This window comes from Nerophis ophidion, linkage group LG16, assembly GCF_033978795.1.
Source record: "Nerophis ophidion isolate RoL-2023_Sa linkage group LG16, RoL_Noph_v1.0, whole genome shotgun sequence".
NCBI classification, from domain to species: Eukaryota; Metazoa; Chordata; class Actinopteri; order Syngnathiformes; family Syngnathidae; genus Nerophis; species Nerophis ophidion.
Genome location: NC_084626.1, coordinates 28,203,848 through 28,273,847, shown reverse-complemented (window position 1 = coordinate 28,273,847; position 70,000 = coordinate 28,203,848). Strand labels below are relative to the sequence as shown.

General features: G+C 40.2%; 3 protein-coding genes across 3 annotated transcripts in view; all 3 read right to left on the bottom strand.

The window, feature by feature from the left end:
- sema3fb (sema domain, immunoglobulin domain (Ig), short basic domain, secreted, (semaphorin) 3Fb) overlaps positions 1 to 15,372 on the bottom strand; it is a 432,026-nt gene extending 416,654 nt beyond the window's left edge. Inside the window, exon 1 of the mRNA XM_061874803.1 lies at positions 14,762 to 15,372. The gene's annotated coding sequence lies outside the window, so the exon portion shown is untranslated. The remainder of the gene's footprint in view (positions 1 to 14,761) is intronic.
- Positions 15,373 to 23,283: 7,911 nt separating this feature from the next.
- On the bottom strand, positions 23,284 to 40,383 carry arl8bb (ADP-ribosylation factor-like 8Bb). Its single transcript, XM_061874801.1, has 7 exons — positions 40,175 to 40,383; positions 36,867 to 36,947; positions 36,629 to 36,702; positions 31,818 to 31,911; positions 31,540 to 31,607; positions 24,606 to 24,676; positions 23,284 to 24,536 (listed from the first exon to the last, which is right to left on the bottom strand). Exons 1-7 carry the CDS (start codon positions 40,295 to 40,297, stop codon positions 24,487 to 24,489), a joined length of 561 nt encoding a protein of 186 aa, XP_061730785.1. The 5' UTR covers positions 40,298 to 40,383; the 3' UTR covers positions 23,284 to 24,486.
- Positions 40,384 to 47,560: 7,177 nt separating this feature from the next.
- On the bottom strand, positions 47,561 to 67,799 carry LOC133535201 (N-acylethanolamine-hydrolyzing acid amidase-like). Its single transcript, XM_061874799.1, has 11 exons — positions 67,568 to 67,799; positions 65,162 to 65,329; positions 64,959 to 65,085; positions 59,390 to 59,480; positions 59,238 to 59,323; positions 56,254 to 56,426; positions 56,121 to 56,183; positions 55,965 to 56,031; positions 55,829 to 55,857; positions 50,397 to 50,466; positions 47,561 to 48,202 (listed from the first exon to the last, which is right to left on the bottom strand). The coding sequence occupies exons 1-11, from the start codon at positions 67,741 to 67,743 to the stop codon at positions 48,182 to 48,184; spliced, it is 1,071 nt and encodes a 356-aa protein (XP_061730783.1). The 5' UTR covers positions 67,744 to 67,799; the 3' UTR covers positions 47,561 to 48,181.
- Positions 67,800 to 70,000: the final 2,201 nt, after the last annotated feature.

Sequence of the window (70,000 nt, the reverse complement as noted above, 5' to 3'; positions counted from 1 at the left end):
CGGTACAGGCAAGGCTTTTTTATTAGCGACCAAAAGTTGCAAACTTTCTCGTCGATGTTCTCTACTAAATCCTTTCAGCAAAAATATGGCAATATCGCAAAATGATCAAGTATGACCGTACCGTAACACAACAAACACAACAGAACAAATATCCAGAACCCCTTGCAGCACTAACTCTTCCGGGACACGACAATATACACCCCCGCTACCCCTTAGCCAACCCCGCCCACCTCAACCTCCTCATGCTCTCTCAGGGAGAGCATGTCCCAAATTCCAAGCTGCCGTTTTGAGGCATGTTAAAAAAAATAATGTGCTTTGTGACGTCAATAATAAATATGGCAGTGCCATGTTGGCATTTTTTTCCCATAACTTGAGTTGATTTATTTTGGAAAACCTTCTTACACTGTTTAATGCATCCAGCAGGGCATCACAACAAAATTAGGCATAATAATGTGTTAATTCCACGACTGTATATATCCGTATCGGTTGATATTGGAATCGGTAATTAAGAGTTGGACAATATCGGATATCGGCAAAAAAAAAAAAAAATTATCGGACATCTAGTTAAACATTTCGGGAGAACATCCGCACCGTAACACAACATAACAAATACCCAGAACCCCTTGCAGCAATAACTCTTCCGGGACGCGACAATATACACCCCCGCTACCCTCTAGCCAAATTATGTTAATTTCATTAATTAACCCATATCAATCCTTTACATATGTTAGTTAGTTTTTTTGTATTAGATATTAATTTTACTCATAATTTGGTAAGAAATTAATTCAAGTAACAACAAATTTCTCCTCAAAGAGCCTTCCTTCCCATCACTACAGATCACTATATGATTTTCCCCCCTCATCCTTAAAGGGGAACAATATCACCAGACCTATGTAAGAGTCAATATATGACTTGATGGTGCAGAAAAAAGACCATATATATTTTTAACCGATTTCCGAACTCTAAATGGGTGAATTTTGGCGAATTAAATGCCTTCCTATTCATCGCTCTCAGGTGACGTCACCGAGGTAATAAAGCCGCCATTTTCTCGAACACATTGCAAACACCGCGTCTAAGCTCTGTTATTTTCCGTTTTTTTCGACAATTTTCTGTAACCTTGGAGACATCATGCCTCATCGGTGTGTTGTCGGAGGGTGTAACAACACTAACAGGGAGGTATTCAAGTTGCACCACTGGCCCAAAGATGCGAAAGTGGCATGAAATTGGACGAAATTTGTTCAAAATACGAGGGTGTGGGAAAAGCCGACGAAATGGTCAGTCGTTTATTCCGCACACTTTACCGACGAAACCTATGCTACTAAAGAGATGGCAAGATTGTGTGGATATCCTGCGACACTCAAAGCAGATGCATTTCCAACCATAAAGTCAACTAAATCACAAAGGTGAGTTTTGTTGATGTCATTGACTTATGTGCTAATCAGACATATTTGGTCGCAGCATGACTGCCAGCTAATCAAACATGCTATTTAGGCTAGCTGTAAGTACATTTGAAACTCTATTTACATCCAGCGTTTCCCTCTACCCACATTTAATGTCAAACAAACACTTACCAATCGATGGATTTAAGTTGATCCAGTGTCACAAGATGCGAAACTTCCGATCGTTGGTCTGAACATTTTACCGGCGATGCTAAGGCAGACATGGCCGAATAGTAGAGATGCGCGGTTTGCGGTCTCATCCGCGGAGTCGGGCGGGTGACAGGACGAAAAAATAGATTTTAATTAGATTCGGGCGGGTGGTGGTTGAACCAGTCGGAAATATTTGTTATACGTGGTTCAGGGGCCGGTATCCTTTACCATTCAAAGAGCCATTAAGCACCCGTATCACAAAGCGAAGAAGACAATAGGAGACGTAAATATTCTCTAGAATGACTGCCGGAAGTCACCCAGTTAATAAGAATTAGGGCGTGCTATGAAACCATTGGCATTGTCACCCTTCTACAGCATGTACGATCTGTTTGTCAGTCCGGCAAAATGTCTGTCAGACACATGCACACGACTGCAAGGCATACTGGGTGATACAGAGTTCACTAATGGTTGTGATATAAACAATTTTAACACTTTTACTAATATGCGCCACGCTGTGAAGCCACACCAAACAAGAATAACAAACACATTTCGGGAGAAAATCCTCACAGTAACACAACATAAACGCAACACAACAAATACCCAGAATCCTTTGTATCCATGACAGCCCTGACTATTTTATACACCTCGCTAGCAGCAAACCCCCCACCCCCCCCATGCGTCGGTAAGGTGGGCGGGGTTTGGGGCGCGGGGGTGTAAAATATATTCAGGAAGTGTCACGGATGCAAATGATTCTGGGTATTTGTTGTGTTGCGTTTATGTTGTGTTACTGTGAGGATGTTCTCCCGAAATGTGTTTGTCATTCTTGTTTGGTGTGTCTTCACAGCATGGCGCATATTAGTAATAGTGTTAAAATTGTTTATATCACAACCATTAGTGTACTCTGTGTCACCCCAGTATGCCTTTCAATCTTGTACGTGTGAATGCGGAAGCCGCTTACAACATGATGTCGGACTAACAGTCGGTTTGTACATGTTGTTGAAGGTGTCAAAGGCAATGGCTTCACAGCACGCCCATATTTTTGTCACCAGGATGAACACCATTGGATATCCGTGAGAACGTTAGCGGCTCCCATTGTTTTCTTTACTCTGTATAACGGGTTCATAGCTCTGAGTGTTAGAGGTGGCAGACCTCTGATGTATTTCAACGGGCGGGTGGCGGGCGTTTGCATTTCTGATAAAATATTGGTTCGGGTGGATAACGACTTTGATGATGCGGTTGCGGATGATATAATTGCCTATCCGCACATCTCTACCGAATAGCGTCAATAGCTTCAGTTTCTTCTTCAATTTCGTTTACGCTATCAACCATCCCTTTCAATACATGCGTAATCTGTTGAATCGCTTAAGCCGTTGAAATCCGTGTCTGAATCCGAGCTAATGTCGCTATATCTTGCTGTGTTATCCGTATTGGCATCACTGGATGACGTCACAGGAAAATGGACGATGGCTTCACAGATAGCGAAAATCAGGCACTTTAAAGCTTTTTTTTTAGGGATTTTCCAGGCTGGGTAAAATTTGGAAAAAATCTTCAAAAAATAAAATAAGCCACTGGGAACTGATTTTTATTGGTTTTAACCCTTCTGAAATTGTGATAATGTTCCCCTTTAGGCCGCACCCTAGATATTGTCGTCCTGTACGATTGCTTTACGCTCTTTACTTACCAAAGACAAAAAAGTAGCACACACAAGCAGAAAGTGAAAGTGTTTTTTGCAAGAAGACGCTTTCAGCCGATTGCGTCATTTTGCACAAACGTGAAATTATATCGAACTTGTTGAATCTTGCAGAGGTGTGGTTGACGGCCGCCCGTGTCGGGTTCACGTCTATCATCCCACTGTGATGTTCACCATCTTCAAGAAGACTAGAAACTGACTCCCGTCATTACAATTCACCTTGCATACCTATGTTCAAAGAATTACATCTGTCTTTTTTTTTTTTTTTAATGTACAAAAACCCAACATGGATTAATAAAAAAAACGGACCACCGGGAGTCCGTGTTGAAAATGGAAACTGATAAATAGTCAATCTATATGTAAATATGAGGCACGTTGGGGAAAGTGCATTAAGCGGGGTTGTTTGATCAGAGCCTGAGGAAGGTGAAGTTATGCTTTTTAATGGAATCCGAGGGGAGGAGGGTGCATGTTGAGGCCGAGACTGGGAGGTGAGAGTATGAAAGCTTTACTGGATAACAGAAAGTACATGAAAGATTACTCTCACTGAGTGCAAATGGAGTTATTGCATTTTGGAGGTCTCAGCAGCTTTTCTGCATGACCAAAGAAAACAAAAAATAACGCTGGCCCACAAAAAAAAAAAAATGCTTCCCCTTAAAAGCTCAGAAAGACAGATTGATTTTTTTAAAAAGTTGTAAACTCTAAATAGATGGGGGGTTTTTTAAACAGTGGCGGTTCGAAGGTACTCTCTTCCAATCATCTATTCCAATGGTTCTGAAACTTTGTTCACTACCACCATAAAAACCAACATTAAAGGCCTACTGATATGAGATTTTCTTATTTAAACAGGGATAGCAGGTCCATTCTATTCGTCATACTTGATCATTTCGCAATATTGCCATATTTTTGCTGAAAGGATTTAGTAGAGAACAGTTCGCAACTTTTGGTCGCTAATAAAAAAAGCCTTGCCTGTACCGGAAGTAGCAGACGATGTGCGCGTGACGTCACGGGTTGTGGAGCTCCTCACATCCTTACATTGTTTATAGCCACCAGCAGCTAGAGCTATTCGGACCGAGAAAGCGATGATTTCCCCGTTAATTTGAGCGAGGATGAAATATTCGTGGACGAGGAAAGTTAGAGTGAAGCACTAGAAAAGAAAACAAAAAAGGCGACGGCAGTGAGCGATTCAGATGTTATTAGACATATTTACTCAGATAATTCTGTAAAATCCTTTATCTTCTTATTGTGTTAGTGAGATTATAAAGTCATACCTGAAAGTCAGAGGGGTGTGGTGACCGCCAGTGTCTCTGAGAAAAGCCATATGGAGGAGCCAAGAAAGTCACAGCTGCCTTTTTGACAGCTACTGCGGGAGGACGCAAACTCCGCTCAAGTCTCCGGGAAGAGATATTTTGTCACAATTTTGTCATCCAAAAACTTGTTGGTTGGCATCTGGTAGAGAAACATGCTCGCTTTGACCGCTTCGTTTCATATTAAAGCTTCACAACAAACAAAGAAACACCGGCTGTGTTTTGGTTGCTAAAGGCAGCTGCAATACACCGCTTTCCACCAACAGCATTCTTCTTTATAGTCTCCATTATTAATTGAACAAATTGCAAAAGATTCAGCAACACAGATGTCCAAAATACTGTGTAATTATGTGATTAAAGCAGACGAATTTTAGCCGTGAGTGGTGCTGGGATAAAATGTCCGCTCCAACCAATAACGTCACAAGCACGCGTCAACATAAGCGTCATCATTCCGTGACGTTTTCAACAGGACACCTCGCAGGAAATTTAAAATTGCAATTTAGTAAACTAAACCGGCCGTATTGGCATGTGTTGCAATGTTAATATTTCATCATTGATATATAAACTATCAGACTGCGTAGTCGGTAGTAGTGGGTTTCAGTAGGCCGTTAAAATACAGTAGCGCAGTAGGTCTAAATGTTCATTTAAAAAAAAAAAAGGCCTAGGTTTTATTTAAAAAGTATATTTCATATTTTTGGCAGAGGGTTGTACGGCATACTTGCCAACCCTCCCGATTTTCCCAGGAGACTTCCGAATTTCTGTGCCCCTCCCGAAAATCTCCCGAGGCAACCATTCTCCCGATTTCCACCCGGACAATAAAATTGGGGGCGTGCCTTGAAGGCATTGCCTTTAGCGTCTTGATAACCTGTCGTCACGTCCGTTTATCCTCTATGCAAACAGTGTGCCGGCTCAGTCTCATAATATATGCAGCATTTTCACACACAAAAGTGAATTCAAGCCATACTTGGTCAACAGGTCACACTGAGGGTGGCCGTATAAACAACTTAACACTGTTACAAATATGCGCCACACTGTGGACCAACACCAAACAAAAATCACAAACACATTTCAGGAGAACATCCGCACCGTAACAACATAAACACAACAGAACAAATACCCAGAACCACTTGATGCGCTAACTCTTCCGGGACGCTACCACCAAACCCCCACCATGTCCCGAATTTTGAGGTCTCAAGGTTGGCAAGTATGTTGTACGGCAAACCCGTACTAATAAAGTCTAGCCATACTAATGACTTCAAAAAGTAAAAAAAAACAATAAAGAGGTGTAAGAGGTGCTTTAAAACAGTGGTCCCCAACCACCGGGCCGCGCATCGATTGGTACCGGGCCGCAGAATAATTTTTTTTAAATTTTTATTATTTTTTAATCTAAAAAAAATATGTAATAATTTTTTTTTATTTTTATTAGAACAACATAAAAAACACAAAGGACACTTACAATTAGTGCACCAACCCCAAAAAAACCTCCCTTTTTCATGACAAAGGAAAAAAAAATAAAAAAATAAAAAATCCCCCCCCGCCCCCCCCCCCCCCCCCAGAGCCGCGGGACAAATTATCAAGCGTTGACCGGTCCGCAGCTACAAAAAGGTTGGGGACCACTGCTTTAAAACATACCTGCTCATTAGCTAGCTAGCGGCTAATGTCTCTCCGTAGTGTTTCGGCAACTTCTAAATCACTAATTCGGACCGGAACTCTCTAATAATAAAGTTCCTTGGGTGAATAATGTAAACTCACTACGCCAGTATGTTTCAGCGCTTTCATGGCGAGTTTACTGACAGATATAAGTAAGAACTTTACACTACTTTATATTCGAAATGGCAACAGCAGAGAACAAATGTCCCATAACAAGAACAGAGGAAAAAGAAGAAGCTTATCGACTACGGCGTCACCAAGGACTACAAAGGCGGACGGACGCAATTTTTCAGGACTTATGCAAATCCCAAATTCAGATCAGCATGTACCAGAAGGTAAAAATTACTTTAGCATAATATTGCAAAACAAAACGCCAGATAATATGTCTTACCTTATACACACACCATAATAACACTCCTATGTTTAATGCGCCGACAATCCATCAAGCGGTGTGGCTTCATAGCTTACCAAAGTCGTACTAAAACATGATGGATTTTTGAGCGCCGTGTGTAATTTTCTATATTTTCAATGGAACATATAAAATGTTGGTGTTGTTTACTTGAGTCATATTGCCATCATAGTGCAGTCTACATGTATTTCATGTGTGACTGCCATCTACTGGTCACACTTATTACACCATGTACCGAATAAAATTGCTTCGAGGTCGGTAAGCACAAAACAGAATTATTCCGTACATTAGGCGCACTGTCGAGTTTTGAGGGGGAAAGAAAGGATTTTAGTGCGCTTTATAATCGGGAAAATATGGTAGTTTATTTAAATCGTTCAATTTCGTTGCACATGTAAAATTACAAATATTATTCATTCATTCATTCAGAGATGACATCACAGGCAACAAAGTTATCGATGGTCGGTTTGAATTTACCTAAATTGCGATCATTATTTCCAGCTCCCTCCAGAGAACAATGCCCTGGGTAATCTAAAAACTATGAAAAATAGCAACATTATGATTATTTCTTCAATCAGTTACATTAAGAAGCGTTGCACATTTATAGATCCAATCGACAATTTATTTTTTTATCATAACAATGTTCTGTTTTGATTCAAACCGTGAGAGAGTTGTTAACTTTTGACGTTTTCATTACTGTAGTGGTGTAGCCCTGCACTGATTAATGTTTTGTGTACTCGTTATCTACATACTGAATTTTGATGGTGTTTATTTACAATACATTGTATGGATTTGCATTGGTGTAGAGCACAGGTGTCAAAACTCATCATTTTATCTGGCCTGCAGAAACTTGGGAACGATGTGTCAAAAAAAGTACTTCATATTTTCTCACTAAATGTAATTGATTTTTTTCTTTTGGACAGAAAAAATATATGTACTGCTTGGGATTGTATACCTTTTCAACTTTAATAGTTCCCAATATTGCAACAAAATACAGAATATTATCATACTTTCCAAACATTCTTTGTCTAAATAAAAACACTTCACAGCAAACTACCCATCAAATTAATAAAAATTACAATAAATGTTACGTTCTTTACAGTATGAATGAATGGTTTATTTTGAGCCATGCAAACAAAACAAGAGAATGACATAAAATACAAAAGAAATATATATATACATTATTTTTACAGCTACATTGAAAACATTACATGTGACTAATCTTTTGTAGATGTCAAGAATGGCTCAAAAGGGAGTGGGAAGAAGTAAACTTATTAGGTCCCACCCCTATACATATACAATATATATACACACAATATATAATACATTTATATAATATAATTCAATTCAGTGGTTGCTGCGTAGATGCTATATATTATCTATATATAATACATTTAAATTCATACACACATATATACATATGTACACACACATATATATACACAACACACACATAAAAACACATGTATACAATTTATATATATATATATATATATATATATATACACATATATATACATACATACACACATACATACATAACATACATATACACACCTAATCACATACATACACATATGCATATACCCAAAATACACACACACACCTATATAAATACTAATATATATACATATATATATATATATATATATATATATATATAATATACACTTTTGTGTAAACATTAACAGCTTTTGATGCCGTATATTACCGTGGAATGAAAAAACGGACTGTTTTTTGCGTTAAAATTCTGTTGACTGAGCTGCCAGTGTTTGACGGTTGTTTTTAATGGTGTACTACTGTAAGTGGAAAGACAGTACTTTTTTTTTTTACGGTAGAAAAACTGGTAGCTAAGTTGCCAGAATAAAAAAAAAAGTACTTATACTGTGTGGACAGAGGCGGTGACCTTTACTCCTGCAGGCCACCTCCTCCCACAAACTGTTTGTTTTTCCATTAACTATATTTTGTTGTTAAAAAAAATATATAGTACAATTCTGGCAACCAAGCTGCCAGCTTTTTTTGTAAAAAAAAACAAAAAACATAACAGTGGTACTGTTTTTATATATACCATAAAATGTAAGAAATAAAAAAACACTTTTACAGTAAAATTTTTTTACATGTAAAGTATTACTGTAAAATCTACAGTTTACTTAAAACAATTTATATGACTAATAATGAAATCCAGAGGCAAATTCATACATTAATCGCTCTTACAAGTGGCCCTCTGACGGCAGCCAGAACTGCCATGTGGCCCTCAATAAAAAACAGTTTACATTCCTGCTGTAGAAAGTTGTCTACATGTGTCTAAAACAGTGATTCTCAAACTGTGGTATTTTTCCATATTCAAACAGTGTTACTGTTCAAATTGTGTGCAATGTTACAATGTTACATAAAACCTCTCCCTTGTTTTTTAATGAATACTTAGGCCTAATACTCTACTGTATTTAAATGTCGCTCATTATGGCGAGTGTTTTTCAAAATAATTTATTCAAGATTCAAGATTATCTATAGCCAATTCTTAACATGCACAAGACACATAAGAACTGAAAAGTACATGTTCGGCACAGTCCCACTAAGAGCAGACATACGTTACAGGGAGACAAGACGGAATCGCCAACGGATCAGCCAGTTTTACTGCACTCCTTAAAAAAGGTGGGGGAAAGGTGATATTGGGAAAGGGGGGAAGAGTAAAACAAAAATCAGTCAAAGGCTGAGTCCAAGGGAAAAAAACCTCATTTGCAATGCACACATAAACACGTTACATTTAATCACGACAACTCCCACAGAGGGGCGGGGGGGGGGGGGGGGGGTGCCCAATTGTCTTGGGTGTGATGGTGTAATGTTTTTGTAGACTGAGGCCAAACTGAAAAAGTAAGACTCTGGGTATCGTTGAGGAGGGAGGTCAAAAGCGTCCAGCATTGAGATGTCCTCTGGGTTTTTTTTCAGAACAGCCTGGTCCTAGCGTCAAGGCCATTCGAGGGAGTCAAATCGTAGATTAGGTTGTTTGTTTGTCACGAACAGACAAAACAATGACTTGTCTGTTCTTAGTCCATTCTATTTTGAGGCGGTACTTAGTGAAAAAAGCTTGAGAACCACCGGTCTAAAACCTGAGCGCTAAATGGGAAATATCAGGGACGTCTGAGCAGGATGCAACGCAGTTGTACGATTACTAACTGTGCGTCAAATCGGTAATGACTGGTGATGATTTTAGAGCAAAAGCATTTGACCCTGCAAAGTTATTGCTGATAAAAGTTACGTGCACCTTTTCAAATATATTTGTCCAGGGAGTCCTATTAAGCTGTTACAAGGTGCATGCATGCGGCCATATGTGTTTTACAAGGTACGATGATGGGCAAGGCAGCTCTGTATTCATAATCCTGCAACATTCCACACGGCGTGATTAATGCCACGACCCGGTCCTAACAACAAGCCAAATGAGGTGTTTGTTGAGGCTTCTCAGTGGTGGAGCGAAAAGTCTCTTATCCCCTACTTGCTAATTATGCATTCTACAACTCTGGGGAAACACATTTGTTACCGAAAGAGTTCATGTCAGTTGTGTTAAATGGATAAGAAACCTGTTGCATTGTGGGTAAAAATCAGGAGCGTGGCCCCTAATTCTGGGCCCCCATCCCACCTGAAAGCCAATGTCGACACCCCATACACACACACTTGGTATGTTTACTTACATGCACTAAAAACTAAATTATTGCCCTGATTTGGTTTAACCGGCTTTTAAAAACACATGTAAACACCTTAATTAGGTTTTCGACCTTTTAAAAAAGATGGGATTGACATATCTAAAACATATCTATCATATCGGGGACGGCGTGGCGGGGTTGGGAGAGTGGCCGTGCCAGCAACCTGAGAGTTCCTGGTTCAATCCCCACCTTCTTCCAACCTCGTCACGTCCGTCGTGTCCTTGAGCAAGACACTTCACCCTTGCTCCTGATGGATCATGGCTAGCGCCTTGCATGGCAGCTCCCGCCATCAGTGTGTGAATGTGCGTGTGAATGGGTGAATGTGGAAATAGTGTCAAAGCGATTTGAGTACCTTGAAGGAAGAAAAGCGCCATACAAGTATAACCCATCTAGGTAACAGTGATGGCCAGTAACAAGCTACATGTAGCTATGTAGCTTAGCAACAAAGAAAAAAAATGCACAGTGAATCCAGGCCCCCCCCAAAAAATATGGAGAAAACACAACGACCTGGATAAATGAGAACATGATGATTGGTTGGTTTTCGTGTGATGAGTCACAATTGGCTAAGATTACGGAGAAACATTACGGACTGGCCAATGGGAGGCAAGATAAGGTGGGTCATTGAAACTAGTAAGCAAATCAAAACAGACAAACACTTATGTCACATGATGACAAGGGACTCGGAGACAGAGGGACGCTTCAAGCTGACCACTCGGGAAAAAAAAGAAACATATTTGAAAATGGCAGAGGAATTCTCTACCACAGATCAGATTTTTACTTTAGTGATGAAGATGACGTGCAGGAAACCCACAATCATGTGTGTCCTTGGCCAAATTTAGACAAATGTATACGTTTAGAGCAGGGGTCACCAACCTTTTTGAAACTAAGAGCTACTTCTTGGGTACTGATTAATGCAAAGGGCTACCAGTTTGATACACATTTGAAAAAACTGCCAGAAATAGCCAATTTGCTCAATTTACCTTTAATAAATAAATCTATATATATATATATATAAAAATGGGTATTTCTGTCTGTCATTCCATCGTACATTTTTTTTCCTTTTATGGTAGGTTTTTTGTAGGGAATAAATGATGAAAAAAACACTTAATTGAACGGTTTAAAAGAGGAAAAAACACGAAAAAATGGAAAATTTAAAATTTTGAAACATAGTTTATCTCCAATTTTGACTCTAAAATTCAAAATTCAACCGAAAAAAATGGAGAAAAACTAGCTAATTTGAATCTTTTTGAAAAAAATTTAAAAAATCATTTATGGAACATCATTAGTAATATTTCTTGATTAAGATTCATTTTAGAATTTTGATGACATGTTTCAAATAGGTTAAAATCCACTTTGAAATAAGATTTACATTTGATTCTACAGATTTTCTAGATTTGCCACAGGATAAATTTTGGGAAATTTAAATCATAATAAGTTTGAAGAAGTATTTCACAAATATTCTTCGTCGAAAAAAACAGAAGCTAAAATGAAGAATTGAATCAAAATGTATTTATTATTTTTTACAATAAAAAAAATACTTGAACATTGATTTAAATTATCAGGAAAGAAGAGAAAGGAATTTAAAAAGGTATGTGTGTTTAAAAATCCTAAAACCATTTTTAAGGTTGTAATTTTTCTCAAAAATTGTCTTTCTGAAAGTTATAAGAAGCAAAGTAAAAAAATTAATGAATTTATTCAAACAAGTGAAGACCAAGTCTTTAAAATATTTTCTTGGATTTTCAAATTCTATTTGAGTTTTATCTCTCTTAGAATTAGAAATATCGAGCAAAGCGAGACCAGCTTGCTAGTAAATAAATAAAATTTAAAAAATAGAGGCAGCTCACTGGTAAGTGCTGCTATTTGAGCTATTTTTAGAACAGGCCAGCGGGCGACTCATCTGGTCTTTACGGGCACCGCGTTGGTGACCCCTGGTTTAGAGAATACAATAGTTTTTAGTTGTTTACTCTGTAAACCAAAATCATAACTGCTCTCTTCATCTTCACATCCAACACAAATTTAGGAACACACATCAAGGTGAGTTGAGTTCAAGAAAAGTTTTACTGCACATAACTAACTGTTTTTTTTGTTCATTTTGGGGGGGGGGGGGTCAACATATAGATAGATGCTGTTTTTTATAGCTAGAGAAAACGAATAACCTTTTAGGGTGGGCCAACGAAAAGGCAAACTAAATAAATCTATAGAGTGAGGTGCAGGGGACCCCTAGAGGTAGTTGTGGGGTGTCCCCAGTTATATGACAGATAGTTAATAGTAATTGACACTTATTGGGTCCAGATGAGGAAAAAGAGAGGACCTAAAATAGAACCTTGAGGAACACCACTAGTATAAACTAAATCAGTTTAACAAATGCCTACTGAATGCATCTAAAGTACACAAACTGCTGGGATTTTTTTTTGGTTTTTTTTACTGAACTCGCAGGCGACCAGTTGAATAGCCTAAATGAGGGAAAAGGGAGGACCTAACATAGAACCTTGAGGAACACTAGTATAAACTAAATAACTTGAACAAATAACTACTGAATGCATCTGGAGTAAACAAACAACAGCAACACCTTAGTTACATAAACCACAGTATGAAAAAAAATGTGTGCCAAAAAAGAGAGGACTTAAAGGGGTGCCTTGAGGAATGCTCTGGTTAAGTCAATCACAAATTTGGACCTCCATGGTCGATGTTTGCTGGTGAAGTGAATTGTGATTTATATAGCGCTTTTCTCTAGTGACTCAAAGTGCTTTACATAGTGAAACCCAATATCTAAGTTACATTTAAACCAGTGTGGGTGGCACTGGGAGCAGGTGGGTAAAGTGTCTTGCCCAAGGACACAACGGCAGTGACTAGGATAGCGGAAGCGGGAATCGAACCTTCAACCCTCAAGGTGCTGGCACGGCCACTCTACCAACCGAGCTATACCGCCCCATAATCAATTAACTCATTATGTTCTCCATATGGCGAATGTTTATATTCAACTTGGAGAATGCGAACCACCAGGTTTAAGTAAATAATGATTAAGTTAAAGTTTGAGTACCAATGATTGTCTCACACACACACACACACACTTTGTGTGGCAAAATTATTCTCTGCTTTCGACCCATTACCCTTGATCACCCCCCTGGGAGGTGAGGGGAGCAGTGGGCAGCAGCGGTGGCCACGCCCGGGAATCAGTTTTGGTGATTCAACCCCCAAGTTCCACCTTTGATGCTAAGTGCCAAGCAGGGAGTTAATGGGTCCCATTTTTATAGTCTTTGGTATGACTCGACCGGGGTTTGAACTCACAACCTAGCGATCTAAGGGCGGACACTCTAACCACAATGAGTAGGTTGAGCACATTATGAGATAAGGCCCCTAGTTTGACATTTCCTTGTGGATTAGATCACTTCTCGTAGGAAGGAGGCCCTACGGACTTCGGAATGCAAAAGTGATAGCCCTATCCTTGAGAAGAGACTATCTGGGGACGGCGTGGCGAAGTTGGGAGAGTGGCCATGCCAGTAATCTGAGAGTTACTGGTTCAATCCCCACCTTCTAGCATCCTAGTCACGTATGTTGTATCCTTGAGCAAGACACTTAGACCTGATGGGTCCTGGTTAGCGCCTTGCATGGCAGCTCCCGCCATCAGTGTGTGAATGTGTGTGTGAATGGGTGAATGTGGAAACAGTGTTAAAGCGCTTTGAGTTCCTTAAAAAAGGGTAGAAAAGCGCTATACAAGTATAACCCATTTACCTGTCTAGCTGCCTTAAAGCAGTTGTTTTTCAGACTCTTACACACGAACATCTCCTTTCATGGTCAGGATGTGCTCTCCTGACTCAGCACACACACCCAGAGACAGGAAGGAGGAATACAAAACTGATGGTTTGGCTTCTCCAAGTTAGGAGCGCCTCACTTTTTTTGACTTGACCTCCTCCAGGTACTACAGTCCTGTATAATGACGTTCGCTTGGAATAAAACAACTTTTGGTTCAGTAAAGCGTCTCCGACGTCTTTTTGGAAATACACATCACTAGCAAGGGTCAAACATCGATGCAAGGATCCGCCAATGTGTTCACAGTAGTTCTAGGTCCAAGTTTTGAACTGAACTGGTATGGGGCCATTCCTGGGCCGGATTTGGCCTACATCCTACCAGTTGAACACACATTCACACGAACAAATTTATACTCATACACTGTCACAAACAGCCCCTCAATGGAAACCAGTTTGAAACCCCCGATCCATCGCACAGATTCAACAGACACTCGGCGACACAAGACTGTTAAAAATGTGCTTAGTAAGCGCACCAAAAACACCACAAACACGCAACGGTTCCAGAACACTTTGCAAAAGACGACAGCCACCAGGACTCAATAGCCACATGTAGCTAGCGTTAGCGACAAGCCCCAATAGCATTAATAAATAAAAAATGTGGATGTTTCCACTCACCGCAGACGTCTTGTACGATGCCAGTTGTGTCTCATAAAGGCGCCTCGGTCTTACTTGAGCATGTGGCTGATTAGCAACAGGTGTGGCAAACATTCCAGGTGAGTTGTCCTCTTTCCAAAAGGTAATGTTCTTCTCCTCAACATGTGGCGACTATCTTGTCTGACCTTTAGTCGCCTCTGGGTGCTGGGATCCAGCCATGATGTGTTTGAATAAAAACAGTGTCCAGCCAATATAATTTGTTTGGGGCGTGGTCATTGATGAATGGATGAAATGATGTCCAGACAAACACCTGACTTCTTCTTCTTCTTCTGTTTTTATGGCAGGCCACTCAACAAATAAGGTGCATTACCGCCACCTACAGTATTGGAGTGTGAGCCAGAGTTCACCCTCCCTCACGATCATACAGTATTTACCTTGCCATACTAAACCTGTCCCGTCTACAAACGACACAAAACTCTTCCGGTTGCTGCTTCGTAACCCTTTGAGAGGAACCTCCTTCTGCCCTTAGTTTTCTCCTGTCTGTACTGCATTTCCCACAATAAATATCGCTAAAATTCGCTCCATTCTGTCCACTAAAGACGCTGAGATCATTATCCATGCGTTTGTTACGTCTCGCCTCGACTACTGTAACGTATTATTTTCGGGTCTCCCCATGTCTAGCATTAAAAGATTACAGTTGGTACAAAATGCGGCTGCTAGACTTTTGACAAGAACAAGAAAGTTTGATCACATTACGCCTGTACTGGCTCACCTGCACTGGCTTCCTGTGCACTTAAGATGTGACTTTAAGGTTTTACTACTTACGTATAAAATACTACACGGTCTAGCTCCATCCTATCTTGCCGATTATGTCCCGGCAAGAAATCTGCGTTCAAAGGACTCCGGCTTGTTAGTGATTCCCAAAGCCCAAAAAAAGTCTGCGGGCTATAGAGCGTTTTCCGTTCGGGCTCCAGTACTCTGGAATGCCCTCCCGGTAACAGTTCGAGATGCCACCTCAGTAGAAGCATTTAAGTCTCACCTTAAAACTCATTTGTATACTGTAGCCTTTAAATAGACTCCCTTTTTAGACCAGTTGATCTGCTGTTTCTTTTCTTTTTCTTCTATGTCCCACTCTCCCCTGTGGAGGGGGTCCAGTCCGATCCGGTGGCCATGTACTGCTTGCCTGTGTATCGGCTGGGGACATCTCTGCGCTGCTGATCCGCCTCCGCTTGGGATGGTTTCCTGCTGGCTCCGCTGTGAACGGGACTCTCGCTGCTGTCTTGGATCCGCTTTGGACTGGACTCTCGCGACTGTGTTGGATCCATTGTGGATTGAACTTTCACAGTATTATGTTAGACCCGCTCGACATCCATTGCTTTCCTCCTCTCTAAGGTTCTCATAGTCATTATTGTCACAGACGTCCCACTGGATCATTATTGTCACCGATGTCCCACTGGGTGTGAGTTTTCCTTGCCCTTATGTGGGCCTACCGAGGATGTCGTGGTGGTTTGTGCAGCCCTTTGAGACACTAGTGATTTAGGGCTATATAAGTAAACATTGATTGATTGATTGATGTTCCACAGACTGTACCTCAGTCCAGCTGTCACATAATGCTGTGGGGCGTTTACTTATTAGGTTGTTTTTTTGTGTGCTCCCCCTTACAGTTCTTCCCGCTCCTACTTCATTCTGTATTGCATGTCCTAATGTGATTGACACTCTTCCAAAAGATGTCCTATGAATTAATTAGTGTCTTCTTTGCCAGCTGATCTGCTGTGCCATGCTCTGTGACTTCTGCTCTCATATAATACTGCCACAAGTGGTCATCTGAAGCATTGCACACCAAGCCAAAGCAAAATGAACCAAACGCAAACCATGAATGGCTCCTACACTTACTTTACGTTGGAGATTTGGGGGTTAGCTTCTTGTGTCGTCCTGCTCGGTGTGTGTATTTGTGTGTGTGTATGTTACAAATAGGTTGAGAAATGAGCAAGATATGATTTATTTTCAATTTAGATGTGTTACATTGATTGAGTACTTTGCTGTCCTTAAAAATGACCAACTCACAGAACGTATTACTGTGTGTGTACGGTCAAATCTACCTAGCAACAGCGGTCGGTCCTCACAATCAATTACAGAAGTAAAATATTTTTTTTACTTTGAGTGTTTTGCATTCTGAAGTGAAGTTGCAACTCTCTACTCCCATCTAGTGATAGATATATTTTATTCATCATTCTATCTATAGTGGAAAGGGGGGTCCTCACAACCTACTAGAGATGCGCGGATAGGCAATTATATCATCCGCAACCGCATCACCAAAGTCGTCGTCCACCCGAACCAACATTTTATCAGAACCGCCGGCCACCCACCCGTTGAAATACATCAGAGGTCGGCCAACTTTACCACTCACAGAGCTATTTAAATCCGTTTCACAGAGTAAAGAAGACAATGGGAGCCGCTAACGTTCTCGCGAATATCCAATGGCGTTCATCCTGATGACAAGAATAAGGGCGTGCTGTGAAGCCACTGCCTATGACACCTTCAAAGAACAAGTACAGACCGAATGTTGGTTCGGCAACATGTCGCATGAAACTTCCGCAATCAAACGTACAAGATGGAAAGGCATACTGGGTGATACAGTACACTGATGGTTGTGATATAAACAATTTTAACACTGTTAGTAATATGCGCCATGCTGTGAAGCCACACCAAACAAGAATGACAAAAACATTTCGGGAGAACATCCTCACAGTAACACAACATAAACGCAACACAACAAATACCCAGAATCCTTTGCATCCCTGACACAGCCTGTATATATTTTACACCCCCGCGCCCCCCAACCCCGCCCACCTTACCGACTTCAGGATGTGTCATGGGTGCAAAGGCTTCTGGGTATTTGTTGTGTTGCGTTTATGTTGTGTTACTGTGAGGATGTTCTCCCGAAATGTGTCTGTCATTCTTGTTTGGTGTGGCTTCACAGCGTGGCGCATATCACTAAGAGTGTTAAAATTGTTTATATCACGACCATTAGTGTACTCTGTGTCACCCAGTATGCCTTGCAGTCGTGTGCGTGTATTCGACAGACATGTTGCTGGACTGACAAGCAGATTGTACCCGCTGTAGAAGGCAACAAAGCAAATGACTTCATAGCACGCCCTATTATTTATCAACTGGGTGACTGCCGGCAGTCATTGAAGAGAATGTTATCGTCTCCTATTGTCTTCTTTGCTTTGTGACACGGATCTTATATGGCTCTTTGAATGGTAAAGGATACCGATCCCTGAACCATGTATAACAAATATTTCCGATTGGTTCAACCGCCACCCGCCCGAATTTAATTAAAATCAATTTTTTCGTCATGTCACCCGCCCGACCCGCGGTTTATCCGCGGACGAGACCGCAAACCGCGCATCTCTACAACCTACTAACCAAACGTGGGTCCAGACAAAGTAGGCAAGACGTGTGTGTGTGTGTGTGTGTGTGTGGCATGCATAGCCATTCCTTTGTCCCCGAGTTCAGTGTTTTTCAACCTTATTTTAGCCAAGGCACATTTTTTTCCATTTAAAAAAAAACCTGAGGCATACCCCAAGCAGAAATCGTTAAAAAAAACTAAACTCAGTAGGCGATATTGACGATAAAAAGTCGTTCTCGCAGTTGTTGGATATGAATCTAAACCATAACCAAGCATGCATCAGTATAGCGCTTGTCTCAAAGTAGATGTACTGTCACCACCTGTCACATCACGCTGTGACTTATTTTGAGGGTTTTTTTGGGGTTTTTCTGTGGGTAGTGTTTAAGTTCTTGTGCATTTGTGTTTTGTTTACTTTGCAGTCAGTTCACTTTTGTTTTGCATAGCCATTCCTAAGCTTCGATGCCTTTTCTTTTTGCCTACTGAAACCCAATACTACCCACCTAGCAGTTTATATATGGAGGGGGTCCGGTCCGATCCGGTGGCCATGTACTGCTCGCCTGTGTATCGGCTGGGGACATCTCTGCGCTGCTGATCCGCCTCCGCTTGGGATGGTTTCCTGCTGGCTCCGCTGTGAACGGGACTCTCGCTGCTGTGTTGGATCCGCTTTTGAACTGGACTCTCGCGACTGTGTTGGATCCATTATGGATTGAACTTTCACAATATCATGTTAGACCCGCTCGACATCCATTGCTTTCCTCCTCTCCAAGGTTCTCACAGTCATCATTGTCACCGACGTCCCACTGGGTGTGTTTTCCTTGCCCTTATGTGGGCCTACCGAGGATGTCGTAATGGTTTGTGCAGCCCTTTGAGACACTAGTGATTTAGGGCTATAGAAGTAAACATTGATTGATTGATTGATATCATTGATGAAATATAAACATTGCAACACATGCCACTAAATTGCAATTTTAAATTTTGCGTGTATCATACTAAAACGCGTTATTATGATGCGTGCGCGTGACGTCACACATTGTAGAGGACATTTTGGTCCAGCACCGTTCACAGCTATAAGTCGTCTCTTTTCATCGCATAATTCCACAGTATTATGGACATCTGTGTTGCTGAATCTTTTGCAATTTGTTCAATTAATAATGGAGACATCAAAGAAGAAAGCTGTAGGTGGGGAGCGGTGTATTGCGGTTGCCTTTAGCAATACAAACAAAGCCGGCGTTTCCTTGTTTACATTCCTGAAAGATGACGGTAAAGCTTGACTATGGAACAGAGCGGTCAAGCGAACATGGTTCCCTACCACGTGTCAACCGGCAGGTTTCAGTGAGAAAATGGTGGTATTAAGTCGGCTCTTACCGTAGACATGAGCGGAGAGCTTGCGTCGTTCCTCCTGCACCTTTCAAAGAGGCAGCTGCGGACTCTCTTACCTCCTCCCACCGGCTGCCGGATGCTTCCACCGTGGAGGAGGGAAAAGAAAAATAAATCTCAGCCCGGCCACACTGCTGCCTTCGCCTCGTCGAGAAACATGGCTTTCCTCGGAGACACAGGCGGTCACCACACCAGTGGCCACACACCTCCAACTTTCAGGTTGTACAGGTACGACCATATAATCTCACTAAAACACTAGTAACACAATTAGCAGATAAGGGATTTTCCAGAATTATCCTGGTAAGTTTTTCTAATATCTGAATCGCTCTGCCGTCTATTTTTTTTTTCCTACTCCTTCACTCTCACTTTCCTCATCCACAAATATTTCATCCTCGCTCAAATTAATGGGGAAATCGTTGCTGGTGGCCATGATTGTAAACAATGTGTGGATGTGAGGAGCTCCTGAACAGGCTAAATATTTTAAAGTTGGAACAGCTTGAATCAGATGAAAAATGTGGGAATTGTGGAATTTCGAAAAATGCCATTTTAAATTGGAAAAATGTCCTGCAAAACAGGGAATTCTGGGAAATCCGGGAATTTTTAGAATTCATCAAGGGAAAACACGCGATTCCCGAATAGGCTGAACAGTTTGAAGTGGAAATGTGGATGGTCGAACGCGCCAAAATCTGAAGAAGAGGAAGAAGATATTTGGTGTAGAAAAGCATGTGTGAATGCTTTGGAGCAGTGGTCCCCAACCACAGGGTTGCATAAATTGTTATTTTTGAATTGTTTTTATTTTTTTTAATTAAATCAACATAAAAACACAAAATACACTTACAATTAGTGCAACAGCCCATAAAACCTCCCTTTTTCATGACAAAGAACCCCCCCCGCACGCCGGTCCGCGGGACAAATTATCAAGCATTGACCAAAAAGCAGCTCCAAAAAGGTTGGGGACAACTGCTTTGGAGCATTCACACATTTATTATAGAGTTCAGCTCCATTAATGGCATGTCACACTTTGAGGTCACGCCATGACCTGTTCTGCACATAAATCCTTGCGAGCAGCTCTCTAACCACTTCTGAAAGCCTTGTGGTCACTGAGACAGCAAACCACACACACACACACACACGCACACACACACGCCCGCTCGCTCGCTCCCCACAGGCCTCCAGCCCGTGGAAGTCATCGGGAAACACCTCCATCTGTCCACAACTACAACGCTGGTTTACGGCAAATGCCCGCAGCTGTTGCTTAAATGCCGTGTTTAAGAAATGGGATTAATTAAGGTGGTGTTGCTGAAAACAGCTGCACCATTTCTCCGCTACCCATAAGCCTTTGTGGTTGCAGTAAGGAGGACAAGGGTGGTTTTATTGCCCCCACATAATCATGACAGCACATCTCTACTCTCTGGGAGTGTGTTCTGTACGCCGCATGCCACTAAACACTCATAGGTTATCGCAAGTTATCAGCTTATTTCTAAATGATTGCTAAAATGACAGTAACAGCTCTACGATGATTATGCCAAATCTAACAAATTATCTATTGAACATTTCCAATAACTTATGACGTAAACTATACCCAAATATTTTTTCATGGATTGTGCAATCAAACTTGTTTTTTTTAATGATTGATATATTAATCCTCAAAGTATTTTTTCCATCTATCCTTTTACATTCTCCTCACCTAATTTATTTCTTTATTAAAATATTTAAATTTTTGGGGACATTTTATTAAACTGTATTATTGGAATACTTATCCTTATTTAATGTTGTCACTCATTTAAACTTCTTTCATTTATTATTTTGTATACTTTTATTTGAACATTAAAAAATGCATTCCCATTTTATTAAAATCTACCAATGTATGTTTTATATTACTGATCTTTATTTAATGACCTACCTTATTCCAGCTTCTTATTTTTTTTTAATACTAATTTATTAGACGGGATCTTATTTTTTTTTTCCTCCTTTTCATTTTCAGGAATCATGTGCGTCATCTTTTTCCAGCACCTTCCTTCTTTTCACAAGGAAACTGAACAAAATCTTAATAAGCAAACAAATAATTGTCAACATGTGAAACCTATGTTGTCCCTGCGATGAAGTGGCGACTTGTCCAGGGTGTACTCCGCCTTCTGCCCGATTTTAGCTGAGATAGGCACCAGTGCCCCCCGCGACCCCAAAGGGAATAAACGGTAGAAAATGGATGGATGTGAAAACTATGTTGTGAATGAATTGTATTTATTTTTTTACGTATCCTTATTCAGTGTCCTCTCTTATTCTAACCTAATATATATATATATATATATATATATATATATATATATATATATATACATACACACACACACTTTTTTTTATAATTATTTGAACATTAAAATGTATGAAGATTTTATTAGATTGTATCTTATTTTTAATAATTTTTCTTTCCTCCTATCCTTTTAATCAACAAATAATTGTCAACATTTGAAAAATATACTGTGAATAATTTGTTACTTAGCTTTATTTAATGTCCTCACTTATTTCGGCCTATTTTTTTTAAATATATTTTTATACTGAACATTAAAGCATATTCCTATTTTCATCCATTTTCTACCGTTTATTCCCTTTGGGTTCGCTGGTGCCTATCTCTGCTACAATCGGGCGGAAGACGCTGTACACCCTGGACAAGTCGCCCTCTCATCGAATGTCCTCACTTATTCAAGTTTATTTCTTTTTTTAAATTTTATTTTGAAAATTAAAGCATTTCTATTTTAATTTGTATTACTTATCCTTAATTAATGTCCTCACTTATTCTAGCCTATTTATTTTGTAATATTTATATTTTGAACATTAAAGCATATTCCTATTTTAATTTGTATTACTTATCCTAAATGTCCTCACTTATGTGCGCCTTTTTTGATATTTGTATTTTGAACATTAAAGCATATTCCTATTTTAATTTGTATTGCTTATCCTTAATATCCTCAATTATTCGAGTCTATTTCTTTCTTAATATTATGATTTAGAAAATTAAAGCATATTCCTATTTTAATTTGTATTAATTATCCTTATTTAATGTCCTCACTAATGTGAGCCTTTTTTTTTATATTTGTATTTTGAACATTAAATCATATTCTAATTTTAATTTGTATTACTTATCCTTAGCCCTGCGATGAGGTGGTGACTTGTCCAGGGTGTACCCCGCCTTCTGCCCGATTGTAGCTGAGATAGCCACCCGCGACCCCGCGACCACAAAGGGAATAAGCGGTAGAAAATGGATGGATGAATACTTATCCTTATTTAATGCAGTCACTTATTCGAGCCTTTATTTTTATTTGTATTTTTTATATGTTGAACATTAAAACACATTCCTATTTTAATTTGCATTACTTATCCTTATTTAATGTCCTCACTTATTCGAGCCTATTTTTTATATATATTTTTATTATGAACATTAATCCATATTCCTATTTTTAAGAATTCCATATACAATAGACATGTTAAGTTATGCAGTAACCACGTGATAGAACTTGTTGAGCATGTCTGAAACCAACCACTTCACATTTTAGTTTCCCAACTCCATCATACAGAAGTTATGTCTAATATTTTTGCACTTAAAGGGCTCTACAGTAAAATAAAACACCTTATTTTGATGATGTGCAGACCTCCATCATAAAACCGAACAAGTTAAATAGTCCCTAAGCATGCAAAGCCCTCTGCTTCCACCTGGTGGCCAAACACTTACCATGCAGCGGGACAACGCCAACCAGCGTTTTAAAAATAAAACCAAATTTATTAGCACTCACATGGAAATAATGCATGACATCTACAAGAGCATTTGTTGGAATAAAAATGCAAATTTCTTATTTACAAAGTCTACAATTGAATCTGAATCATTTAGCACATGCGCATACAAACTGCAAGTATAGGTTATAATATGAGATACCAAAGCTTGTTTTTTACCCTCCACTTTGCCCGCAGTCATCCGCTTTCACTGTGGTCCCGACACTTGCTAATTAGTATTGCGCTCATCCCCGATGGGCAACAAGTGAGGTCACATTGCTGCCTGCAGACAAGAAAAATGGACCGTGAGAACAAACAAACTGGAAGTGGAGTTCTAGAAAGCCAACATGGAACATATTCTCATGCATGATTAAAAGAAGAAACTGATGAAAAGCACGGCCATCAATCAGTCTTTAGTGGCATTTCTAAGGACAGGTGGCTTGTTTTTTTTTGCAATCCTAACCATCGCTGGCTTTTGCTTGTTGAAACCCCAACACATACATGATTAGCAAACAGAAACTTGGCCGCAGGGGGGCTGTTTAAATCTCCCTTCAACCAAACAAAATGTAACATTTTCCCAAATTCACCGGCGTCGTGCCGCGTTAGTGCTGTAACGTCCTCCCGCTGAGGTCATAAAATGATTACAAAACAGCACGAGGCGGTGATTGTGTAACCGAGGGTGGTTTTATATCGGTGTGTTACTCGTCTGATTGGAGCTCTTCCTCAGCCAAAAGGCACTTAAACATTTTTGTTTGCCTCAGACGTAGCAACAATCGCCCTCCTCATCGGGGTATAAGATGTCATTCAAGCCACGGAATAAATTCCCCATGCAAATGAAATGCAGGTTCTAGTGCTCAAGGGTGTGTGATTGAAGGCATTTAGCGCGGGCAAACTATATTAAAAACCACAATTGCACTTTGTCGTTTTAACGCCTAACAATGCATGTTGGTGATCGCCGGGATGGAAAGAACGGTTCGCGGGCGTGTCGTTCAAGGCGCTAAGGCATGAAGGCCCTGAACAATCCACCGGGGTTGGACGAGTAGTGCTGTACAGAGGCTACACACGGGTGTGGTACCGGAGTTAATAGAGACCGGTGGTGCACGTTTGCCACAGGAGAGAGCTGAAGAACTTCACGGAGGCGGTGGAAGGAATGACTGTGGAGGACCCGTGAGCCCGCGGCTGCCTTTCGCTTTCAGCTCCTCCTCGACTTTGAGTGCTGGATGAGCCACTGCAGCGTGATATCTGCCGGGAGGACATTTGTTACCACCCGCTGCCGACACACCACACATGCAGTACCGTTTGATCGGTCACCTATGTTGTCTTTCTCTTTGCAGGACACCGAATAGCAGCAGATCTCTCGGTCCTGGATGGCAGACAGGTTCCTGTCAAAGGGAAGTAGGCGACTTGTGAAAATACTGCAAACACTAAATACAATACAGTGTTTTAATGCATATTTCTATCCATCCATTTTTTAACCCTAGTCCCTTTTGGAGTGGCGGGGGCTGCTGGAGCCTATCTCAGCTGTATTCGGGCGGAAGGCGGGTTACTCCCCAGACAGGTCGCAAATTTTTTTGATTGATTGATTGATTGATACTTTTATTAGTAGATTGCACAGTTCAGTACATATTCCGTACAATTGACCACTAAATGGTAACACCCGAATAAGTTTTTCAACTTGTTTAAGTCGGGGTCCACGTTAATCAATTCATGGTACAAATATATACTATCAACATAATACAGTCATTACACAAGTTAATCATCACAGTATATACATTGAATTATTTACATCATTTACAATCCGGGGGTTGGGATGAGGAGCTTTGGTTGATATCAGTATTTCAGTCATCAACAGAGAAATGTGGACATTGAAACAGTGTAGGTCTTATTTAGTAGGATATGTACAGCAAGTATATACATTAGAAGTACATTTGAGTTGTTTATAATCCGGGTAGATGGGATGTGAATGGAGGAGGGTATTAGTAAAGTGTTGAAGTTGCCTGGAGGTGTTGTTTTAGAGCGGTTTTGAAGGAATATAGAGATGCACTTACTTTTATACCTGTTGGGAGTGCATTCCACATTGATGTGGCATAGAAAGAGAATGAGTTAAGACCTTTGTTAGATCGGAATCTGGGTTTAACGTGGTTTGTGGAGCTCCCCCTGGTGTTGTGGTTATGGCGGTCATTTACGTTAAGGAAGTAGTTTGACATGTACTTCGGTATCAGGGAGGTGTAGCGGATTTTATAGACTAGGCTCAGTGCAAGTTGTTTTACTCTGTCCTCCACCCTGAGCCAGCCCACTTTGGAGAAGTGGGTTGGATTGAGGTGTGATCTGGGGTGGAGGTCTAAAAGTAACCAGACTAGCTTATTCTGGGATGTTTGGAGTCTAGATTTGAGGGTTTTGGAGGTGCTGGGGTACCAGGAGGTGCAAGCGTAATCGAAGAAGAGTTGAATGAGAGTTCCCGCTAGAATCCTCAAGGTGCTTTTGTTGACCAGAGAGGAGATTCTGTAGAAGAATCTCGTTCTTTGGTTGACCTTTTTGATCACCTTGGTTGCCATTTTATCACAGGAAAGATTAGCCTCTAGAATGGAACCTAGGTAGGTGATCTCATCTTTCCTGGTGATAACAATGTCACCCACTTTTATAGTGAAGTCACTGACTTTCGATATGGGACCCAAATAGGATGGATTCCATTTTACCTAAGTGTATGGATAGCTTGTTGTCAGCGAGCCAGGTGCAAATATTGAGGAGTTCAGCACTGAGGATTTGTTCCACCTGTGACTTGTCCTTGCCGGAAACCAGCAGGGCCGAGTCATCCGCAAACAGGAACAATTCACAGTGGCATGCTGTTGGCATGTCATTTACGTATATTAGGAACAGTAAAGGTCCTAGTATACTGCCTTGGGGGACTCCACAGCTTACTGAGAGGGGAGGGGACATGGTGCCGTTCACCTCTACCACCTGTTTCCTCCCCTCCAAGTAAGATTGCATCCAGCTCGATGAGATTTTGTCGAATCCGATTGCTCGGAGCTTATCCAACAGTATAGCGTGGTTAACGGTGTCAAAGGCCTTCTGAGTGTCCAGCATGACCATGCCGCAGTATTTGCCCGCGTCCACCTCATGTTTGATGTTGTCGGTCTGATAGAGAAGGCATGTGTCAGTGGAGTGGTTAGTTCTGAAGCCGGATTGGAATTTGTACATTAGTTTATTAGTAGCAAGGTATCTATCAACCTATTCCTAAACTATTTTCTCCATTACTTTCGAAATGGAACTGAGAATAGAAACAGGTCGGTAGTTACCAGGTTTTGGCAAACTAAACTCTGTGGCGGGCACTAGGACCATGCTCACACCCAGCAGAAGGGGTGTGGTTTGTTCTCCATGGAGACACTTTAAATGTGCATGTTGTGTTGTGTTTGTTAGTATTCTTTGGTTGGCAGTCTACAATAAAGACCAGAAAGAAACAACCCTGTGTTTCTTGTATTTGCCACATTGGTGAACCTGACGTGATTCCAATGTGGCAAATGCAAGAAACACAGGGTTGTTTCTTTCAGGTCTTTATTGTAGACTACCAACCAAAGAATACTAACAAACACAACACAACATGCACATTTAAAGTGTCTCCCAGGAGAACAAACCACACCCCTTCTGCTGGGTGTGAGCATGGTCCTAGTGCCCGCCACAACTCCAACATTCATGGAGGGCAGAATATAGTGTTATATACGATATATCGCGGGTTTGTCTCTGTGCGATGTAGAAAATGACTACATCGTAATATTAGTGTATACGTTCTCTTTTAGCTGCGGGTGTACACTTCAGGCTCTCCTCGCTCTTTCCTGTGTCTCCTCATAGACAAGCAGGCGCACATTTCTTACATACGTCACAAACTGTCACGTCACATACACGCCCTCGCAGAGCAGAGACGTAGCGGCGTGGCTAACGTTAGCTGCTAACGTAGCCGTACGAGAGAAAGATGGTGCGGATCTGGTAACAAATGAAGGAAGAATTAATTCCCAATAAAAACAGCAGGGTTTCCATCGTCTGGCGGTGGTTCGGCTTCAAGTGGGAATATGTCGAACAGACAACCGTAATTTGTCAAGTGTGGGGGCAAAAAGTGTTGTTATAATAAGTAGCATTACTGCTAATAAGTAGCATCATTTGAAAAGTCACTCGCTAGAGAATGAAGAGAATTTCATAACCTTAGTAACATATCACATAGTGAAGGATGAATACTATTTGATTTCCTTTTATGCAGCTGATTTTTATTTGACACTTAAAATGTCTCTGACAATCTTGCAATGTATGTTTTGGAAATGACTTGAATATTTGTGCCACTGTTTAATAACTTTAATAAATACAGTTTTGGTCAATTGACTTAGTTGTGATTTCCCTCTCTGCATGAAAGTTTAAAAGTAGCATATATTATTGCAGTATGACGAAGAATGTTTTAATGTAGACACTAGAGATGCGCGGTTTGCGGTCTCATCCGCGGAGTCCGCGGATACACCGCGGGCCGGGCGGGTGACATGACGAAAAAATAGATTTTAATTAGATTCGGGCGGGTGGCGGTTGAACCATCCGGAAATATTTGATATACACGGTTATGGGATCGGTATCGTTTGCCATTCAGAGAGCCATTTAAGACCCGTGTCACAAAGCGAAGAAGACAATGGGAGACGCTATTATTCTCTAGAAGGACTGCAGGCAGTCACCCAGATAATTAGTATTAGGGCGTGCTATGACGCCATTGACTTTGTCGCCTTCTACAACATGTACGATCTGCTTGTCAGTCCAGCATCATGTTGTGTGTGGCTTCCGCGGCAACACGCACACGACTGCAAGGCATACTGGGTGACACAGAGTACACTAATGGTTGTGATATAAACAACTTTAACACTCTTAGTAATATGCGCCACGCTGTGAAGCCACACACGGGGGTGTAAAATATATTCAGGAATTGTCACGGATACAAAGGATTCTGGGTATTTGTTGTGTTGCGTTTATGTTGTGTTACTGTGAGGATGTTCTCCCGAAATGTGTTTGTCAATCTTGTTTGGTGTGGCTTCACAGCGTGGCGCATATTAGTAAGTGTTAAAGTTGTTTATATTACAACCATCAGTGTACTCTGTATCACCCAGTATGCCTTTCAATCTTGTACGTGTGATTGCGGAAGCTGCACACAACATGTTGCCGGATTAACATTCGGTTTGTACATGTTGTTGAAGGTGTCAAAGGCAATGGCTTCACAGCACGCCCATATTCTTGTCATCAGGATGAACGCCAAGCGGATATTCGCGAGAACGTTAGCGGCTACAATTGTCTTCATTACTCTGTAAATGAAGATTGAATGAGGTTTAAATAGCTCTGTGAGTGGTAAAGGTGGCCGACCTCTGATGTATTTCAGCGGGCGGGTGGCGTACTTTTGCGGTTCTGTTAAAATGTTGGTTCGGGTGGACGGCGGGTGGATGACGACTCTGGTGATGCGGTTGCGGATGATATAATTGCCTATCCGCGCATCTCTAGTAGACACATAGAATCATCATACTGCTGTGAATATATGCATCACGTGTTCATTCAAGGCTAAGGCAAAATATCGTAATATATATCGCGATATGGCCTAAAAATATTGCAATATTAAAAAAGGCGATATCGCCCAGCACTAGTGCAGTCTGTGTTAATATGGGGAGGCTTGACTGGCAGACCAACAGCGAGGCGGGGTGCGCCGGGGCCGACTCCGAGATGGCGGCGAGGAGGCGTGGCCAGCGGAACAGCAGCGAGGCGGGGCGCGCCAGGATCGGCTTCGAAATATACGTCAGGTGCGTTGATCGCCCAGCTGGGCGCAATTCTAGAATCCTCTGTCACTGTATCAGCAGCAGAGGAGGACAGGGCGGAAGGAGAAGAGAAACCAGCACAGGCAGAGCGAGAGCAAACGAGAGCGAAAGCTAGACGACGTGGCGCTGAAAAGCGAACGGAAGAGCGTGCTGGTGGAGCTGAAAAGCGACCGCACACAAGACGAAGATTTATTGCAATAATAAAACAAAGTCATAATCTGCTCGCCGTCATGTCCATCTTTGTGGGCAGTGGAACCCGGACAGTTAACATTATACAATAAGCAACTGGAGTTGAAAAAGAGAGCAAAACGATACAAAAAAAATATACAGTGGGGCAAAAAAGTATTTAGTCAGCCACCGATTGTGCAAGTTCTCCCACTTAAAATGATGACAGAGGTCTGTAATTTTCATCATAGGTACACTTCAACTGTGAGAGACAGAATGTGGGGAAAAAATCCAGGAATTCACATTTTAGGAATTTTAAAGAATTTATTTGTAAATTATGGTGGAAAATAAGTATTTGGTCAACTATTCAAAGCGCTCACTGATGGACGGATGTTTTGGCTCAAAATCTCACGATACATGGCCCCATTCATTCTTTCCTTAACACGGATCAATCATCCTGTCCCCTTAGCAGAAAAACAGCCCCAAAGCATGATGTTTCCACCCCCATGCTTCACAGTAGGTGTGGTGCTCTTGGGATGCAACTCATTATTCTTCTTCCTCCAAACACGACGAGTTGAGTTTATACCGAATAGTTCTATTTTAGTTTCATCTGACCACATGACATTCTCCCAATCCTCTGCTGTATCATCCATGTATCCATTTTGATATAAACTCGTCGTGTTTTAACACTTTTTTTAACTTCTTGGTCCCCGGGACCAAACTTGACGTCGCATCTGACAGTAACCACGCCTACAGTTTTTTTTCTAATACTCATAAATGCCAGCGGATTTTCAATTTAATTGGGATGTTGTGGTTCGAAGGAGGGAGTTGAAGCAAGCAATCATGTCTTTCTAAACATATACACAATTTTGACCTGTGTGTTACACGCACAAAAAATTTCTATAATGCCGTTGGAGGACACAGCATTGAATGGACGACTATGAATTCATAAATTTTAAGTAAAGCTGTATGTAAACAACATTTAAATTATAGTACTAGGTACCTTCAAAAACTCTAAATCAGTGGTTCTTAACCTTGTTAAAGGTACCGAACCCCACCACTTTCATATGGGCCCCTTTTTAGTGAAAAAAAATATATATTTTTTTTTCAAATTCAAGACAAAGTTATCTGTTTTTTTTCTGGTGCACAAAATTGCACCATTGCATTAACATCACCTTGTTCAAAGAACAAAACCAACACAGTGTGTGAACTCACAAAAAATTACACACATGCAAATCAGATGGAAAATTAGAGGGAACATTGTTTGGGAGTATCCATAACACGCCGACAGGGAGAAGTTTGTATTTACACGATGAGTCTTGACCGCAGCGGCGGAGGCTCTGCCGAACCCCTGAGGCTGACTCACCGAACCCCTAGGGTTCGATCGAACCCTGGTTAAGAACCACAGCTCTAAATTGACTTTTAATTACTTAATCGTTACATTTGGTCTTTTTCCAGACACATAATTTACCTTTAAAACAATAAACAATGTAGTAATACATCAAACTGTATGATTTTCTAACAGGGTGGTTCACATCTGATGACAATGCTCCTCTAATCTATGATTGAACCATACAATGCTCCTCTAATCTATGATTGAACCATACAGGGTGGTTCACATCTGATGACAATGCTCCTCTAATCTATGATTGAACCATAAAGTTAAAGTACCAATGATTGTCACACACACACACACACACACACACACACACACACACACACACACACACACACACACACACACACACACACACACACACACACACACACACACACACACACACACACACACACACACACACACACACACACACACACACACACACACACACACACACACACACACACACACACACACACACACACACACACACACACACACACACACACACACACACACACACACACACACACACACACACACACACACACACACACACACACACACACACACACACTAGGTGTAGTGAAATTTGTCCTCTGCATTTGACCCATCCCCTTGATCACCCCCTGGGAAGTGAGGGGAGCAGTGGGCAGCAGCGGTGTCGTGCCCGGGAAACATTTATGATGATTTAACCCCCAATTTCAACCCTTGATGCTGAGTGCCAAGCAAGGAGGCAATGGGTCCCATTTTTATAGTCTTTGGTATGACTCGGCCGGGGTTTGAACTCACAACATACCGGTCTCGGGCGGACACTCTAACCATTATACCACTGAGTAGCGATAAATAGGTGATGGAAAATGGGGTGTCTCACATCTTTTCAATGAGCTGCTTCTCATCAAGCGCGTTGGCGAGGTCTCGTTTGTTGCCCAGCACTAGAACCTGAAAAACAACAAAAGCAAAGGCTGATTAAACTCTCGTACATAAACGGACCATTAAACCATTTCTTTTAGCACAAATGCACTTCTTGTTTGTGGCGTGAATTTCCTGGATGTAAAACTGCTCTCATCTCTTTTAAATATCATATTGCCATTGTGTGGTTACTTCAACACCGTTTGTTGCATTTCCTCATACATTCACTCACACACTTACTGGAATCCCTTGTAGTTGTGGCTTGTCCAACAAGTTGTGTAGTTCGTTCCTGGATGCCTCTATCTTATCTCGATCTGCTGCATCCACCATGTAACTGTGAAAGAAAATGTATATTACCTACAGTAAGAGCACGACTTCCATATGCCTCACTTTTTGTATGAATTGGTTTCAGACCAACATTTTCACCAAAATTTGTCTTGATGTTTGTATACCGTCTTGGTTATGGTGCGGCCAAACATTGCCCACGTATCTTTCCACGGAATTGAGTCATCCACAAAGAATCCCAGGCCTTTGTGAGTCATTCATAGGGTTGCGCAATACAGACAAAATACGATATCAATTTGTCCGACGATAGAAAATGGTGATATATTCTACTGGTGTCTTGCAAATTTGACAGCGACAATCTTACAAAAGTAGCCTCAACGCACTGTATATGTGATATAATGTAATTCTTCAATTATCCTGAAATTTCAAAAAGGGGTAATATTATAAATTTTTTCCCCTACATTTAAAACACTTCCTTGTGGTCTACAAAACATGTAATGAGTTTTACAGACTATCTTCCAGCTGCTTTCTGAATGTGCCGTTTAGTCTGGAGGTAAATCAGGGCGAAAAGTTTTGTAACTTAAACGATTTACTTTGAAACTGAAAGTCCAGGTTTTGATGGTGAATGTTGAAAAATACATCAGTGTGTTCAAAATAGGGCTGGGCGATATATCGAATACACTCGATATATCGTGGGTTTGTCTCTGTGCGATGTAGAAAATGACTATTTCGTGGGTATCCGAGTATACGTTCTCACGCAGTTGCTTTTAGCTGCGGGCATAACACTACATGCTTTTCTCACTCTTTCTTGTCTCTCCTTCTCACAAAGAGATAAAACAAGCGCACCTTGTGACATACGTTGCATACTGTCGCGCGTGCAACGTCATACGCCCTTGCCGAGCAGTGGTGCAAGCGGTGCGGTGCAAGTGGTAATACGAGAGAAAGAAGGTTCGCCAATCTGGTAACAAATGGAGGAAGAATTAATTCCCAAGAAAAAAAGCACGGGGTCCATCGTCTGGTGGTGAATTAGCATCAAGCGGGAAGATGTTGAACAGACAACCGTAATATGTCAAGTATGCAGCAAAATAGTAGCAGCACGACCAATTTGTAGCATCATTTGAAAAGTTACCTGCTAGAGAATGAAACTCCGCAAGTCAACATCTCCGGCCGGTGGCACACCCAACAAAATGCCGAATCAGCCAGCACAGACCCAACTGAGTCTGACGTTCTCCATGTCCAGATCAACATGGATAAAAAAAATTGTCAAAAACAGGAGATAACGTCCGCAGTAACCTAGCGAAGGACATACACTATTTGATTTCTTATTATGCAGCTAGTTTTTATTTTACACTTTTTGAAATATATTGTGTGACATCATGCACAAAAGGGCACTTTATTTGTTTTAAACTATTGTAGTGGTGTTCTGTAAAAAAAGTGCACTTTAATTTAGTGTTGTTTAGATATGTCATCTTAGTGACATCATGCACAAAAGTGCACTCATAGCTTGTTTTAAAATGTCTCTGACAATCTTGCACTTTCTGTTTTGAAATGACATGAATGTTTGTGCCATTGCTTCATAACTGTTTAATAAATACAGTTTTGGTCAATTGACTTAGTTGTGATTTCCCTCTCTGCATGAAAGTTTAAAATGAGCATATATTGATGCAGTATAAAACAAGAATGTTTTAATGTAGACACATAGAATCATCATACTGCTGTGATAATATGCATCAAGTGTTCATTCAAGGCTAAGGCAAAAATATAGAGATATATATCGTGTGTATATATATATCGTGGCTTCACGGTGGCAGAGGGGTTAGTGCGTCTGCCTCACAATACGAAGTAGTCTGGGGTTCAATCCCGGGCTCAGGATCTTTCTGTGTGGAGTTTGCATGTTCTCCCCGTGAATGCATGAGTGCCCTCCGGGTACTCCGGCTTCCTCCCACTTCCAAAGACATGCACCTGGGGATAGGTTGATTGGCAACACTAAATTGGCCCTAGTGTGTGAATGTGAGTGTGAATGTTGTCTATCTGTGTTGGCCCTGTGATGAGGTGGCAACTTGTCCAGGGTGTCTTTAGTTTAATTATTCATTTTCATATTTTTTTACTTTTAATCTTTTGAATTTTTCTAATAAATTCAACATTTTTTACGGTTTCATTTTTTTCCCGAGCCGAACTAATGTTTTATTCACACTTTAAAACATTTTTAATGCATTTTTTTATTTTTTACTTTCATATTTTTTTTACTTTTAATCTTTTCAATTTTTGTGATTACATTTTAATTTTTCATGGTTTCACATGTTTCTTTTTCAGATTAAAATCTGTTTTTTTCAGGTTCAGACTCTGCGTAGCCTCATGACAGACCAATCAGCAAAAGGATAAATCAATGATGCTTGCAAGTGTCCGTAAGCAAGAAAGGTCAAAACTTAAATATAAGTTAGAACTGTATACTACTTTCTATTAGAAATGGTAATAGTGGAGGATGAATGCCCCACAACAAAAGGATAGAGAAAAGGGAGGAGCTTATTGACTTTGGTGCGGACTACAATGGCGGACTTACACAATTATCCGGTATTTATTGGTATGCAGATACCAAAAACACATCAGCAGGTACCAATAGGTAAGATTTTTGGCTTTGCTTTTTATGGCATAACAAAACGGCAGATATGTCTATTAAACCGTGCCATTTTGGGGTCCTTGCACACACACCATAATAATACCTGTATGTTGAACCACAGTAGGTCTGACTATGGTAGCCGTAATGCACCGAACATTCAATCAAGCGGTGCGGCTTCGTAGCTTGCCAAAGTCGTACCAAAACATTTTGACAGATTTTTGAGTGCTGTGTGTTATGTTCTTTATTATCTATTATTTAAGTTTTGGTGTTGCTTGCTTACGGACACTTGCTAGCGTGATTAAGAGACATATCTGCCGTTTGTTATGCAATATAGAACAAAGCCAAATGTCTTACCTATTGGTACCTGCTGATGTGTATTTGGGATCTGCATACCAATAAGTACCGAATATTTGTGAGGGTCTGCCATTGTAGTCCGCGCCAAAGTCAAAAAGCTCCTTCTTTTTCTCTATCCTCTTGTTGAGAGGCATTAATCCTCGACTGTTGCCATTTCTAATAGAAAGTAGCGTACGGTTCTATCATATATCTGTCAGTAGACTCAGTATGGAAGAGCTAAAAACTACCGGTACAACAAAGATGACAAGTAGAAGACGCTGTCGAAGTGGAGACATGTAAATCAGAGAGCCCACGGTCAGAAAAAGCTTGAAGGTTGTCTGGAAAACATAATCTATGTAACATTTTGACCCAAGAACCACTATTACATGTTATGTAGACCACAAAGAAGTGTTTAATATGTACAAAAAAAACCCATAATATGACCCCTTTAAAGGCCTACTGAAACTAGATTTTCTTATTTAAACGGGGATAGCAGGTCCATTCTATGTGTCATACTTGATCATTTTGCGATATTGCCCTATTTTTCTTGAAAGGATTTAGTAGAGAACATCCACGATAAAGATCGCAACTTTTGGTCGCTAATAAAAAAGCCCTGCCTTTACCGGAAGTAGCAGACGATGACGTCACCGGTGTGAGGGATCCTCACAATGTTTATAATCTGAGCCTCCAGCAGCAAGAGCTATTCGCACCGGGAAAGCGACAATTTCCCCATTAATTTGAGCGAGGATGAAAGATTTGTGGATGAGGATATTGATAGTGAAGGACTAGAAAAATAAATAAATAAATAAATAAAGTTAAAAAAAAAGGCGATTACATTGGGAGCGATTCAGATGTTTTTAGACACATTTACTAGGCTAATTCCAGGAAATCCCTTATCCTTCTATTGTGTTGCTAGTGTTTTAGTGAGTTAAATAGTACCTGATAGTCGGAGGGGTGTGTCCACGGGTGTGTTGACGCCAGTCTCATAGGGAAGTCACGGCAGCTGCATGGACGGCGCAAGCTCCGCTGATCTCCAGTAAGAGGCGACTTTTTACCACAATTTTCTCACCGAAACCTGCCGGTTGACAAGTGGTCGGGAACCATGTTCGCTTGACCGCTCTGATCCATAGTAAAGCTTCACTTCCGGGAATTTTAAACAAGGAAACACTGTGTGTTTGTGTGGCTAAAGGCTAAAGCTTCCCACCTCCATCTTTCTACTTTGACTTCTCAATTATTAATTGAACAAATTGCAAAAGATTCAGCAACACAGATGTCCAAAATACTGTTTAATTGCGCGATGAAAAGAGACGACTTTTAGCCGCAAGCGGTGCTGGCTGATATGTCCCCTACAAACAATAACGTCACAAACACGCGTCATAATTCCGCGATGTTTTCAACAGGAAACTCTGCGGGAAATTTAAAATTGTAATTTAGTAAACTAAACCGGCTGTATTGGCATGTGTTGCAATGTTAATATTTCATCATTGATATATAAACTATCAGGCTGCGTTGTCGGTAGTAGTGGGTTTCAGTAGGCCTTTAATGGGACTTATAATCCGGTGCACCTTTTGAATGAATTAAGACCTGAATAGACCTGCTCACCAGCGATGCGCCCTATCACCCGGTGCACCTGGTCCGTGGTCCGTAAAACACCGTACCATTTCCATCTACACTTCTTCAACTTTAAAATGATGGTAACATTTACTTTAAACAAGCTCAATGATTAAATAAATAAAAAATGTGTTATGCAAGAAGGAATTGTTTAATCTCAAATCAAACAGGTACTTTTTAAAATAAATCCTCTGCTCAGACTTACACAATAGCATTGACTCCTCGACAGTAGCGTTCCCACATGCTTCGGAAGCGGGGCTGTCCACCAATGTCCCATATCTGACGAGAGAAATATAACGCACACACAAGTTGTTAAGAGAAACACAACTCCAGTCATCTGATGACTTTCATAACACAAGTAATCGAGCGGTCACAAGACAAAAGAGTGCAACACATCCAGCTGGCCCGGTTTATAGCGTAAACACATGCAGGAGCATGCTTACCTTGATTGTCACGTTGCCTTTTGTCACCTTTCGCATGTTGAATCCAACTGTCGGAATCATGTCTTCGCTGAACTGGCCTGACTGTGAAGGCAAAACAAAGGAAGTACAATTGAGACTATAAATTAAGTGTGTCTGTATGTACAGTGTATGCATCCGAAAAGTATTTCTGTTACCCAAAACGAAATAAATCCTCAAATTCTACTAACTATACCCCATAATGACAATGTGAAAAGGGTTTAAAAAAAAAAAAAAAAGGAAAAAATAAACAACATCACATGTTCATAAAATATAAATATATAAGTATTCACAGCCTTTGAGCAAAACTTTGTTGATGCAACTTTGGCAGCAATTACAGCCTCAAGTCTTTTTGAATACTATGTCACAAGCTTGGCACTAGGGCTGCACAATTCTGAGGAAAAAAAGCTAATTGCGATTGGATTTGCAACTTTTTGACACTTAGAAAAAATCCAGACTTTGACACTTAGAAAAAGTCCAGACTTTTTGACAAAAAAAGTCCGACTTTTTGACACTGAGAAAAAAATCCCAAATTATTTGACACTTCGAAAAAGTCCAGACTTTTTGACATAGAAATGTCCAACTTGTTGACACTTAAAAAAAATCACGACTTGTTGACATAAAAAAAAAAATCACGGCTTTTTGACACTGAGAAAAAAATACCAAATGTTTTGACACTTCGAAAAAGTCCAGACTTTTTGACATTGAAATGTCCAACTCGTTGAGACTTTAAAAAAATCACGACTTGTTGACAAAAAAAATCACGACTTTTTGACAAAAAAAAAAAAATCACAGCTTTTTGACACTAAGAAAAAAATCCCAAATTTTTTGCCACTTCGAAAAAGTCCAGACTTTTTGACAGAGAAATGTCCAACTCGTTGACACTTTAAAAAAATCACGACTTGTTGACAAAAAAAATCACGACGTTTTGACAAAAAAAAAAAAATCACGGCTTTTTGACACTGAGAAAAAAATCCCAAATTTTTTGCCACTTCGAAAAAGTCCAGACTTTTTGACAGAGAAATGTCCAACTTGTTGACACTTTGAAAAAATCACGACTTGTTGATAAAAAAAATCACGACTTTTTGACAAAAAAAAAATAATCACGGCTTTTTGACACTGAGAAAAAAATCCCAAATTTTTTGACACTTAGGAAAAAGTCCAGACTTTTTGACATAGAAATGTCCAACTTTTTGAGACTTAGAAAAAAAATCACGACTTTTTGACAAAAAAAAAAAAAAAAATCACGACTTTTTGACACTGAGAAAAAAATCCCAAATTTTTTGCCACTTCGAAAAAGTCCAGACTTTTTGACAGAGAAATGTCCAACTTGTTGACACTTTGAAAAAATCACGACTTGTTGACAAAAAAAATCACGACTTTTTGACAAAAAAAAAAAATCAAGACTTTTTGACAAAAAAAAAATAATCACGGCTTTTTGACACTGAGAAAAAAATCCCAAATTTTTTGACACTTAGGAAAAAGTCCAGACTTTTTGACATAGAAATGTCCAACTTTTTGAGACTTAGAAAAAAAATCACGACTTTTTGACAAAAAACAGTAACACCTTATTGACACTTAGACCAACCTGAGTGACCATCAGGGTCTTGGTCACCTCCCTTGCCAGACTAAGCTCAATACAGCAATGTACAGACAAATCCTGAATAAAAAACAACACTTCCCATCCAACCTGATGGAGCTTGAGAGGTGCTGCAAAGAGGAATGGGAAAAGAGGAATGGGAAAAGAGGAATAGGCGAAACTGCCCAAAGATAGGTGCGCCTTGAAGACTTAATTTAGTAGGCCTTTAAAGGCCTACTGAAACCCACTACTACCGACCACGCAGTCTGATAGTTTATATATCAATGATGAAATATTAACATTGCAACACATGCCAATATGACCGGTTTAGTTTACTAAATTGCAATTTTAAATTTCCCGCGACGTTTCCTGTTGAAAACGTCGCTGAATGATGACGCTTATGTTGACACGTGCTTGTGACGTTATTGGTTGGAGCGGACATTTTATCCCAGCACCACTCACGGCTAAAAGTCGTCTGCTTTAATCGCATAATTACACAGTATTTTGGACATCTGTGTTGCTGAATCTTCAATCAATCAATCAATCAATGTTTATTTATATAGCCCCAAATCACAAATGTCTCAAAGGGCTGCACAAATCATTACGACTACAACATCCTCGGAAGAACCCACAAAAGGGCAAGGAAAACTCACACCCAGTGGGCAGGGAGAATTCACATCCAGTGGGACGCCAGTGACAATGCTGACTATGAGAAACCTTGGAGAGGACCTCTAGGGGACCGAAAGCAATGGATGTCGAGCGGGTCTAACATGATACTGTGAAAGTTCAATCCATAGTGGCTCCAACACAGCCGCGAGAGTTCAGTTCAAGCGGATCCAAGACAGCAGCGAGAGTCCCGTCCACAGGAAACCATCTCAAGCGGAGGCGGATCAGCAGCGTATTTTGCAATTTGTTCAATTAATAATTGAGAAGTCAAAGTAGAATGAAAATGAATGAATGAAGTCAAAGTAGAAAGATGGAGGTGGAAAGCTTTAGCCTTTAGCCACACAAACACACGGTGTTTCCTTGTTTAAAATTCATTTTTGTATTTTTATCTTATTTTATTTTTTTTGTCCTGTCCAGCTTCTCAGGCAAATTATATAGTTGATGTAGATGCCCATATCGGCTGTTGAGATTTACTTTACAGAAGAGAAGTGTAGGATACTTCTCTTGTTGCCTTATTTAAATTTGACTTTATCAAATGTATTTATATTATCATTTTGTGCAGCCGGGCTGGAGCAGGAAGGAATAGAAAGAGAAAAAAAAGGGAGAAATTGTGGGGATCAGAGGGGGATTAGACAGTGTTATTTAATTTTAAATTTCAAAAGAGTTTTGTGGCTCCCATTGTTTTCTTTAATTTGTGAAACGTGTCAAAATGGCTCTTTGAGTGGTAAAGGTTGCCGACCTCTGCGATATATACTGAAGGTCGTAAGTGTTATTGTGGTGTTTCTGGGTGAAGTTGACACTATTTGGCGATGATGACAACAAACCGGCAGTTCCAAAAGGCGCACAGTCACACCGCAAACTTCGTCATTGCTGCCACGTTAACGACAACCCGGGCGTAGGGCGAACATACACCCGGGTAACCGTCAAAGTCACACTCAGTGGGGGTAAAGTATTTGTTAAATATGAAGGTTTAATGTTAAGAAAAGACTCGGCGGCTCGGAGCCTGCATGGGCCCGCGCTGACGGAGCAGCTTCGGCTAGCAACTTACTGCAATCACGTTGACGAACGTCGTCTTGCCGGAGTACTGGAGTCCCACCAGCGTGAGTTCCATCTCCTCCTTCCAGAAGAGGGACCTGAACCAGTCCAACAGCCTGTTAATGAGAGCCAGCATCTTGGATGACAAACTCCGCCGAAGTCGCTGCGGTTGTCTGGGTAAGCCTAGCACTCCACACCGGAAGTAGCGAGCTGCTGAGTCGCGGCATGTGATGTGCGGTTGCGTTCATGGTTTTTCTTGAAAATCGTAATTTTCCAAGTCTCCCGCCCAAGCTCTTTTTTTATTTTTTTATTTTTATTTGTGATGCCAACAGTTCATCCATCCATCCAGTTTCTACCGCTTATTCCCTTTTATGGGGTCGCGGGGGGCGCTGGCGCCTATCTCAGCTACAATCGGGCGGAAGGCGGGGTACACCCTGAACAAGTCGCCACCTCATCGCAGGGCCAACGCAGATAGACAGACAACATTCACACTCACATACACACCATCCATCCATCCATTTTCTACCGCTTATTCCCTTTTGGGGCCGCGGGGGGCGCTGGCGCTGGCGCCTATCTTAGCTACAATCGGGCGGAAGGCGGGGTACACCCTGGATAAGTCGCCACCTCATCGCAGGGCCAACACAGATAGACAGACAACATTCACACCCACATTCACACACTAAGGACCATTTAGTGTTGCCAATCAACCTATCCCCAGGTGCATGTCTTTGGAAGTGGGAGGAAGCCGGAGTACCCGGAGGGAACCCACGCATTCACGGGGAGAACATGCAAACTCCACACAGAAAGATCCCGAGCCTGGATTTGAACCCAGGACTGCAGGACCTTCGTATTGTGAGGCAGACGCACTAACCCCTCTTCCACCGTGAAGCCGCCAACAGTTCATGATTTCTGCGAAATTTTATTTGCATTCGATGATTTTCAGCCCCTTCAACTATTGCCTGGTCAAAGTAAAAAAAAAAACACATTGGAAATCTTGTACAAACAAACAATTAAATCAATCATCCATCCATCCATTTCCTACCGCTTATTCCCTTTTGGGGTCGCGGGGGGCGCTGGCGCCTATCTCAGCTACAATCGGGCGGAAGGCGGGGTACACCCTGGACAAGTCGCCACCTCATCGCAGGGCCAACGCAGATAGACGGACAACATTCACACTCACATTCACACACTAGGGCCAATTTAGTGTTGCCAATCAACCTATCCCCAGGTGCATGTCTTTGGAAGTGGGAGGAAGCCGGAGTACCCGGAGGGAACCCACGCATTCACGGGGAGAACATGCAAACTCCACACAGAAAGATCCCGAGCCTGGATTTGAACCCAGGACTGCAGGAACTTCGTACTGTGAGGCAGACGCACTAACCCCTCTGCCACCGTGAAGCCGCCAACAGTTCATGATTTCTGCAAAATGTTATCTGCATTCGATGATTTTCAGCCCCTTCAACTATTGCCTGGTCAGAGTTTAAAAAAAAAACCACATTGGAAATCTTGTACAAACAAACAATTAAATCAATCATCCATCCATCCATTTCCTACCGCTTATTCCCTTTTGGGGTCGCGGGGGGCGCTGGCGCCCATCTCAGCTACAATCGGGCGGAAGGCGGGGTACACCCTGGACAAGTCGCCATCTCATCGCAGGGCCAACGCAGATAGACAGACAACATTCACACTCACATTCACACACTAGGGCCAATTTAGTGTTGCCAATCAACCTATCCCCAGGTGCATGTCTTTGGAAGTGGGAGGAAGCCGGAGTACCCGGAGGGAACCCACGCATTCACGGGGAGAACATGCAAACTCCACACAGAAAGATCCCGAGCCTAGATTTGAACCCAGGACTGCAGGAACTTCGTACTGTGAGGCAGACGCACTAACCCCTCTGCCACCGTGAAGCCGCCAACAGTTCATGATTTCTGCAAAATTTTATCTGCATTCGATGATTTTCAGCCCCTTCAACTATTGCCTGGTCAGAGTTTAAAAAAAAAAACACATTGGAAATCTTGTACAAACAAACAATTAAATCAATCATCCATCCATCCATTTCCTACCGCTTATTCCCTTTTGGGGTCGCGGGGGGCGCTGGCGCCTATCTCAGCTACAATCGGGCGGAAGGCGGGGTACACCCTGGACAAGTCGCCACCTCATCGCAGGGTCAACACAGATAGACAGACAACATTCACACTCACATTCACACACTAGGGCCAATTTAGTGTTGCCAATCAACCTATCCCCAGGTGCATGTCTTTGGAAGTGGGAGGAAGCCGGAGTACCCGGAGGGAACCCACGCATTCACGGGGAGAACATGCAAACTCCACACAGAAAGATCCCAAGCCTAGATTTGAACCCAGGACTGCAGGAACTTCGTACTGTGAGGCAGACGCACTAACCCCTCTGCCACCGTGAAGCCGCCAACAGTTCATGATTTCTGCAAAATGTTATCTGCATTCGATGATTTTCAGCCCCTTCAACTATTGCCTGGTCAGAGTTTAAAAAAAAAACCACATTGGAAATCTTGTACAAACAAACAATTAAATCAATCATCCATCCATCCATTTCCTACCGCTTATTCCCTTTTGGGGTCGCGGGGGGCGCTGGCGCCCATCTCAGCTACAATCGGGCGGAAGGCGGGGTACACCCTGGACAAGTCGCCATCTCATCGCAGGGCCAACGCAGATAGACAGACAACATTCACACTCACATTCACACACTAGGGCCAATTTAGTGTTGCCAATCAACCTATCCCCAGGTGCATGTCTTTGGAGGTGGGAGGAAGCCGGAGTACCCGGAGGGAACCCACGCATTCACGGGGAGAACATGCAAACTCCACACAGAAAGATCCCGAGCCTAGATTTGAACCCAGGACTGCAGGAACTTCGTACTGTGAGGCAGACGCACTAACCCCTCTGCCACCGTGAAGCCGCCAACAGTTCATGATTTCTGCAAAATTTTATCTGCATTCGATGATTTTCAGCCCCTTCAACTATTGCCTGGTCAGAGTTTAAAAAAAAAAACACATTGGAAATCTTGTACAAACAAACAATTAAATCAATCATCCATCCATCCATTTCCTACCGCTTATTCCCTTTTGGGGTCGCGGGGGGCGCTGGCGCCTATCTCAGCTACAATCGGGCGGAAGGCGGGGTACACCCTGGACAAGTCGCCACCTCATCGCAGGGTCAACACAGATAGACAGACAACATTCACACTCACATTCACACACTAGGGCCAATTTAGTGTTGCCAATCAACCTATCCCCAGGTGCATGTCTTTGGAAGTGGGAGGAAGCCGGAGTACCCGGAGGGAACCCACGCATTCACGGGGAGAACATGCAAACTCCACACAGAAAGATCCCAAGCCTAGATTTGAACCCAGGACTGCAGGAACTTCGTACTGTGAGGCAGACGCACTAACCCCTCTGCCACCGTGGAGCCCTCTTTTTATTTTTATTTATTTTATTTATTTTTTTTATTTGTGATGCCAACAGGTCATGATTTCTGCAAAATGTTATCTGCATTCGATGATTTTCAGCCCCTTTAACTATTGCCTGGTCAGAGTTTAAAAAAAAAACATATTGGAAATCCTGTACAAAAAAACAATTAAATCAATCAATCAATGATTATTTATATAGCCCTAAATCACTGGTGTCTAAAAGGGCTGCACAAACCACAACACAAACCACAACGACATCCTCGGTAGAGCCCACATAAGGGCAAGGAAAACTCACACCCAGTGGGACGTCGGTGACAATGATGACTATGAGAACCTTGGAGAGGACGAAAGCAATGGATGTCGAGCGGGTCTAACATGATACTGTGAAAGTTCAATCCATAATGGATCCAACACAACCGCGAGAGTCCAGTCCAAAGCGGATCCAACACAGCAGCGAGAGTCCCGTTCACAGCGGAGCCAGCAGGAAACCATCCCAAGCGGAGGCGGATCAGCAGCGCAGGGATGTCCCCAGCCGATACACAGGCAAGCAGTACATGGCCACCGGATCGGACTGGACCCCCTCCACAAGGGACAGTGGGACATTGGAGAAAAAGAAAAGAAACGGCAGATCAACTGGTCTAAAAAGGGAGTCTATTTAAAGGCTAGAGTATACAAATGAGTTTTAAGGTGAGACTATAATCAATGATTATTTATATAGCCCTAAATCACCAGTGTCTCAAAGGGCTGCACAAACCACAACGACATGATTGGTAGAGCCCACATAAGGGCAAGGAAAACTCACACCCAGTGGGACGTCGGTGACAATTTATTCAATTGATTGATATATTTTTTTTTCAAATATGCAAAAAAAAAACAACAACAACAAAAAACAGAACAAGAGCAAGCATGATCCAATACAGTGCTATAGCCTTAACAGCCATTATAACAGAATTAATACAATGGAGAATAAAAAATAAAAAAACAAGCATTGGACTTTTTTTTTTTTCCTTACATATTTGAAAAGGAGTGAGAAGAAGTATACACTTATTTAATCCCACCCCTTTTCTTTAAATCATAAATTACTCTGAGCTAGAACTACCTGTTCACTCTATGTACAAACTTAATGAACTTGTATATACATCAGTGATAAATATATACATACATATGCACACTACACACATACATAGCCACACCGTTACCACAAGTGCTCATGGAAATGGTATCGTGCCAACAAAACAGCAGTACCAGTGCCTCAATGGGCAGCCCCAAACTCTTTTGTAACACAAGAAACCCAATATCAAAGCCCTCTCTTCATCTCTGTACCTCTGGAATACCATGTACCTATACTTCTTTTTAAATTGGTTTATGTTTGGACATTGCTTTAACTCCACATTCAAACCATTCCATAGTTTCACTCCACAGATTGAAATACAAACATTTTTGATGGTCGTTCTACAACTAAGCATTTTGAAATTAAAATTTCCCCTTAATTTATAATCCAATGATGACTACGAGAAACCTTGGAGAGGACCCCATATGTGGGGAACCGAAAGCAATGGATGTCGAGCGGGTCTAACATGATACTGTGAAAGTTCAATCCATAGTGGATCCAACGCAACCGTGAGAGTCCAGTCCAAAGCGGATCCAACACAGCAGAGAGAGTCGTGTTCACAGTGGAGCCAGCAGGAAACCACCCTACAGGCCTACTGAAATTAGATTTTCTTATTTAAACGGGGATAGCAGGTCCATTCTATGTGTCATACTTGATCATTTCGCGATATTGCCATATTTTTGCTGAAAGGATTTAGTGGAGAACATCGACGATAAAGTTCGCAACTTTTGGTCGCTAATAAAAAAAGCCTTGCCTGTACCGGAAGTAGCAGACGATGTGCGCGTGACATCACGGATTGTAGGGCTCTGTCATGCCAAATTTCTTCCCCCCTACAAAAACTTTCCCCACCATAACTTCCGGGGCCATGATTAATACAGACGTTTTGTTAACGCTATATTATAAAAATATAACGCTACATTATAAAAAATACAGACGTTTTGTTAATGCTATATTATAAAAAATAAAAAAATTCATAAAAAATAAGAAAAACTATTTACAAACATGGGATGACGCATATAGTTTCGGGGTCACGTTTCCTCTTGTGTCATCCCATAGCTTGTGTTTGTAAATAGTTTTTTTCAACTGTTTTTTTTTTTTTTATAATATAGCGTTAACAAAACGTCTGCATTTTTATAATATAGCGTTATATCTTTATAATATAGCGTTAACAAAACGTCTGTATTAATCATGACCCTGGTAGTAAATTTGGGGGGTGGGGGGGAGAGAGAAAGAAATTTGGCGTTACAGCTCCGCACATCCTCACATTGTTTACAATCATGACCACCAGCAGCTAGAGCGATTCGGACTGAGAAAGCGACAATTTCCCCATTAATTTGAGCGAGGATGAAAGATTTGTGGATGAGGATAGTGAGACTGAAGGACGAGAAGAAAAAAGAAAAAAGAAAAAAAAAAGGCGAGGGCAGTGGGAGCGATTCATATGTTATTGGACACATTTACTAGGATAATTCTGGAAAATCCCTTACCTGCTTATTGTGTTACTAGTGTCGTAGTGATATTATAAAGTCATACCTGAAAGTCGGAGGGGTGTGGTGACCGCCAGTGTCTCTGATGGAAGCCATGGAGGAGCCAAGAAAGTCGCAGCTGCCTCTTTGACAGCTGCAGGTGGACGCAAGCTCCGCTTATGTCTCCGGTAAGAGCCGACTTATTACCACAATTTCCTCACCGAAACCTGCCGGTTGACATGTGGTAGAGAAACATGTTCGCTTGACCGCTCTGTTCCATATTAAAGCTTCACAGTAAAGAAATACCAGCTGTGTTTCGCTGAACTGCACCAATTTCGTCAAGAGGAGTGGTCAAACATTCAATCAGAAGCTTGTGGATATCTACCAAAAGCGCCTTATTGTAGTGAAACTTACCGAGGGACATGTAACTAAATATTAACATTGCTGTATGTATACTTTTGACCCAGAAGATTTGGTCATATTTTCAGTAGACCCATAATAAATTCATATAAAAAAACAAACTTCATGAATGTTTTTTGTCACCAACAAGTATGTGCTCCAATCACTCAATCACAAAAAATAAGAGCTGTAGAAATTTTTGGAAACTCAAGACAGCCATGACATTATGTTCTTTATAAGTGTATGTAAACTTTTGCCCACGTCTATATATATATATATATATATATATATATATATATATGTGTGTGTGTCTGTGTTTGTGTATATATGTGTGTGTGTTTTTGTGTATATATATATATATATATATATATATATATATATATATTTCTTTTTTTTCTTTGTGGAACATGTATGAGTCAAGAAAAAGTAGCAATGTTGACTCTAAGGACACAAAACTGCCATGCAGCCTGTTTTTTTTTTTTAATCCGTCATTGCTCTCAAGATAATAATGAATCAAACGTTTTGAATTATTAACTTATTCAAGGGTCCAATTACTTCACATCAAATATTCCACTTTGAAAAATGTTTTTGGAAAAATATAAAAAAAACAATAAATAAAATAATATATGGCTGATTTTTGACATTTTTCTGATTGTGCGACCCTCAGTCGAAAAAGTTTGGACACTGCTGATTTAGACCCTCAATAGCAAACATAAAAAACACCTCTCTAACTTTCAGAGAGATTTTTTTATGTTTTGACAAAAAAATACTTTCAAAACAGCTGCACTCACTAAAAGGTATTACAGTTTTGCTAATATGCTTGATATTAGTAACACATTGAATACAGCGCCAAGGAAGAAAAAAAAAGTGAACAAATGCATATTTACAACAATAATCAACAAAACTTATAGCAAAATTTAGATTTAATAAAACAAACAAAAGGTAAAAAATTGTCAAATTCCACATTAAAGGACAACAATAACAATTTAAAAAAATACATTTATTTTCATAATTTGTGGTTGTAAATTTGAATGTAGACAATGCATCACAATAACATTTTAACGTGTGCATGAAATAGTTAAAAACATGGCAATTAAAATTGAAAGCTAATCTTATGCGACAGACATAATGAATGTAGCTGATTAAAAATATCACTTCTAACACGTCAATCTGCGAACTAAAGCAACATTGTCTTAATTAAGGCACTGCACCATCAAAACTTCTGCTCACACTTAAAAAAAATAGAACAGCAAAAGACATCCCCTGTTTAAGCAAGGACATGTCATTTTAAAAAATGTTTAAAAAAAACGGCAGTATATTACTTGTTTACAGTATATTACTTGTTTTACTGTATTATTGTACCTGGTCTGTTCCAAATGAAGTTCAAAGGATATATTTGCCTCACAAGTTTGAAATCTTCACCATAAGGTGCATTAAAAGTTGTCACAAACATGAGAAATCGCATACACACTGATGTTAAAGCAATTGGTATTCTGAATCAATTAAGTATCTACAAAGGCTTAGAATGTTTTTGTTTGTTGGTCATTTTTTACGATAAGTGCCATTTAGATTCTCTCTTGATCACTCAAAGCGCTTCAGGTCAGTGAGTCCCAGGACAGCCCTGGACAAAAAAATGAAAATAGAAATTCTAATTTAGTGGATGCATGGTGTATCAAACGTGTGGTCCGCATGCTGGATCAGGCCTGCAAACAGGTTTTATCCGGCCAACGAGAACATGCATGACTTCAGAGGGAGCAGAGCAGTGTGCCGTGTTAAAGTACCAATAGAATGGAAAAACAAGTTGCCTCTGTATCGAAGCTATTATCATCCATCCATTTTCTACCGCTTATTCCCTTTGGGGTGGCAGGGGGCGCTGGTGCCTATCTCAGTACACCCCTGGACAAATCGCCACCTCATCGCAGGGCCAACACAGATAGACAGACAACATTCACACTCACATTCACACACTAGGGCCCATTTAGTGTTGCCAATCAACCTATCCCCAGGTGCATGTCTTTGGAAGTGGGAGGAAGCCGGAGTACCCGGAGGGAACCCACGCAGTCACGGGGAGAACATGCAAACTCCACACAGAAAGATCCCGAGCCCGGGATTGAACCCAGGACTTCGTATTGTGAGGCAGAGGCCCTAACCCCTCTGGCACCGTGAAGCCCAGCTATTATCATACAGTGGGGCAAAAAAGTATTTAGTCAGCCACCAATTGTGCAAGTTCTCCCACTTAAAATGATGACAGAGGTCTGTAATTTTCATCATAGGTACACTTCAACTGTGAGAGACAGAATCTGAAAAAGAAATCCAGGAATTCACATTGTAGGAATTTTAAAGAATTTATTTGTAAATTATGGTGTAAAATAAGTATTTAGTCACTTCAAACAAGGAAGATCTCTGGCTCTCACAGACCTGTAACTTCTTCTTTAAGAAACTCTTCTGTCCTCCACTCGTTACCTGTATTAATGGAACCTGTTTGAACTCGTTATCTGTATAAAAGACACCTGTACACAGCCTCAAACAGTAAGACTCCAAACGCCACTAAGACCAAAGAGCTGTCGAAGGACACCAGGAAAAGAATTGTAGACCTGCACCAGACTGGGAAGAGTGACTCTACAATAGGCAAGCAGCTTGGTGTGAAACAATCAACTGTGGGAGCAATTATCAGAAAATAGAAGACATACAAGACCACTGATAATCTCCCTTGATCTGGGGCTCCACGCAAGCTCTCATCCCGTGGGGTCAAAATGATCATGAGAACTGTGAGCAAAAATCCCAGAACCACACAGGGGGACCTGGTGAATGACCTGCAGAGAGCTGGGACCAAAGTAACAAAGGTTACCATCAGTAACACTACGCCGACAGGGAATCAAATGCTGCAGTGCCAGACGTGTCTCCCTGCTTAAGCCAGTCATGTCCAGGCCCGTCTGAAGTTTGCCAGATGGATGATGATACAGCAGAGGATTGGGAGAATGTCATGTGGTCAGATGAAACCGAAAAAGAATGTTTTGGTATAAACTCATTTCGTCGTGTTTGGACGAAGAAGAATATTGAGTTGCATCCCAAGAACACCATACCTACTGTGAAGCATGGGGGTAGAAACATTATGCTTTGGGGCTGTTTTTCTGCTAAGGGGACAGGAGGACTGATCGGTGTTAAGGAAAGAATGAATGGGGCCATGTATCGTGAGATTTTGAGCCAAAACCTCCTTCCATCAGTGAGAGCTTTGAAGATGAAACGTGGCTGGGTCTTCCAGCATGACAATGATCCCAAACACGCCGCCCGGGCGACAAAGGAGTAGCTCCATAAGAAGCATTTGAAAGTCCTGGAGTGGCCTAGCCAGTCTCCAGACCTCAACCCCATAGAAAATCTGTGGAGGGAGTTGAAAGTCTGTGTTCTTCAGCGACAGCCCCAAAACATCTCTGCTCTTGAGAAGATCTGCATAGAGGAATGGGCCAAAATACCAGCTACTGTGTGTGCAAACCTGGTAAAGACCTATAGTAATCGTTTGACCTCTATTATTGCCAACAAAGGTTATATTACAAAGTATTGAGTTGAATTTTTGTTATTGACCAAATACTTATTTTCCACCATAATTTACAAATAATTCTTTAACATTCCTACAATGTGAATTCCTGGATTTTTTTTCACATTCTGTCTCTCACAGTTGAAGTGTACCTATGATGAAAATTACAGACCTCTGTCATCATTTTAAGTGGGAGAACTTGCACAATCGGTGGCTGACTAAATACTTTTTTGCCCCACATTATATAATATTATCTCCCACTACTCATATGTGCAAGATATACCTGTGGCCTGACACGTGTGGAATACGCCTCAGGTTTTGCAGCACTCATCATTGTCGTATAAACTGTTATCCTGTAAAATGACAAAAAGGGACAATGTTGAGAGTACAAAGGAATACACAACTTTAAGCCTACGACACTCGTAAAAAAAACTATTTTACAAAGTTCTACGGCTTATGCGTCAAAATCAAGGCCCGCGGGCCGGATCGAATTATTGAATAGTGTTAGCACCGGCCCGCAGGCCACAGCTGCCTGCTGCTGTTTTGCACGCACCGATACTCCAGTGTTGGCGCTAGGAATTTTCAAAATATCCATCAAGTCATAAAAATGGGGTCTGGCAGTACATTTTTGGGGTCCCACTTTTTTGTAACGGTTTTGAAAACAAATGCTAAATGCATGCAGGGTTTCCCACACATTCATTCATTTGTGGCAGCCCGCCACGAAAGAATTACGGCCGCCGCAAATAAAAAAAAATAAAATAAAATAAAATTAAATAAAAAAAATATATATATCTTTTTTTTTTCGGCTTTTGACTCGCTCGACCGCTCATATAAGCAATGAGACTCTGTGAATGGAGCTTGTAGTTATTATATAAATATGCAAATATTATATAAATATGTACATAAAGTGTAAAGTATAAAGTAATTATATTCCAACTCCGCGTTCTTCTCGGTCATCGCCGCAGCCGCTGCCTCCCCACCCCCAATCCCCCGCCCCCATTGCCCCGCCCCCATTGCCGCTCGACCACACCACCACAAATAGATGCCTGACCTGTGGGAAACACTGGTATGCATTATACTGTTATCCATCCATGCAGCCATCCATTTTCTACCACTTATTCCCTTTTGGGTCGTGGGCGGCGCTGGTGCCTATCTCAGCTACAATCGGGCGGAAGGTGGGTTACACCCTGGACAAGTCGCCACCTCATCGCAGTATACTGTTATGTCTCACATAATATATTGTGTTTTGAAAAAAATGTTGGCATAAATGTTACTTAATTCATTAAAAAAATACAAAAGAAAATACATTTTTATGCATATGTAAATTTATTTAGTTACAAACATTCATTCACTTTCTTCTTACCTTTATGGATCTAAATTTTACCGCTGCCTGTTTTTTTTTCTTCTATATTCTTATTGTAATATTTTAAGAATATGTTTTTCTATTTTTGGCCAAAGTAAGACAAAAAAAAAAAATCTGAAGTTGTCTTTATTTTTTTGTTTTAATGCCATGATTTTAATAGTCCGGCTCGTGTGTGCACAGATTTTCCTCCATGCGGACCCTAAGCTAAAATTAGTTTGACACCCCTGTTCTACATTTACAATTTGGTCGTGGACAATGTTGAATTGTTTTTGGGTTTGTCAGCAGGAGGCTGAAAACCACAACCATTGCACACATTTATTATTATCCAAAAAGAATTTGGAGGAAAGGGGAAGCGGTGCAAAGTTCCTCTTGAATGTGCAAGTTGCTATCTGTTAGAAACACAGTCAAAGGTGAAAGATCTCCTTTATAGATTTAAAAAGATTTTTGTTCAATATTTTCTGTAAGAGGAACTGTGCTGTAAAACTAAGAACTAAGGATATGTTGCAAAAAGGTCAGACGAAGGAGTATCAGACAAAAAAAAAAATCAATAAAGCCCAAGTAATCTGTTCCAGACACCCACAAATATTACCATAAAACACATAATATACAAACATTTTATTTTGCATGCAGAAAACTATAAACTGCGCTCAACTTGGCTTTTATTTGGTTTGGTTGCTGTCATATTCTTTACTTTCTATTAGGACACATCTATTTTTCAATCATATTCTATTAACCTATGCTATTTATGAAGTAATTATTCTGTTCTTGCGGTCCGCATTGGGCTAAATCTGGGACGACGGGTGCTACATTTCATGCCACCTCAGGCGTCTCATGTGGGCTTGTGACAATAAAGTCCATTGAATCCTTGAAATTGATCAATTAACTTTGATACATTTCTTTTATGAAAGACTCTTGTTGGCAAAAATGGTGACGAGTGGAGAGGAATGTAAAAGTTCAATCCCGCTTTTCTGGCAGATATATTTCTCAGATTTAACTCACTTTTGCCAGATATAGCTCATTTTCATCACATTAAGTTTAAATTAAATGTTGAATCTAAATAATATATCCACATGTTAAATTAAAACCTAAGTCTTAAATATAAATCTATGAATTGAATCTAAACTCAAATCTTAAATCTAAACCTATATGTTAAATCTTGACCTAAATGTTGAATCTAAACCTAAATGTTGAATCTAAAAGTGAGCGCTAAATGTTAAATGTGAGCAATAAATGTTCAACCTGAATGCTAAATATTGAATCCAAACCTAAACATCTCCTAACTATAAATCTATAAATTCAATCTGAACCTAAATCTTGAATCTAAACCAATATGTTAAATCTTAACCTAAATGTTGAATTTAAACCTAAATGTTGAATCTTAATGTGAGCACTAAATGTTAAATGTAAGCAATAAATGTTATTAAACCTCAGCGCTAAATGTTCAATCTAAACCAAAATCTTAAATCTGAATGTGAGCCCTAATTGTTAAATCTAAAAATAAATGTTATATCTAAACCAAAATCTTAAATCGAAATGTGAGCCCTAATTGTTGAATCTAAAAACGTATGTTATGTCTAAACCTAAATTTTAAATTTAAATCTCAAATCTAAATGTTAAATCCAAACATAAGTCTTAAATATAAATCGAAAAGTTAAATCTAACCATGAATCTTAAATCTAAACCTTAATTTTGAATCTGAATGTGAGCACTAATTGTTAAATGTGAGCAATAAATGTTAAACCTGAGCAGTAAATGTTAAATCCAAACCAAAATCTTGAATCTAATTTTGAACGCTAAATGTTAAATCTAATCCTAAATGTTAAATTTAAAGCTCAAATCTAAATGTGAGCGCTAAATTTTAAATCTAAACCTAAATGTATACACGTAATAAAATTATAAACGAAACTCCCAGAAAACTATGAAATCTATTCTGATCGCCTCAACTGGGAAACCTTGAAAGCATCCATTGACATGAGGATAAAAGCACATCAATGCTACTCTTTGTTAACTAAAAAAAAATTCAAAATGCGCATCTTTGTCTCGTGAGTGTGTCGACAGCGGAAGAGGACGCGCGTATATCTGCCATGTTTGAACGTCCCAGTACTAACACGTTCAATGCGTCTTGTATGTAATGAAGCGTCTATCAATTAGGGATGAAACGATAAACGGTAATAATAATAACCGCGGTTAAACTCTCGATGGTAAGTATTACCGTTTTAATTATCGAAAAACCAGGTTTGATAACTGGACTTTGACAAACTCATGGACGGACTAGCGCTAGTTCTCAAGTTTGAATGCTAACATGAATACATAGTTGTCTGAGCGACTAAGATATGCAATTGTGCACATTGAACCTCCAAACTGTGCTCTGGTAGTACAGAGTGCTCGATGAATACTCGAAGAAATGAGGCACAAAGGTGTTTTTACAGAGCGTTCAAGGACCACTGAAAAGAGTAGGACAACAAAACGCCTGCCAGAACATAGGTATAAGAAATACAAAACATGCAAAATAGTGGGCTTTTTAACAGTGGATCTATTTTTTTTTTTTCAAATGTAAATATTTCAGTATGTGTTTAAGTACTTTTAGAGCAAATTCATCAATACCGCGATAATAATGATAATTGTGATCATTTTGGTAACAACAACTGTAATATGAAATTGTCATACCATTCCATCTCAACTAATTGATATCATTGATTTCTTTAACAGTTAATATCAAACCGTCAGCGGCCTTTCTCCGACTTGCACTGCGCACAAACGCACACACACACACACACATTCTTGTATTTGTTACCTTCTTGAGACCTCCGAAAAATGCCTACCTCTTTATGTCCACCCTTTCTTGATATATAAAGATTTGTATTAACAACATTGATAATATATACATGATAGGAAAATAAAACATGTAAGCTTTTAGTTAATTATTTTTTTTGTAATTATTTTTTAATCTTCATTATTTACTTCGTTATTAAAGTATGTCTCTATACACATATATTTTTATTATTATTGTTTTGGCCAAGGAGGGCACATTTCAATTTCTTACAAACATTTGTTATTACATATGTTGGCCAAAGGGGAAACACTTCGATTTTTTTACACACACTTGTTATTTCATATGTTGACCAGAGGGGGAACACTATTAAAACGGACATACAGTAGATTTTAAAAATCCCTCCTTTTTGGGATCTTCTTGATAGATCTCACCACCAGGCGTGCAAATGAGACATTCTCTATCTCAGTGGTTCTCAAATGGGGGTACTTGAAGGTATGCCAAGTGGTACGTGAGATTAAAAAAAAATATTCTAAAATTAGCAACAATTCCAAAATCCTTTATAAATATATTTATTGAATGATACTTCAAAAAATATGAATGTAAGTTCATAAACTGTGAAAAGAAATGCAACAATGCAATATTCATTTTTGTGGACATGTTCCATAAATATTGATGCTAAAGATTTCTGTTTTTGTGAAGAATTGTTTAGAATTAAGTTCATGAATCCAGATGGATCTCTATTACAATCCCCAAAGAGGGCACTTTAAGTTGATGATTACGTCTATGTGTACAAATCTTTATTTATAATTGAATCACTTGTTTATTTTTCAACAAGTTTTTAGTTATTTTCATATCTTTTTTTCCAAATAGTTCAAGAAAGACCACCACAAATGAGCAATATTTTGCACTGTTATACAATTTAATAAATCAGAAACTGATGACATAGTGCTGTATTTTACTTCTTTATCTCTTTTTTTCAACCAAAAGTGCTTTGCTCTGATTAGGGGGGTACTTGAATTCAAAAAATGTTCACAGGGGGTACATCACTGAAAAAAGGTTGAGAACCACTGCTCTATCTGATGCAATGGTTTTCCATATTGGGACCATGATTTCGGTCCTAACTTGTTCACTGGTCCTTATATAGAAGGAACTTTTCCTTGTTGATGTCTCAAAAAGGGTAGAAATACAAGAACACACACTCACAAAAACAAGCACACATTCAATGTGCATCTTCAAATTATTATTCACATCCAGCCAGGAATAAGATGCTGTTGTAGCGCACATACACACATTATCACCATGGCGACACACGTTCATGTGACAAACACTGCCTATATTGATGCGATCTTTTTAAAAAATTTCGTTGACAGTTACAAGTATTAGTAAAGTTATGCCCCATGATTTTTACGCAACCGTGAAAAAAACGGAACGGGGTGAGTATGTCCGCAGGCCAGATGAGAAAAGACGTGGATAACTGCAATCGCGTAAAAAAACACAAACGGGAGAATAGGGCCCTATTCAGACAACATTAGATGCATTGTCACAAAGACGTGAGCGTAATAACAAATGATTTACTTACTCATTACACACTGGATTGAGTGACAAAACCTGAGGAGAGACAAAGTTACAGGGTATAAATACAACGTTTTTTAAGGATCACAACAGAAATTGCTTTGGTTTCATCAGTACTTAAACATATTTTCTCTTTGACTTGCCTGATAAAGCGTCTTCATGTTGATGTGACCTTGACCTGTGGCATTCATTGCTTTGTCCGCTGCTTGTCTACGAACGATAAAACCAAAGTAGTATTAATATTACGCATTCTGTGTCATCAGCCACATTCCAGCAGTATTCATTATTGAACAGCTTACTTCCGATGATCCTTGGCTGGGGACGGAAGCCAGTGATCAAAGTTGGTCTCGACTAGGAACCATCTGAACCAATTCAGATGGGCGTCAACAAAGGGCACGTTGTGAAAGTGTGCTAAGCTGTTCGTACACTCACTCGCCATTCAGCGGATTCAAAGGCCAGATGTCTGCAGGGCCGCCTCGGTTTCTGGTGATGACGACTCCTTCCCCCGCCCGTGCCCCGCCCACAATGTAATACACCTCTGTGATGATGGGGATTTTGGCAAGACGCATGACTGCGTTTTGAAAGTCTTCTGCCACCTCCAGAGTCTGCGTGAAAGACAAATAGCAACATTTAAGACGTTTGCAGGATGAGCTCGTTTTATTAGGCCTTTTTCCACCACGGAAACCTTTACAGGAACCATGTTTCCACCAAAAACTACCCAGGTAGATTTAGTTCTTCAGGAACCTTTCAGAGTTCCTCCAGCTAGTTGGGACTTTTCGGAATTTTTTCGGGGGTGGATTGTGCTGTTGAACGCTGATTGGTTGAACACTGTTGGGGGCGTTCCTAAAAGGTATTTTTCGGACACACTGCCACTATTCCAAAGTATGCGAGGACAACTTGAGCGTTTCCTATTTTTTGTGTATTTCCACAACAACAAACTTGACAACGGAAAGAAAGAAAAACGAAAGGAACTTTCCACTTGCAGCAATTTTTGTGCTGAAGAACGCTGGTCAATGGAACTATCTTGCAGTGTTTATACTCAACCGGAGTTTTTAAATTATATGCAGTTTACTGTTGTTTATTATCTTGTACAGATTTAATTTCAATATGCGAAGCTACGAAAAGTGGACTGACTTCCCTTTCCAAAGCAACTACCTCCTAGGGAATCCCGAAGCGTTCCCAGGTCAGAGAGGAGATGTAATCCCCCCATCCGGTCCTTGGCCTGCCGTGGGGTCTCCTCCCAGTGGGACGTGCAATGAGGACCTCCCTAGGGAGACGTTCGTGAGGCATCTGCACGAGATGCCCGAACCACCTAAACTGGTTCCTTTCCAAGCGAAGGAGCAGCGGCTCTACTCCGAGTCTCTCTCAGGTGACTGAACTTCTCCCCCTATCTCTAAGGGAGATGCCAGCCACTCTTCTGAGGAAACTAATTTTGGCCGCTTGTATCCGGGATCTTATTGTTTCGGTCATGACCCACACTTCATGACCATAGGTGAGAGTAGGAATGTAGATAGCTCGGTAGACCGAGAGTTTTGCCTTCTGGCTCAGCTCTCGTTTCGTCACAACAGTGCGGCAGAGAGACTGCAATACTGCTTTGATTCTCCGGCTGATTTCCTTCTCCATCTTTCCCTCACTCGTGAACAAGACCCCGAGATACTTAAACTCCTCCACCTGGGACAGAGTCTAGTTCTCTACCTGGACTGTACAAACCATCGGTTTCCTGCTGAGAACCATGACCTCAGATTTGGAGATGCTGATCCTCATTCCAGCCACTGAAAACTCGGCTGCGAACCAATCCAGCGAGAGCTGAAGGTAGGGAACCGAAGGTGCCATCAGGACCACATCATCTGCAAAAAGCAGTGATGCAAGCTTTAGCCCCCTGAGACGTATACCCTGTCCGCAATGGTCACGACTGCCTAAAAATCCTGTCCATGAAAATCACAAACAGGATAGGTGACAGAGCGCAGCCCTGGCGATTACCAACCCCCACATGAAACAGATTTAACTTACACCCAAGCACCCGGACACAACTCTCGCTTTGGTTGTACAGAGATTGGATGGCCCTAAGCAGGGTTCCCCTCACCCCGTACTCCCTCAGCACCTCCCACAAGATCTCCCTTGGGACCCAGTCATACGCCTTCTCCAAATCCACAAAGCACATGTAGACTGGACAGGCATACTCCCTGGACTTTTCCAGGATTCCCGCAAGAGTAAAGAGCTGGTCAGTTTTTCTACGACCAGGATGGAATCCACATTGCACCTCTTGAATCTGAAGTTCCACTATCGGGATAGAGTTTTGTTCTCTACCTGGACTGTACAAACCATCGGTTTCCTGCTGAGAACCATGGCCTCAGATTTGGAGATGCTGATCCTCATTCCAGCCGCAGAACACTCGGCTGCGAACCGATCCAGTGAGAGCTGAAGGTCACGAACTGAAGGGGCCATCAGGACCACATCATTTGCAAAAATCAGTGATGCAACCTTTAGCCCCCCGAGACGTATACCTTGTCCGCCATGGTCACGACTGCCTAAAAATCCTGTCCATGAAAATCACAAACAGGATAGGTGACAGGGCGCAGCCCTGGCGAATACCCACCCCCACAGAAAACGGATTTAACTTACATCCAAGCACCCGGACACAACTCTCGCTTTGGTTGTACAGAGATTGGATGGCCCTAAGCAGGGATCCCCTCACCCCGTACTCCCTCAGCACCTCCCACAAGATCTCCCTTGGGACCCAGTCATACGCCTTCTCCAAATCCACAAAGCACATGTAGACTGGACAGGCATACTCCCAGGCCTTTTCCAGGATTCCAAATCCACAAAGCACATGTAGACTGGACAGGCATACTCCCAGGCCTTTTCCAGGATTCCCGCAAAAGTAAAGAGCTGGTCAGTTTTTCCACGACCAGGATGGAATCCACATTGCACCTCTTGAATCTGAGGTTCGACTTATAGGCCGGACCCTCCTTTCCAGTACCTCCCCAGGGAGGCGGAGTAGTGTGATACCCCTGTAATTGGCACATTTAATATTTATATGTTTTTATTTACAGATAAAACGGACCAAAAGGAACCGTCTGACCCTCATGACTTCATCATTTGCCTGACTTTTTATGAACATTTACGATACACTTTATTTTTTTTATAATATCGCTTTGTATATCATTGCTTTGTATTTCATTTACTTTTTAGTAAAAAAACTGCGACCTAATATTGTCTGTTTATTTACATGGTATCAGTGTAGGAATATACTAAACCACTCCTCCATACGTCATCAGCCTGATTTGTATAAACTATCCGGAACTGTGAAATGCAATGGGAACACAAACCACACACTTCAACAGGAACCTATAGTTCCAGCAACTAGAGGTTCCAGGAACTGAACTTTTGGTGGAAAAGTGCTTTCCTCAGCTCACCTCTCTCACCAGCCAGCTGACGGGACTTCTCCCTAACAAAAAACCGGACACCATATTCTTCCAGCCGTTCCACCAATGATCCTTGCCTGAGAAAAAACATCAAACATTGTCTGCAGCTCCTTACAACAAACTTAAAAGAATTGTGGTCCTACCTCGCTCGTCACCGGAGACAGTAAACTTGTACGGACTCTGTCCTGTCCACAGGCCAACATAGCCAGCAAACGACGTTCCACTGTATGCCACCTGCAAGTTGCACACTTAATGTCAGCTCAGTTTGAAGCCACAAAAAAAGGTTTGAATGTCCTTAACCTTGAAGTGCAAGTTTGGATTCCACAACATGCACAACATCATGTGAAACTTCAGTAGTGATGGCAAAAAGGCTACCTGTGATGAAAATAACGCTACCGATTTTGATTTATATCTAATGTAGTGATTCTCAAAATGTTTTAGTACGACTTGGGTAAGCTATGAAGCCGCACTGCTTGATGGATTGTACTGTGCTTCAACATACGAGTATTATTATGGTGTGTGTGTATAAGGTAAGAGATATTATCGGGCGTCTTGTTTCACAATATTATGCAAAAGCAACTTTTCTTACCTTCTGGTAACTGCTCATATGTATAAGTCCTGAAAATGTGTGCGCATCCCCCTTTGTGTCGACACCGTAGTCGAAAACCTTCTTTTTCTCTATCTTCTTGTAATGGGACATTCATCCTCCGCTGTTGCCATTTGTAATATAAAGTAGTGTAATGTTCTTACTTATATCTGTCAGTAAACTCGCCATGAAAGCGCTAAAACATACCGGTGTCGTGAGTTTTAATTATTCACCCAAGGAACTTTAGTGATTAGAGAGTTCTGGTAGGACTATTTTTCACGGGACACATTTCTGGCATTGTTGTTGTTTCCGGATGAGGAGCTGCTGCTCCTTTATTGATTGAAGTAAAGTCTGAATGTCATTAAAACAGTTACCTCCATCTTTTGACACTTCTTCCACTCCCGTCCTTGCACGCTACACCACTACAACAAAGATGATGGGGAGAAGACGCTGTCGAAGGTGAGCCACGTAAATAAGACCGCCCACAGAACGGCGCATCCTGAAGCGACAGTCAGAGAGCGGCTTGAAGATGATCTGTAGAACATAATCTATGCAACATTTTGACCAAAGAACCACCATTACATGTTTTGTAGACCAGTGTGCCACGGGATACAGTCTGGTGTGCCGTGGGAGATTGTCTAATTTCACCTATTTGGGTTAAAATTGTTTTCAAACCAGTAATTACTGTCTGTAAATTATGTGTTGTTGTTGAGTGTCTGTGATGTCTAGAGCTCGGTGGAGTAACCGTGTAATATTTTCATATCAGTGGTTGGCAGCCGGTGCTAATTGCTTTGTAGATGTCGGAAACAGTGGGAGGCGGTGTGCAGGTAAAATTTTGTGTAATGCTTAAACCAAAAATAAAGAAAAAGTGAATGCCCTTAAGAAAAGGCATTGAAGCTTAGGGATGGCTTTGCAGAACGAAACTAAAACTGAACTGGCAACAAAGTAAAGAAAAGCAGAATGCTGGACGACAGCAAAAACTTACTGTGGAGCAAAGACTGCTTCCACAAAGTATATCTGAACATGACATGACAATCAACAATGTCCCCACAAAGAAAGATAAAAACAACTGAAATATTGTTGAACTGCTAAAACAAAGTAGATGCGGGAAATATCACTCAAAGGAAGACATGAAACTGCTACAGGAAAATAACAAAAAAAGTGAAAACGCCACCAAAATAGGAGCGCAAGACAAGAATTAAAACACTACATACAGGAAAACAGCAAACAACTTTAAATAAGTCAGGGCGTGATGTGACAGGTGGTGACAATACACCTACTTTGAGACAAGAGCTATAGTGATGCATGGTTGGTTATGGTTTAAAGTCATATCCAACAATTGCAACGACTTTTTACTGTCAACTGAGGTTTTTTTTTAATGATTTATGCTGTTGGTGTGCCTCCAGATTTGTTCAACGCAAAAAATGTGCCTTGACTCAAAAAAGGTTGAAAAACACCGATGTAGACCATAAGGAAGTGTTTTCAATTTAGAAAAAAAAAAAATAATATGACTCCTTTAAGCGCCCTATAATCCAGTGCGCCTTATATACAGTATGACAAAAGATTGAAAATAGACCATTCATCGGCATTGCACCTTTTGGTCCTATGATCCGGAAAATATGGTACATAAGCAGTGTTGGGACTAACGCGTTACTGTAACGCTGTTAGTTTCGGTGTTAACTAGTAGTCCATTGCGTTATTTTTTATATTCAGTAACTCAGTTACCGTTACTGCGTTAATTAATAGTATCGGCCAGAAAACTGAAGATCTGAGTGTTTTATACGAGCGCTGTGGTGTTGTCCTTCTGAATCTCTTGTGTCACAAGGAAGAGGCGCGCTGAGTGTGTCTGGGTGTGGGTGTGGGGAGGAAGGGGATGAGGGGGGTTGTCTGATCATGGCGGAGCTACAGTCGAGTTTCTTAACATAGGGATATTCTCACTACTTTTCTTTTGTCGAACACAAAGAAAAGAACATTTTAGTTTAATGTAAGTTGTGTCTTGGATTAAAGATCCAATCTACTGCACAAAACAGCAATTAAAATCTGCTGAAACGGCTACAAAAGCAAAATGCTTTGACGAAGCTAGTAAAGACAGACACACTTCACTTAAAGATTTTAACAGAGGCACTGCTAGCCAGGACAACATTGATAGAGCCATTGCAGCGTATGTGCTAGAAGACATGCAGGCTATTTCTAGAGTGGAGTCACCCACTTTCAGGCAGCTAATTAGCATGATACCGGCGTCAAACAGCAAATGGCACGAAAACATTTTCCAAGTTCCTGGGCACAGTGGACAGTGAGCACATAAACATGGAAAGAAAGCTAAAGAAGACACTCCAAACTCTGCCTGTGCTCATCATTCATCACTGAAAGTACACACACTTTGTCAATTCTCTAATATACTCTTTCATTCTAGACCTCTAGAGTGATTGATTATCACACCACTCTAAATGTATGAACTATAAAGTTCACAAACATAAAGAGGGATGCGAGTGGGCAGGCCAATCGTTCCTTATGTCTAAACTAAAACTGGGGAAATGTGTAGTGTTCTGGGCTTCAGGGATGATTTTATTTCAGAATTCCTTGAGAGAAAAAAAACGCCTGGTTAGTAGGGCTGTGAATCTTTGGGTGTCCCACAATTCGATTCAAAATCTTTTTTCTTTTTTTTTCCAATTCAACACGATTTTCGATTCAAAAACGATTTTTTCACGATTCAAAAGGATTCTCTATTCATTCAACACATAGGATTTCAGCAGGATCTACCCCAGTCTGCTGACATGCAAGCAGAGTAGTAGATTTTTGTAAAAAGCTTTTATAATTGTAAAGGACAATGTTTTATCAACTGTTTGCAATATTGTAAATATGTTTTAACTATTAAACGAACCAAAAATATGGCTTATTTTATCTTTGTGAAAACATTGGACACAGTGTGTTGTCAAGCTTATGAGATACGATGCAAGTGTAAGCCACTGTGACACTATTGTTCTTTTTATTTTTTTTTATAAATGTCTAATGATAATGTCAATGAAGGTTTTTAATCACTGCTATTCTGAAATTATAACTAATATTGATACTTTTGTCGATAATCATTTTTGTTTCACTACTTTTGGTTTGTTCTGTGTCGTGTTTGTTTCTTCTCCCAATTGCTCTGTTTATTGCAGTTCTGAGTGTTGCTGGGTCAGGTTTGGTTTTGGAATTGAATTGCATTGTTATGGTATTGCTGTGTATTGTTTTTTTGGATTGATTTTAAAAAAAAAAATCGATTTTTTAAAAATGAGCATCGATTCTGAATCGCATAACGTGAGAATCGCCATTCAGATTCGAATCAATTTTTTCCCACAACCCTACTGGTTAGGCTTTATGTATGTAAAGTTAAAGTAATTCCTTGGTTTACAGCTATGTTGTTATTATGCTGTTTGTTACTTATGTATGTTATGTTGCAGCTATTTAAAATAGTTTTGTCAATTTGTTCCAGCCTGAAATAAATTGGCCCTTTGAGACATATCTCTGTCTTTGTGTGTTGTATGTAGACCATATTGCTTAGCAGCGTTTAGTGATGCAAATGCATGTCAAGTTGATCAACAAATTGTATTATTCTCCAGTGCAATAACAGTACAGTAATGAAGGCTAAAAGTGCTTTAATGGGAACTATAAAAAAAAGAAGAAAAAAAGTAGTAACTAAATAGTTACTTTTCACAGTAACACATTACTTTTTGGTGTAAGTAACTGAGTTAGTAACTTTTGAAATAAAGTAACTAGTAACTCTAACTAGTTACTGGTTTTCAGTAACTAACCCAACACTGTACATAAAAAACTTGTTAGTGAAATTTTACTTTAAAGGTCCTTTCATTTTCCCTAGAGCAGCCTTTATATCAGGGGTCACCAACCTTTTTTGAAACCAAGAGCTACTTTTTGGGTACTGATTAATGGGAAAGGCTACCAGTTTGATACACACTTAAATAAATTGCAGAAATAGCCAATTTGCTCAATTTACCTTTAACTCTATGTTATTATTAATAATTAATGATATTTATCTTTGTGGAAACACTGATCATCTTAATGATTTCTCGCAATAAATATGTATTTTTGATGACATGTTTTAAATAGGTTAAAATCCAATATGCACTATGTTATAATATATAACAAATTGGACCAAGCTATATTTCTAACAAAGACAAATCATTATTTCTTCTAGATTTTCCAAACCCAAATTTTCAAAAGAAATTCAAAATACTTTGAAATAAGATTTAAATTTGATTCTACAGATTTTCTAGATTTGCCAGAATATTTTTATTTTATTTTAATCATGATAAGTTTGATAAGTTTGAAGAAATATTTGACAAATATTCTTTGTCGAAAAAACGGAAACTAAAATGAAGAATTAAATTAAAATGTATTTATTATTCTTTAGTGAATTGTGAAGTGAATTATATTTATATAGCGCTTTTCTCAAGTGACTCAAAGCGCTTTACATAGTGACACCCAATATCTAAGTTACATTTAAACCAGTGTGAGTGGCACTGGGAGCAGGTGGGTAAAGTGTCTTGCCCAAGGACACAACGACAGTAACTAGGATGGCACAAGCGGGAATCGAACCTGCAATCCTCAAGTTGCTGGCACGGCCACTCTACCAACCGAGCTATTTTTACAATAAAAATAAATTTACTTGAACATTGATTTAAATTGTCAGGAAAGAAGAGGAAGGAATTTAAAAGGTATATGTGTTTAAAAAACCTAAAATCATTTTTATGGTTGTATTATTTCTCTAAAATGGTCTTTCTGAAAGTTATAAGAAGCAAAGTAAAAAAATAATTGAATTTATTTAAACAAATGAAGGCCAAGTTTTGAAATATTTTCTTGGATTTTCCAATTCTATTTGAGTTTTGTCTCTCTTAGAATTAAAAATGTCGAGCTAAGCGAGACCAGCTTGCTAGTAAATAAATACAATTAAAAAAATAGAGGCAGCTCACTGGTAAGTGCTGCTGTTTGAGCTATTTTTAGAACAGGCCAGCGGGCAAATCATCTGGTCCTTACGGGCTACCTGGTGCCCGGGGGCACCGCGTTGGTGACCCCCTGCTTTGTATGAATGAAATCTAAATAAATGGACATTAATATCCAGTATGACGTACCTTTCCGTCCTTCAGAAAGTTTACATTCACAGTCAGGTTCCTCAGAACTGAAGAGTGTGGGTAGTCCAGATTCCTGCCATGGAACAGGTTCCCATTTTTGTCTTGAGCAACAATGCTTGTGCAGAATCTACAAAAGCAGAATTTTTTTTTTTACTGAAGCTTCCACACAGACGTGGGCCAGTGGAACAAAGAAGCATACGTACGCAGATATTTCATAGGCAAAGTTGAGCAAGATGGCGTCTGAGAGGCCATCACCGAAGTGTGCCGCCAAGCCTCGAATCTCATCCCCATAAGGCTCAGGAAGAATGTACTTTTCCGAGGACTTGACAAGTTTTTTGAGGACATTGTGAAGCCATTTTGGAATGGTTGAGCTGGTAAAAAACAGGTAATTACTGTAAGTTAAAGGTCTACTGAAATGAGATTTTCTTATTTAAACGGGCATAGCAGGTCCATTCTATGTGTCATACTTGATCATTTCGAGATAATGCCATATTTTTGCTGAAAGGATTTAGTAGAGAACATCGACGATAAAGTTTGCAACTTTTGGTCACTAATAAAAAAGCCTTGCCTGTACCGGAAGTCGCGGACGATGATGTCACCCGTGGTAGGGCTCCTCACATCCTCACATCGTTTATAATGGGAGCCTCCAACAAAAAGAGCTATTCGGACCGAGAAAACGACAATTTCCCCATTAATTTGAGCGAGGATGAAAGATTCGTGGCTGAGGATATTGATAGCGAAGGACTAGAAAAAAATAAATAAAAAATAAAGTTAAAAAAAAAAAGGCGATTGCATTGTGAGTGATTCAGATGTTTTTAGACATATTTACTAGGATAATTCTGGAAGATCCCTTATCTGCTCATTGTTTTAATAGTGTTTTAGTGAGATTTTAAAGATTGTGAAGACATACCTCGAGGTCGGATGGCTGCGGTGAACACGTAGTGTCTCAGAGAGTAGCCGAGGAGCCAAGCTCACAGCTGCCTTTTTTGACATGACAGCTGCTGCAGGACGACGAATAATCCATTGATGTCTCCGGTAAGATATACGTCACAATTTCCACATCCAAAAACATGCTGGTTGACGTAGAGAAAACATGTTCGCTTGACCGCTCTGCTTCACAACAAACAAAGAAACACCGGCTGTGTCTCGGTGCTAAAGACAGCTGCAATCCACCGCTTTCCACCAACAGCATTCTTCTTTATAGTCTCCATTATTAAATGAACACATTGCAAAAGATTCATCAACACAGATGTCCAAAATACTGTGTAATTACACCATGAACAGAGACGACTTTTAGCCGTGTTTGGTGCAGCGCTAATATTTCCTTACAGTCTGTGACATCACGCGTACGCATCATCATTCCGCGACGTTTTCAACAAGAAACTCGCGGGAAATTTAAAATTGCAATTTAGTAAACTAAAGCGGCCGTATTGGCATGTGTTGCAATGTTAATATTTCATCATTGATATATAAAATATCAGACTGCGGGTTTCGGTAGTAGTGGCTTTCAGTAGGCCTTTAAAGGCCTACTGAAACACAGCCAGTGTTTCTTTGTTTGTTGTGAAGCTTTAATATGGAACACGGCGGTCAAGGGAACATGTTTCTCTACCACATGTCAACCGGCAGGTTTCGGTGAGAAAATTGCGGTAATAAGTCGGCTCTTACCGGAGACATGAGCGGAGATTGTGTCCTCCTGCAGCAGCTGCGACTTACTTGGCTCCTCCATGGCTTCCATCAGAGACACTGGCGGTCACCACACCCCTCTGACTTTCAGGTAAATGATAAATGGGTTGTACTTGTATAGCGCTTTTCTACCTTCAAGGTACTCAAAGCGCTTTGACACTACTTCCACGTTTACCCATTCACACACATTCACACACTGATGGAGGAAGCTGCCATGCAAGGCGCTAACCAGCAGCCATCAGGAGCAAGGGTGAAGTGTCTTGCTCAGGACACAACAGACGTGACGAGGTTGGTACTAGGTGGGGATTGAACCAGGGACCCTCAGGTTGCGCACGGCCACTCTTCCACTGCGCCACACCGTGGGATATAAAAAATATAATGAAACTTAGGTATGACTTTATAATCTCACTAAAACACTAGTAACACAATAAGTAGATAAGGAATTTTCAAGAATTATCCTAGTAAATGTGTCTAATAACATCTGAATCACTTTCACTGCCCTCGCCTTTTTTTTTTCTTCTAGTCCTTCACTCTCACTATCTTCATCCACAAATCTTTCATCCTCGTTCAAATTAATAGGGAAATCGTCGCTTTCTCGGTCCGAATCGCTGCTGCTGCTGGTGGCTATGATTGTAAACAATGTGAGGATGTGGGGAGCCCTACAACCCGTGACGTCACGCGCACATAGTCTGCTACTTCCGGTACAGGCAGACTTTTTTATAAGCGACCAAAAGTTGCGAACTTTATCGTGGATGTTCTCTACTAAATCCTTTCAGCAAAAATATGGCAATATTGCGAAATGATCAAGTATGACACAGAATGGACCTGCTATCCCCGTTTAAATAAGAATATCTCATTTCAGTAGGCCTTTAGGAATAATTAGAGGGACAAGCGGTAGAAAATTAATTTGTTTTTATGGCACTTACTCTATGACCTCAGCAGCGGCTCTTCTGAGATAGTCTGGGTCAAATACTTTGAGAATTGGCTCCCATCTCACTTTTGGGTCGTCGTCCAGGTTTATGTTAATTGTGGGCGGAGCGAAGTCCGGAGTACACGACGCGACCAGTCCGAAAAAGAGCACAGCAGCACGGAGGACAGACATGGTTGTCACCGCTCGACAGCGACTCAACCGGAATGAAGCAACACACAGCACTGGTACACTAGTACAGTGGGACGAACCACGTCCGCTCTGGGGTTTTCACAATAAAAGCCCATTTTGACAAGACCAACAATACGATTGTCAAACCAAACTGTATTGTGGGAATAACACGTCGATGATTTAAACCAGTGGTTCTCAACCTTTTTTCAGTGATTTACACACTGTGATTTTTTTATTTCTATTCAAGTACCCCCTAATCAGAGCAAAGCATTTTTGGTTGAAAAAAAGAGATACAGAAGTAAAATACAGCACTATGTCATCAGTTTCTGATTTATTAAATTGTATAACAGTGCAAAATATTGCTCGTTTGTAGTGGTCTTTTTTTAACTATTTGGAAAAAAAGATATCTGAATCCACCCTGCATTTGTTTTGGTATTGTCATATTGTGTCTTCCTTTTGGGTGGAAGTTGAAAAAACGTGTTCAAGGATTGGTTTGTTTATGAAGCTTGATATAGTTTCTGTTATTTCAGGAGAGTTTATTGACAAGCATGACTTAGTTAATTTAATCATAGTACTTGGTAAAAGGTTTCTTTTTAAGGCCAAAAATAGATATTCACTTAGTATTACTTTCTTTAAAACATTTATTCAGTATTTTTTAACTTTAGAAAGATACATGATTGACAACGATAATGATGCCAAAAAACATGAAAAAAGATGGGAAATCCTTAAAGGCTTATTATTAAAATGTAAGAATGTTTATAGATATGCAACAACAGCAACATGTATGCTATCTGTTGTTGTGTTCCCTTTTTTTGAGTGTACAAAATGAAGGTGTGTGTTGAATCTGACTTGGACATAATATGGACTATACACAAATGCTTTTTATGAAAATGTAATTTTGTTTATAACTTATATGCAATCTGTTGTTTCCCTAATTTTTGTTGTTGCACATGGATGAGGGTGTGTGTTGCTGAGGCCCACTTTGACATTGTCTGGACTGGACCTGGTTTTAAAAACCTTTTAGACAAGTCTAATTCCATTAACAACCTGGTCTGATGAAGATAAGGTTATTTTTTTCTTTTTTTTTTTAATAAAATAAAATGAGATTAAAAAAAAGGAAAACAATGACTTTTTTTTGGATAAAAAAGAAAGTAAAATCATATAAAACAATTACATAAAAAATAGTAATTAATGATAGTGTTAGTGGACCGGCGACACACACAATCATGTGTGTTTCAGGGACTATGTCCCTTGCAGACTGTGTTATATATGTTGTGGGAACCAGCATTTTGGTAGCAGAAAGAAACAACCCTTTTTTGTGTGGCTGGGTGTGAATGGGGGAGGGAGGGGTTTTCTTTGGGGGGTTGATGCACTGATGGAAAGTGTATTTTGTGTGTTTTTGTGTTGATTTAATAAAAAAAAAAAAAAAAAAAATAAATATTGCTCTTTCTTAAACTATTTGGAAAAAAGGATATAAAAAATAACTAAAAACTTGTTGAAAAATAAACAAGTGATTAAATAAAGATTTCTACACATAGAAGTAATCATCAACTTAAAGTGTCCTCTTTGGGGATTGTAATAGAGATCCATCTGGATTCATGAACTTCATTCTAAACATTTCTTCACAAAAAAAGAAATCTTTATCAATATTTATGGAACATGTCCACCAAAAAATCTAGCTGTCAACACTGAATATTGCATTGTTGCATTTCTTTTCACAGTTTATGAACTTACATTCATTATTTGTTGAAATACTTTTCAATAGATATATTTATAAAAGATTTTGGAATTGTTGCTATTTTTAGAATATTTAAAAAAAAAATCTCACGTACCCCTTGGCATACCTTCAAGTACCCCCATTTGAGAACCACTGGTTTAAATAACATGTACACACCAGTTAAGTACCAACCTAATCGACGTTACCTCAATACGCATAATTAATGATTTATCTTAGCGTTTTCCGAAGAGATACGAACGACAAACATTTGGAGCAGGTCGTCTAAAATGTCCTTTTTAAACTGCTTGAACATCACTCATAAACTTAACAATACATTTTTAAGAATGGCTGCACGTAAAACATTACTTTTTCTAAAGTAGTGTTTGATATTTTTTTTCTTTTATAAAGTTGTATTTATAGTATGCAACATTTACATAAAATCAAGAAATAATCATTATAATCAGCACAAATACAGAAACAGTACAAAACAGCGCCCCGGGGTTGTAGACTAAAAGTAACTAAAATAGAATGATATATATATAT

Bases quoted from the DNA above. Each gene is read 5' to 3' on its own strand.
- arl8bb (XM_061874801.1), bottom strand. From the start codon at position 40,297: ATGCTGGCTCTCATTAACAGGCTGTTGGACTGGTTCAGGTCCCTCTTC. The intron at 31,608-31,817 runs GTAAGTGTGTGA...GTTGTTTTTCAG, and splicing joins CACAACTACAAGGGATTCCA to GTTCTAGTGCTGGGCAACAA. The intron at 24,677-31,539 runs GTGAGACACCCC...TCCCTTTGACAG, and splicing joins AAGCAGCTCATTGAAAAGAT to GAACCTGTCTGCCATCCAGG.
- LOC133535201 (XM_061874799.1), bottom strand. From the start codon at position 67,743: ATGTCTGTCCTCCGTGCTGCTGTGCTCTTTTTCGGACTGGTCGCGTCG. The intron at 59,481-64,958 runs GTACGTCATACT...TGCAACTTGCAG, and splicing joins ACTTTCTGAAGGACGGAAAG to GTGGCATACAGTGGAACGTC. The intron at 56,184-56,253 runs GTGAGTGTACGA...GAATTGGTTCAG, and splicing joins TTGAATCCGCTGAATGGCGA to ATGGTTCCTAGTCGAGACCA.